The 71,413-nt window shown below is 51.2% G+C and overlaps 1 protein-coding gene across 4 annotated transcripts; it reads right to left on the reverse strand.

Annotated features, from left to right (window-relative positions):
• Positions 1-13,180: 13,180 nt before the first annotated feature.
• KLHL25 (kelch like family member 25) lies at positions 13,181-47,160 on the reverse strand. Of its 4 annotated transcripts, none has more exons than XM_046654385.1 (3): positions 47,101-47,160; positions 21,449-23,253; positions 13,181-14,995 (listed from the first exon to the last, which is right to left on the reverse strand). In XM_046654385.1, exon 2 carries the CDS (start codon positions 23,240-23,242, stop codon positions 21,473-21,475), a length of 1,770 nt encoding a protein of 589 aa, XP_046510341.1. In that variant the 5' UTR covers positions 23,243-23,253; positions 47,101-47,160; the 3' UTR covers positions 13,181-14,995; positions 21,449-21,472. The 4 variants fall into 4 exon arrangements, with proteins under 4 accessions (XP_046510341.1, XP_046510342.1, XP_046510340.1 ...); XM_046654386.1 differs by having other exon boundaries at positions 21,449-23,256; positions 47,101-47,136; XM_046654384.1 differs by lacking the exon at positions 47,101-47,160 and adding an exon at positions 37,464-37,749.
• Positions 47,161-71,413: the final 24,253 nt, after the last annotated feature.

The following is a 71,413-nucleotide window of genomic DNA, read 5'->3' on the forward strand; positions in this document are numbered from 1 at the left end:
AGTTGCAGCTCAGTGAACCCTAAGTACAAGAAATATGAGCAAACACCACCAAGCTGTATTGTAATCAAGTGGCTCAAAACCAGTGATTAAAAAAGAACAACTTAGAAACATCCAGGAAAAAAAGGCACATTATGTACAGAGGACCTAAGATAGGGATGACAGCAGACTTCTTGTCAGAAACAATGTAATAGAGAACATAATAGAGCAACATCTCTGAAAGACCGAGGAAAAAAATCTCTCAAGCTAGGGGCTGGCCTGGTGGCAGTTGGGTTTGTGTGCTCCACTTTGGCGGCCCAGGGTTTGCCAGTTCGAATCCCAGATGTGGACCTACACACCGCTTATCAAGCCCTGCTGTGGCAGGTGTCCCACATATAAAGTAGAGGAAGATGGGCACAGATGTTAGCTCAGGGCCAATCTTCCTCAGAAAAAGGAGAAGGATTGGTGGCAGCTATTAGCTCAGGGCTAATCTTCCTCCAAAAAAAAAAAATCTGTCAACCTAGAATTCTATACTCAGTGAAAATATTTTCAAACTGAAAGCAAAACAAATACTTTTGCAGGTGTATGAAAGCTAAAAGAATTCCTCTGTAGCAGATCCTCACTATAAGATATTTTAAACTGAAGGAAAATGATACCAGATGGAAATAGGGATCTATGTAAAGGAATGAGGAGCACCAGAAATAGTAATTACCTGGGAAAATATATAAGAATTTTTTCGTACTATTTAAAACTCTTTAAAAGATAGGTGACTGTTTAAACAAAAATAACAATGTAGTATGGGCTTTTGAACATACGCAAGGATAAAATGAATGACAACAATAGCACAAAGCCCAACTGGAGAGAAATGGAAGTACGCTACCAGAAGATCCTCGTACTGTCCATGAAGCTGTGCAGCAGCTCTTGAAGGTAGACTGTGATAAGTTGGAGTATGTGCCATGAACCCGAAAGCTACTGAGAGGAGAAATCATTTTAATCCCTACCTCACACCACATACAAAAGTTAACTTGAAATGGATCATTGACCTAGACGTTAAAGCTAAAACTATAAAGGTACCAGAAGAACACATGGGAGAAAACTTTTTGACCTTGGGTTATGCAAAGAGTTCTTAAATATGACACTAAAAGCACAATCCATAAAAGAAAAATGATAAATTGGACTTTATCAAAATGTAAAACTATGCTCTTCAAAGACACTGTTAAGAGAATTAAAAAACAAAGTGCAGAGTAGGAGAAAAAACTTGCCAATTATATAGCTGATAAAGGACTTCTATCCAGAATATATAAAGAACTCTCAACACTTGATAATAAGAAAGCAAACAATGCACCTAAAAAGAAACGGGCAAAAGATCTGAACAGACATCGCATCCAAGAGGATCTAAGACGGCAGATAGATACGCATGAAAAGATGCTCAGCAGCACTAGGTAATGGAGAAATGCAAATTAAAACCACAGTGAGATACCATTATGTGCCTATTAAAGTGGCTACAATTAAAAATATTAATCATACCAACATTGCAAGGATGGGGAGGAACTGGGGCCCTCATACTCTGCCGGTGGGAGTGTCAAATGGTGCAACCACTCTGGAAAACAGTTTAGCAGCTTCTTAAAAAGTTAAATAGACAACCACCATATGATCCAGCCATTCAACGCCTAGTTGTCTTCCCCAGAGAAATTAAAGCAGATGTCAATAGAGAGCTTTTACATGACTGTTCTCAGAACGTGTATTTGTAGTAGCTCCAACTGGAAACAGCCCCAAATCTATCAACAGGCAAACGGATAAAAAGGAAAAAACTATAGATAAACACGATGACATCAATGAGTCTCAAAATTACACTGAGTAAAAGAATTCACACACACACACAAAGAGAACGTACTGTATAGCACCGTTTATATAAAATTCTGCAATACACCAGCTGATCTATGATGACGAAAAATAGAGCAGCATTTCCCTGGAGATGCCGTGGGGACCTGGGGAAGGGCAGGAGCGGTGGGTTTAAAAAGGGACATGAACAGTTCTAGTCGACACTGTACTGAAGGTTCTAGCCAGGAAACTTCAGGAAAAAAAAAGGAAAAGAAAAGAAAAAAGGAAAAAATAAAGAAAAGGCATTCAGATTAGAAAGAAAGAAAGGAAACTATCTCTATTTGCAGATGATGTGATCTTCCATGTGGAAAATCCTAAGGAATCCACTAAAAACTATTCTCACTAATAAATGAGTTCAGCAAAGTTGCAAGGTACAAGATCAATATAAAAAACCAATATAGAAAATTCTGTACACTAGCAATGAACAATCTGAAAATAAAATTGAGAAAAAATTCCATTTACAATATCTTCAAAAAATTCTTAAAATCTGGAATAAATTTAACAGAAGAAGTGAAAAACTTACGCTCTGAAGACTACAAGGTATTGTTGAAAGAAATTAAAGACCAAACAGAAACACACCATTTGTTTGTTTCCATGGTTACGGAGCAGAAGACAACATTGTTAAGATGCCAATATTCCCCAAATTAATCTGCAGATTAATATGACCCTTATCAAAAGTCCAGCTGGCTTCCTTGCAGAAACTGACGAGCTCATCCTAAAATTTTCCCGGAAATTCAAGAGATCCAGAATAGCCAAAACAATCTCGACAAAGAAGAGCCAAGTTGGAAGACTCATACTTGCCAATTTGAAAACTTACTACAAAGCTACAGTTATCAAGACAGGGTGTGACAGGCTGAAGGATGGACACAGAGCTCAATGGCTAGAACTGAGTCCAGAAATAAACTCTCACCTTTATGCTCAATCGATTTTTGACAAGGGTGCCAAGACTATTCAATGTGGAAAGAATATCTTTCAATAAATCTTGCTGGGACAACCAACCTGAAGAGAATGAATTTAGACCTCTCCTCACACCACACACAAGAACTAGCTCTAGATAAATCACTGACCGAAATGTAAAGAGCTAAAATTAAAAAACTCTTAGGAAAAAAATAGGAATAAATCTTTGTGACTTTGGGTTAGGCAAAGCCTTCTTAGATATGAGACCAAAAGCACAAATGACGCAAGAAAAAATACATAAATTGGGCTTCATCAAATTTAAAAACTTTCGTGCTTCAAAAGAGACCATCAAGAAAGTGAAAGACAACACACGGAATAGAACATATTTGCAAATCATTGATCTGATAAGGGAGCTGTATCTAGAATATATAAAGAACACTTCTAACTCAATAAAAAGACAAAGTTTTTAAATGAGCAAAGCATCTGAATAGACATTTCTCCAAAGATGACATATAAATGGCCAATAAGCACAGGAAAAGATGTCTACCTTCTCAGGGACCAGGGCAATGCAAATCAAAACCACACAAAAAAATGAGAGATTAATTCACACTCACTAGGAGGCTATAATTTTTTTAAAAAGCCAAACAGATAATAACAAGGGTTGCATGAGGATGCAGAGAAATTAGAAGCCTCGTCCGCTGTTCATGGGGGTGTAAAATGATGTAGCTGCTTTGGAAACCATTCTGACAGTCCCTCAAATGTTAAACACGGTGGACTGACAGATGCTACAAGGATGAACCTTGAAAACATTATGCAAAGTCAAAGAAGCCAGTCACAAAGGACCGCGTACTGTTTTATTCCATTTCTGCAGAATGTGCAGACAAAGCAAACGCAGGGACAGAAAGGCGATTAGCGACTGCCTAGGTTCGGGGCAGCTGGCTGGATGGGGCGTGACTACTCATGGGTCTGGGGTTCCTTTGGGGGGAATGAAAACATTCCAAAGTCGATTGTGTGATGGTTATACAACTCTGAGAATATAATAAAAGCCACTGTACCCTTTACACAGTGTGTGAATTCTATCTCAACAACGCTGTTAGCCATATTAACAAGGAGACAAGAGGAATCTTCTTGTGGGTGATGGATATATCGCCACAATGACCGTGATGAATTCATGGGTGTATACATTTATCAAGATTTATAAAATTGTACAGTCTGCATATGTGCAATTTATTGTAGACCTATTATACCCCAGAAAGCTGTTTCTAAAAATCACCTACAGCCAGCATCTAAAAATAAGCCCAGTTCTCATCATGATCTATCCTTCCGGTCTCTCTTCTATGACCACACACAGGTTACAAAATGGGATAACCCCGTTTTTTTTCCACTTGCTAATATATCATGAGCCCCTGTCCAAGTCATTAAATATTTATGTCTCACGGCCACATAGCATTTTATGTTCAATAACGTAGTTCATTTATTCCAAACAGGGGCATCTAAAATGAGGCTATGGAGCTGTTCAGGCTGCTGCCCCCACTTCTGCCCCAGCTGGGTCACACTTCCAAACCCCCACGCCTCCACTGGCCTGCCCCCGGCTGGAAGGAACCCTCAGACCAGCCTGCAGCTCGGGCAGGGAGCCTGTGGGAACCAGCTGCTGGCCAGCCCACTCATTGCTGGCATTCCTGCCTCCTCTCACGGCCCTGGGTTGGCACCAGGTGCTGAGTGGGCCCCGGGCAGCTGTGGCCATGGGCTCGATGCCTGCTGCCTCTTCCTCCACATCGAGGCATCAGCCACACATAGGCACAAAAGGCAGAGAGAAAATTCGCCCAAGTCCCAGCCCAGTGCAGGGCAGGCCCCAGCAGTGACCATCAAACTTTTTGATTCACGTGTCCTCCTAAAATAATTGCAAACAATCACGGGCCTCGTGCGTTTTTAAGTTGATCTCTGAAATGGTATCACAAGTTTAACAGCTACAAAGTATATAACTGGGGACATATAATTTACATGCTTCCAATACACGTAGGGCTGAAGATTTAAGTTGTTCAATTCATAGGAAATGTCCACATGTAACTCAATTAGCAAAGCCAGTCCTTATCGGCAAAGTGGCTAATTCAGAATTCGTGTCCACCAGAAAAAGTTTGATTTTGTTTTTTAAATTTAAATAAAATTGTTAATCTAGGAGCTGGCCCCATGGCCAAGTGGTTAATTTTGTGCACTCTGCTTCGGTGGCCCAAGGTTTCACGGGTTCGGATCCTGGGTGCAGATATGGCACTGCTCATCAGGCCATGTTGAGGCAGCGTCCCACATGCCACAACTAGAAGGACTCACAACTAAAAATACACAACTACGTACCAGGGGGCTTTGGGGAGAAAAAGGAAAAATAAAATCTTAAAAAAAAAATTTGTTAATCTACATCCCAGTGACAACTCTCATTTTTTAATTATGATTCAAGCTAAGAATTGGATAGAGAGGTAGGTAGGGAGGTAACTAGGATGGATGGACGGATGGACAGATGGCCGTAGGATGGACAGATGGATGATGGCGGGCATATGGACAGATGGGCACACGAAGATAGGGAACCCCGCCACGTGTTTGTCAACTGAATTCCAAAAGGCCCCGCCTCTTTGATAGCCGTACGCTCTGCTGTCAGCCTGTCCCGCAGTCAGTGCTGCTCATTCCTGACGTGTCCCCTTGGTGGCTCGGCAGCCCTCTGCTCTGGGGGATGCAGCGGCATGGGTTTCGGGAGGGGTGTGAAATGAACCAAGGATGACGGAGCGGGGTGTGAAAGTGGCGCGGTCACAGGCAGCGTCTGGGGGAAAAGCAGCTGGAGAGGAGTCCGGGGACCCTCCCGGCCTGTGGCCATGGCCAAACCTCCCTCGGGATCTGGAGCCCGTGCTGCAGGCCACTTCCTCCTGAGGCGTTGCCGGCTGTTCCTCCATCTGCGCCAGGGCCCGGAGCCCTGGCTTCTACTGGGAAGATAGAAAACCGCCTCCTGAGTCGCTCACCCTGACTGCTGCTCAGGGAGGCTGGGACAAACCCAGCGACCCCCTCGGTCTCCTGGGTGAAGACCCCTGGGTGATGACAGGGGCCCTCGGTGCTCAGCATGCGCTGTGCAAAGTAGCCAACCAAAACACTCTCCTGTCAGCACCAGACGGAGACCTGGACCTGGAGATGACGGTCCCCACCAACAACACACAGAATCACTCTTCTCAGGGCCGTCAGCCTCCAGAGGAGAAAAGTCTCAAAACCAGGACGCTAACACAAGTTTCTGAAGACTCTCACACTTTCCGAGCAGGAGCTGAGGTCCCGTGACTGCAGAAAGCATTTCCGCAGGCTGGCTCAAGAAATGAAAATCCAGGCCATGGGAGAAGGCAGCATGCATGCCAAGAGGAGGGAAATCACAGCCTCTGAGCCCAACCTCACCGCTGGCTCTGGGTTTCCCGGGAGCCAGGGCGAAAAGGGAAACATGTCTTTCTAATGGAGTTTGCTTGACGCCCCCAGAAAATCTGGAATGCTTTCTCTTTCAAGTTAATTTATTTCCTAACATATACTCAAAAATTACTCAGTTGGAACCCTATATGGGGCAAAGGAGATGGACATTGTTGAAGGAAGTCTAGTAACCTCTTTATTTACCTGAGGGGTAAAGGGACCTCTCCGAGGAAGTCACCGCATACAAGGGGAGCAGGAATCTGGGCCTCAGCTGGCCTGACTCCCTGTGTGTGCCCACCACCCTGCACTGCGCACCCTGAGGGGTCAGCTGGTGGGGCAACGCACATTGTCTGCTGAGACCCGACCTGGACCCCAGAGACATCATGGGGTATTGGCATGAATCAGAAGAGGCAGCCCCAGTGCACCGCCCCCCAGCTTGGTGGGCAGAATGGGAACTGGGACCCCCCCACTGGTCCCCTTTGCGGGGCATGACCTCAGAGCTGCACTCAGCGGCCTGGACTTTGCGGTATCTCACCTCTCGTTTTAAAATTTCATTTCTCTCCCTGAGAAGCAGGGAGCTGGAGAGTGGAAGAGACAAGACCTAGTGTCCCCGAGTCTGTGACAAGGCCCGAGTAGGCACGCAGAGAAGTGACACAGAGTGCCAGGGTCACCTCGGTAAGGTGGACAAAAGGTAGAGCTGTCAATGTGACCATGAAGCTACAATGAGCTAAAACGTGGAAAGAAGCCATCCGTGGCACTAGCTCTTGGAGCATGCTGGTCCCCTCAGTGCTGGTGTCTGGACAAGACTCTGCGGTCCTGGCAGAGCTCACACCCCAGGACAGGGTTGGCAGGGGAGGGGGAAGCCACCCTTCCTGCCCCCGTCTCCCCTGGTTTGGGAGCGAGCGCCCCGAGAGCTCACAGGCGAAGCTGGGTGTCGCCCTGCAAACTGCATTAGAGCCCTGGGGCCTGGCTGGGCTGGCAGAGATGTGATGGGAGCCTGCAGGCGGACCTGTCACCACAGGCACAGCTGGGCCACCGGACCCCGGCAGCGATGGGCACCAGCATGGAGCCCAGTGCCTGGCATGGAGGTGGTGCCCCAAAAGTCAGATAAATTAACTGATCATACGATGCAAGGGTGTCCGGAAGCTTCTTCTGGGGTACCAGAGCAAAGCTCAACCTCTCCGTTAGCTGCAGGAAAACGGTCCAGTCCTACCCAAGTCAACCCCATGGACCAGTTATTGAGCACCCCGCAGTGTGCTTAAGTCCCCGCGGGGGACTGCCACCCTGGGGGGGCCACAGACATAGGCTGTGTGATTCACCCCATGAAGGGAGTACCCAGCCCTCGTTACAGATGCGGGAGCTGGGCTTTGCCCAATGACACGCTGCTTGCGTGCAGAGGGACCAACGTGTGAGTCTGAAAATGCCGCTGCTCCCCTTGCTGCTGCAAACCCTGAGGCTGAGCCCCTGCCGCAGTGCCCGGGCAGCCCCAGGCCCAGAGCAAGCCTCCCTCAGCCCAGGGGGCTGACCGAGGGGACACAGGGAGAAGGACCACTGCCCTGGGCTGTAAAGGACTTTCCCACATCCCAGGACCCCTCAGTCTCGGGCAAACCAGGACAGCTGGGCACCCGGGACGCAGGACAAAGCTGCCCCCGCTCTCTTAGCCAAACCCCAGTTGTCCCCAAGGAAGTTCCATCCAGCCCCACAGCTCCATGCGGGGGCTCTGCACACCCACTCAGTTCCCCAACACCCCAGTTTTGCTCTTCTCAGCTTCCTTCCAAAGGCAGCTCCTGGCCTCTGCCCGTCAGCCTTTCAGGCCCACCGTGGGGAAAAAAGGCCCTCAACTGAGAGGGCAGAGACGCCGGGGGTAGTTCCTGGTGACAAGCGAGCTCCCTGATGGCTGGAGGGCTGAGGTCTACCTTCCAACGGCCCTGGGAGCCTGAGGCCGAGCCGACCCTGGACGGAGTGCTGCCAGCCCCCGCCGTCCTCCTCACTCCCAGAGCCCTCCCAACCCGGTTTGGTGTTTTAAGAAAGAAACGCACATGTTCCCATTGAAGGCCCTCAGCAGTCCTCCAGGCAGCGGGCTGGCCTTCTCTCCTTACAGATGAGGAAACCGAGTCAGACAGACCATCTTGCCCAGGGCCCGGCAACTGGGAACGATGGACGCCAGAGCTTCATCTGGATCTGCTGGGCTCTGGAGCACGAGTCTCACCTGGTGCAGATGCTGCCCTTTTACCCCAAAGCCTGTGTCTTTTCTATGAAAACTACACTGCACTCCGACCTCAACAACCACCTTAGGGGGTAATACCGCCCAGAGCGTTGACACGAGAAGCAAAAAGTGACGTGTACCAAGATGGTCATGGTGACGGACTGCTGACCGCTCACCTGCAAACCGATGGACAGGAGTCGGCGTGGGGGGGAGGGGCGGGCGGGTGGGGTCTGTGCAGGGCAAGGTCACTGAGCTCAGCCGGTGAGGACCACGTGGTGCAACTAACAGCTGAGGGTTCCCTGAGGCCGGGCTCTCTCAGGACTTTGTGGGGCTAGGACTTACTATGTGTCGTTCAGTTCTAAGGACCTAGTGCGACGGCTGCTCCTGACGTCCCCTTTTACACACATGGCAATTGAAGCACAGGGACCTTAACTGTCTGGTCCAAGGCCAGTGCGTCACAGCTCCAAGGTCATGTCTACACGGAGCAGCAGGACGTGGGGGGACACAGAAGCCAAACATAGGAACGTCTGTGCTGATGAAGGTTACCCCAAAGCCTGAGTCAGAGGACTGTATCTGCACGGGGTGAGGGGAACAAGGTGTGAATTAGGCTCCCCTCCGCCTCCTCCATTTACAACTCTTACAGTCATTTCTTACAAAGGCGGCCAGGTCCCAGCTTGGGCACCTGGTGGCCAGGTGACAGCAGATCAAGAAGGATGACAGGCCGCAGGGGATGCAGCACGAGTCCGCCTGCGCTCTGCATGGCTATCTGGAGGAGGGCTGCTGGCTCTGGCTGGCCCCAGTGTCCCCATTGTCTGGGTCGGGGAAATGGGACCGGGCCTCCCTGGATCCCCATCACAAACGTGTCCACCGTACCATGGCTCCTCACAGCTCAGCAGCATTTCTCCAACCTGGGGGCCGGGTCTGGCCTTCTGTCGTCAGGAAGGATGCTGCTGGAGGTGAGACCGAGGAGGGGCCCTGTGCAGCGATTGCCTTGGGGCATGGAGGGGCCGCGGGTGTGGGAGACCCAGCAGGGGCGCAGCTCCCCAGGCTAGGCCCACGTGGGTGACACTTGGATGCAGAAACTCAAGTCTGGCTGGTGCCTTCGGGGCTGTGCGACACAGGCCAGAGGGCAGGGAGCAACCCCACTGCCAGCGAGGCCAGCGTTGGGCTTCCCAGGGGAGGGCCCCCACCCCCTTGCCTGCCGAGTCCCCCCCATCTGGGGCCTCGAGGGGGCCTCGAGCCTGGCAGGCTCCAGCTCTCCTGGGTTGGACCACCAGGAAGGCATGCGGTTGGCTGTGTTCGGCTTGGCTGCTGAGGCTGAGGGCATGGTGCAGGCCCGCGGCTGCCAGGGAGCCTCCTGTGAACCCAGTGCCCCCTGCGCCCCTCGGCTTCCCCTCGGTCAGGGCTCCCTAAGCTCTTCTGTGCTCTGGACCCTTCTGTGGACTCCTCAGGAGGATGCTTTTAAATATACAAAATACAACACCTGGGCCAGCAAAGGAAACCTATTATTTCAGTTTGCAAGGGCTGCCGTACAAAGCAGGACCATGCACTAAGTGGCTTAACAACAGAAACCGGCTGTGGCAGTCCTGGAGACCAGAGTCGGAGGGCAGGTGTCTGTCAGCAGGGCGGCGCCCTTCACTCAGAGATGGATCTGCTGCGGCCTCTGGCTTCACTGGTTCCCTGGCTCGTGGCGACTAACTCCAGTCTTCACAGGTGTCCCTGTGGGCGTGTCTGGGTCCGAATTTCCCCTCCATCTAAGGACCTCAGTCCTCCTGGCTTAGGGCCCACCTGCTCCAGGATGACCTCATCTTAACTAATTACATGTGCAAAGGCCCTGTTCCACTGAGGTTCTGCGGGTTAGGGCTCCAACATAGGAACTGAGGGGACACACTTCAACCCATAACACCAACCAAATATTTAACAAAACAAACGTACGATATTAATAGTAATTTATTAACACGTGAAGTAACGTGATCTAGTGGCCGGCCTAAGAATGACTGTAACCTGGCAATAGCAATGAGTGTGACATTTCAAGACACTGACAATCGTGATGTCCTAAGAAAATATCCAGAGACAACGCCCCAGGGGCTCCGATACCAGTGGGGCCGTTGCCTGCATTCCTAGCTGGAGAAGATGCTAATTATCAGTTAGAAGTCCCTGAAAATAAGGGTGTCATTCCTTCCCATCCAAGAGCATGGCCCCCTGAATCCGACCCTGCACCCCGGGTTAAGAACGCTCCGGTGGGGCCTCCCCAGGCTGCTCCTGGATGGTTAAGGAGGCTCAGCCCAAGTCTGGAGCCCAGGGCGCAGCAGGGCAAGCAAGGAGCCGAGACAGATCTGCGGACGTGCTGGAAACTCACCACAGCCACACCTGGCTCGGGGCAGGCCCAACCGCGCAGGTGCCTCGGGCCGGAGGGCGGGAGGTCAGGTGCGGCCAGTTCTAGCCCAGCTGCCCGAGGGGCAGGAAAGCAGTGGGAGGCTGGCCTCCCTGAAGAAGTCCACCTGCATGTTGCAAGAGGACATTCCCTGTCCTGAAGGGGAGAGGCTGGTAGAGCCATTGGGGCTGAGGCTGGGACAAGATGGAGTCTGGAAATTTCTTACTGTGCAAAATACCCACCTAGTGAAGACCCAGGAGAACGTTCAAGACATTGCTGCTTCGAAGGCCCCTCCCTTCCCCACAATGAGTTACAGCTTTGGTGTCGAGCAGGGGGGTTCCACACACTGTTTGGCTTGATGGTCTGGGGGCCCCTCACCAGCTCCCGAGCCAGGAAGGGCCCTGTGGACACAGGGAGACCTGGCAGGGGAGCAGTGAGGAGGCGGCAGGCAGGCAGGCACCCTCCTCGCCCCGGGAAATGTGCGTCCCTGGGCAGGCTCACAGGCTGCTGAAGCCTCCAGGTGGCCTGTCCTATTTCCCACATCGGGAGCCACCGCCATGCAAGCTCTGCGGGTCGTCTCCGGACCGAGGTCTCCAGGAATCCCTTGCCCCGTCACTGATGGGAGGGCTCCCTTTCCCTCCCCAAAGCCCCATCCCAGATTCTGCCTGGCCCCCAGGAAGCCAGGGAGCACGGAGCTAGGCCCGCTGGGCAGTGGGTGCGAATCCCATCCCCCCAGTGCAGTGATGGCTGTCCAGGTGCCCCGCTCAGCATCTAGTGCTGCACAGAACTCGACCTCCATTCCTTCTGCGACCCCGCCATCACCAAGCCTGCATCACAGAATCAGACAGCTCGTCAGAGCCTGCACACACTTGCGCACCAGGACCCAACCCCAGCTGGGCCAAGCCCCGGAGGCCACGCTCTGTCCACTGCAGCCTGGCGCCTCCCAGCCCTAGTGAGTCCGCAGGGGAGCACCTTTAACCCCTCGGCCTGTGTCCTCACCAGCAGAAAGATCACAAGAATGTGAGGATCACAGTGGACGATTATGCAATGCACTGGTCAGGATGTGTGTGGGGTGGGGGGGCGTGCAGGGGGAACACACAGGGCCAGGCTGTTGAAGGGGCTGCCGGCTCTGCATGTCCCGCCTCGCCAGCTCCAGAAGGGGGAAGCAGGTGGGTGTAGGCAGTAGATGGTGGGTACATGGACAGACTGCAACTCGTCCCTTAATAGCCACCTTCCCTTTATTCAGCACTAGAGTCCAGTGTTTTAGCTGGCACTGCCCAGCCTCCTGCTGGAGTGTGCAAGTTATATGTGCAAGCTTGGGGTCACTTCTTCTCCCCTTCCTGCCAGCTGTAATGCAGATGGGATGGCAGGGGCTGGGTGGCCATGTTGGGCCAGGAGACAAAAGTCTTGCATGGAAGCTGGCAGAGCGACAAGACAGGAGCCTCTCCAGCCTTGGCTCGTGCTCACTCGCATCGTGGCTGCATAAATGAGAAACACACCTCTGCTTCCTGTTGGGGCTGTGGCTACAGCAGCCTAACAGGAGGCCGCCCCCCTGGCTTCTGATGTCCACTGTCTAGAACTCAGGCATGTGCAAAGGCGGTGCTTGCTTTGCTGTTCCCACCACTGCGGTAGGAGCGAACAGTGACAGGCCAGGATGTCCCTCCCCGGCGGCTATGCTGGCAGGTAGGAGAGCAGCTCTGCTCTAGGCTGTTCCACCTGCACACTTCTGAGCCTGCGCGTCCATGCAGGTGATGGGCGCCCGTAGGAGTAAGGCGCTGTAACTCAGCATCTAAAGAATTGCCAGTCTGGGTCCTGGGAGCTGCACATGGCTGCAGCTCAGAGCAGAAGGGCCCGGAGCACGAGGAGACCATCCTGCCCAGCTACTGGGCCACCCGCTCCGAGGGGCACCTCGAGGTCAGATCGCAGAACGTTCCTCGTGTCCTCTCTGAGTCTACAGTTCATAACAGCTATGGAACCGCGTGAAAGGAGGCCAGGGACACACCATTACGGGCTGTGTTGTGACAACTGAGGAAACTAATGGAGTCATCACGCCTGCCTCACGGGGCCTGGGTTATTGTCACACAAATGAGCGTCAGTGGGAGCTCACAGCACACAAAGGGAATGACACCAGAGTCCCTCACACTGGGGTTTTCCCGGTGGGGAAGGGGAGCCTGTATCAGGATTCCACACAAGAGTCAATTTAGAGGCCGCTGAGTCCACCTGAGGCAGAGAGGGAAGCCCTCTCATCTGGGGGCCCATGGGCCCCTGGGGAGGGGGTCTCGCCCACCCCCACTCACTGGAGGGTCAGACACCAATGGGCAGACTTCGGGCCCCAGTTGGCAGGGCGGAAACTGAAGTCTGCCTTTGCCTTGTGTCCCCCAAGACTGGTCCCCATGCCCAAGGAAAGCCAAGACTTTTCTCAACTCTTTTATTAAGTCAGAAACGGGTAACAGCAATGCACCTGTCAGGGGCAGCCCCTCTGTGAGGTCCTTTGTGCCGTGTAAGAAGTGTGCTTGTCTCAAGTCAGAAGCCCAACAGGCCTGGGGGGCCCTCCAGGCCAGGAGGAGCCCCGGGGCTGCGAGTTCTCCAGCAGAGTCATCAGCTCCTGGGACCAGAGCCACGTGGCTTCAGGGTGGCTGAGATGGAGCACTGAGAGCAAAGGGGGCCAACCTCTGACGTGGGTGGAGCCTGCAGAAGCTGGACACCCACCTTCTGCTTCCGGCTTTTTCCAAGTGGCAGCCAACGGCCCCGGCTGGGGCTCCCGGGTGGGCAAACCCAGGCCAAGGGCCCCAAGGGATGCCCGCAGGACCAGTGCCGGCGCGGAGGGCCTGTAAGGGGCAGGGCTGACTTGTGGAAAGCGGCTGGTGTGTAACACGGCCTCAGATCTTTATAAAGGGCGCACGCAGCCCCCTTCGGAGGCCAGTCATGAAGCACCAAGCAGCACTCTGCAAATGGCAGGCGGCCTGGGAGCCACAGGTCTTGACCAAGGGACCAAGAACCCTCAGTCCCTCCAAAGGTGCCCCGGGGCGAGGGGGTGATGAGCCCCAAACTCTAATTCTAGGTGTCAGGATGGCTGTTGGCAGGAGCTGACCTCTCCAGAACCCCTGATGCCGGGGACACAGGAGGTGAAATAATGTTTGGCAGTTCTCTTGGGACCATTTGTCCTTTTTGAGCTCAGAGGGCAAATAGGCCAGATCCAGTTACTAGTCAGAAGGCCAAGATGCCAGAGGGCAGTGGGTGCTGGTTAGGGGCCCGGGGGCTGTGGCCTTGCTGCCGTCCTCCGTGCTGAGTACAGCCCTGGAGCCCCTCTCTGGTCCCCAGCTCACATCTGCTCCTGGCCTCGGAGGGTAGGGCCACATTCTCAGGACCACGGCGGTCCTGTCAGGAGACAGGGTCACTGCTGCCTCTTGGGGTGGGTTCTGAGGAGGGGAGGTGACAGGGCAGCCCCAAAGGGCATCCCTTGGCTAGCAGCATGCGTCACCGTGGGCCCTGAGTCCTGCTGTGTGACTGGGCAGGAGAGTGTCTGCACCTGGGCGCAGCATCCCGGGACAGGGCTGGCTTGACCAGGACGTGGCAAGATCCCCAAGGGGAGGGCCAGACTCTGGGGAGGGGCCCACAGGAGATGTCCTCTTTAGCCTTGGGGGTCTGGGTGTCATTTCCTAATGAAGCCTTGTGGATGTCACCGAAGTCACCTGACAGGTTTCCGCCCCTTACAAGATGTGTCCTCGACTTTATTCTCAGCAACTTCTGCTCTCAGTCCTGGGGGACCCTGCTTCCCCGCCACCTGGGACATCCTCTCTGGGGTGACATCGCAACCCTCCACAGGGAAGGTTAAGCCATGAATGCTGCCCACCTCCGACCCCCCATGCTGGGCGCTTCCCTGCCTGGCCCCGGCCCCAGCACCTGCAGCAACAGGTGACCTCAAAGCTCTGCAAAGGTGTCCTCCTCCCGGAGGCTCAGAGGGTCCTGGTGTCACTCCACGCTGCTCTGGAAGGTCCTCTCCCTCCGCCAAACACTGCAGAGCAGCAAAGGCCCCGGAGAGGCACACGGGGTGCTGGGGACGGCTTCTTCTCCATCTAAAACTCAGAAGAGCCCCCAAGGCCGCTGCTCCCGGAGCTGGTGGGGCTGGCTGCCGGCCCCGGGCCGGGCTGAGCTCCCCGCAGTGACAGACAGGGTCAGGGCCACTCTGGGACAGTGAGGGCTGCAGCCGTGGGGTGGGGAGAAACACGCAGAGTCTGCGGAGGAACACAAGGGAGAGAGAGGATGTGAGTCAGTGCCCACCTGTTCTGTCCTAACCTGGAACAACAGGACCATCGAGAGGCCGCGTGTCAGGGCTGGAGCTCGGGCCCCCACCACAGGAGGCTGGGTGGGAGAGGGCGGCCCTCCTGTGTCCAGCAGTGCAGCCCTGAACGAGTCCGCTGAGCCACGGTTTCCCCAGCGAGAACACGGGAACTACGCATTCACCCTTTCGTTCCCTCCAGCCACATTCCCTGAGCGCCCTCGGCCTGGCAGGCCCCATGCTGGGCGCTGGGGAAGCAGGCTACTGTCCCCACGGATCATCCCCCAGCAGAGACACTGCAGGCTGGTACAAATCACTGCACACAGTAGTCAAGTATCAAGAGAAGTGCTATAAATTAAAAATTAAAGAGCAGAACCAGGACTTCTTTTTTTTCTGGTGGAGGGTGTGGGAAGGAGGTACCATTCAACCTGAGACCCGAAGGATGGACAGGAGTTAGCTGGATGGGAGACAGCAGTCCAGGCAGAAGGAATGGCATGTGCAAAGGCCATGAGATGGGAATTTGGCATGCTTGAAAATCTACAGGAAAGGCCAGCGAGGTGGAAACAGCAAAGGGCAGACATGGTCAGAGAGCAGGCAGGCAGGCAGGGCAGGGTCAGCCATGCTGTCAGGCAGAACAAGCACAGCCGTGGGGACTGAGGCAGTGGTGAACGCGGTAGGACAGGTCCTGTGGTCATGAAGCTCCCACTCCAGTGCTAGGTCCTCAAGGAGTGTCCACTCTCTCTGAGCACTGTGTTTCCTGAGGAGAACGAGGATGATACATGACTGCCTCCCCCCAAGCTGCCTGAGGGAGGTCTCGTGGTGGCTTCGAGGGGGAAAAGAGCAGCGGGCCCTGGCACAGGCCAGCCGAGCTCTCCACATCCATTCCCCCAGGGGGCCAGGAGGCAAGACCCCTCAGCAAAGCATCCGTCCGCGGGACGGCACTCTCCGTTTTACAGATTTGGTTACAGTTACCCTGCACCTCTGTGTCAGCTTCACAGCGGTGTAAGAGCTGCAAACTAAAGCGCTTACTTACATCTGGTTGTAAAGCACGCACGTACTTAAGTAACATTAAATAAAAGACATTCAAGCCAGCACTGGGTCCTGAGGGACATCTTTCCTTCGAACGGGGTGCCGCTTCACGGCTCCTGGAAGGCCGATGTCTCCGGGGGGTCAGCAAGCTTCCAGGTGTGTGGCTTGGGCAGGCCAGGGCAGCCACTGTTTTCTTGGGGGCCGTGACAGCTCCCCCAAATTCCTCCAAGCTCCTCACAAGTGAGAAGCTGGGTCATGAGACCCCCCAACACCCCAACATGCTCCAAGGGGGGAAACGCAAACCTTTGGGGCCTGGCCCTGCTCCACCTACTCCCAGCACACCAGGCACAGACAGGGGCGTCCCCACAGGACGAGGCCCCACTGCTGCTCCAAACCAAACCTTAAAGCCACCCATGCCAGGGTGAGGGGCTGTGGGACCCTGGCCTGGGGGGTAGCACCCTCTGGCATCCCAAGTTGCTGCTGGGAGGAGCTGGTGCACTGTCCTCGGGCTTCCCCAAGGCGGTCCTAGTCTGGGCCACCTGGATTTCTGGCAGCTGCTTCTCCGAGGCCTGGTTCCCGTCTGTGCAATGGGATGCTCCTCCACTTGGCAGAATGGACGTGGGGCCAGCAGTCACCTGCACTGTCCGTGTGCTGTGGGCTCTGCCCGTCCTGCAGGTTGGTGTGGGGTCTGCCCTGCCGGACTCGGACTGCTGGCTGTCAAGGGCGAACTGTGTCCTGACCCCAGGGCTGGCCCTGGTAAAAGCCAGCCAAACAGAAGACCTCAGGGGCAGGATGGAGGCACAGAGCGGGGGTGTCCAGAGGCCTGAACCCCCCCAACCCCGGCACCTCTCTCACCGCCCCAAGCCCAGCCCTCCATCCTGTGCTCTGGGATTGCCTCCTGGCAGCAATTTCTTTTGAGGCAGGATAGAATGTGCTGAATCGTCCCCTCCTATGGCAGCGACCGAGCCCGCTGCAGGGCCCCCCGGAGCTGGAGTTGGAGCCCTCACTGCCCTGGCGGCTGGGTCTCAACAATGCCCGTGCAGAGAGGCCCAGCTCACGCAGCTGGGACACCTGCTTGGCATGTGAAAGCCCATGAGGTGGGGGGAGCAGTGGTGGGGGGGTGGTGCAGAACTCCGTGGGAGAGGAAAAGAAAAGAACGTTCATGGCTGGTCCACAGTGAGCGGGTAACCAGGGAGATGGACGCCCACACCCAGCTCCAGGGGCCTCCTTGACTGTCACCCAGGGACACAGCTCTCACTGCGACACTGGAGCTAAGGGGCTGGCCCTGGAGGTCCTGCCAGCATTCAGCTTCTAACGTAGCAATTCGCCCCCATGGCTGGGCAGCCACACACGCGGGTCCCACACCCGGTGCCAGGGTGCAGACGTGGGGGGCCAGGCTCTCCAGAGATGCCTACAGGCATGGGGCACGTCCGGGGGCTCAGATCCCGCTCCAACACTGAGTAGCTGTGAATCTGGTGCCAACTACCCACTCTCTCTGAGTGTCAGCTGCCACCTCTGTCACAGCAGCACCTGCCACAGAGTGTTCTGCAGGTTAAATGAGACCGTGGCTACAGCACTCAGCAAAGTCTTGCCAAGAGCTCAAAACTGGTGGCGGAGACAGAGAATAAAGAGCTTGGGGACGAATAGGGGTGTCATGCAGGGTGCTGAGGGGCTGCAGAGTGAGGGGACTGCTGGCTGGTGGCTCCTGAAGTCGGAGTCCTGTAAGATGGACAGAGGGGTGAGGGACTGGATGCTCTCCAGGCTGGGAGACAGGGAGGGTGGCAGTGCCCGCAGGGAGCCCCGCCGGTCCTACTCGGCTGCCTGCAAGAGGGACTGTGACAGAGGGTCAGGGAGGCCAGCTGGGGTGGCGGGATGGGTACAGAAGCCATCCTCTGGCCCTGGCACTGAGCCAGGGAATTCTTGGCACAGCCAGCAGTGGACAGTGCCAGGGTCACCTGGGGTGCCCACCATAGGAGCGGAGCGAGAGGCAGCCTGCACGCTGGTCTCTGCCCTTCCTGACCTCCATCCTGGTCCAGAGTGCTCGGCCTGCACTCCTCCTGCACCTCGCTTGGGTTCCATGGCGCAGCTCCTCACCCTGCTCCATCTGCTGCCCCCAGGCAGGGCGAGCCCTCAGCTTGGTCCTGGCAACACCATGGCGGCTGCCTGAGCAGCAGCAGCGAGGGGTTGCCTTCCTGCCACAGCAGCCCCATTTCCCAGGGAGCCGAGGGAGGCCAGGCTCATCCTGGGCTCCCACTTCCTGCCCCAGTGCTGTGACCGGCCGCTCCCCAGAGAGCCCAGGGTACGCCCCACCTTTGAAGGAGACCCAGGGAACTCCACGCTGGTCCAGGCAGGAAAAGCTGGACAGAAGGGGGCTTTACAGAACATGGGGACAACCTGTGGGGCAGAGCCATGGAAAGGGGCAGCATTGGGCCAAGAAGGGACTACAAGGAGGGTTCTGGTTGGCAGCTGGGGCCCAGGAGAAGGGAACGGCCAGGATGCAGGCTAATAGCTGCAGCCTAAAAGAAACCTCGGCTCTGATGCAGACTGGATGCTGGCACAGGAGCTCGGGAAATTGCAGCTCTGCAGATGCTTACAAACCAGGCTGAGGACACGGCTCTGGGATGGCAGGGCCCGGGCAGCTTCCAGGCGGATCCAGGCCTGGCCCGGGCTTGTGCAATAGCCTCTCTGCACCTGCTTCCTCAGCCCTGCAACGGGGCTGACGACAGCACTTGCGCCTGGGAATGGGGGACGCAAGGAACAGGCCCGTGCAGCACTCAGCTAGGCTCACGGGAAGTGCCTCCCCAATCACAGCGATCCCGACTGTGGGGATGGACCTTTCCAGAAGGACGGGCTGGCCCAGGGACATCGAGAGGCCTCCACCAAACCATCACCACCACCACCCCCTACATCGCAACCTCGTATAAAAGCTGCCTGAACCTGGCCCCTCGCTTGGTCTCGTATTTAAGTACTATGAGCAATACAGGTTTTATTCCCGTTTTCCAGATGGGAAAGCTGAGGCTCAGGAAAGTTAAGTGACCAGAGGCAAGCGGCCAGTAGGAGCCAGCGCCAAGAAGTGATGTGGGCTTCCCTTCCCTCCTCCTTGGGGATGAACCACCCTCCAGGGTCCCGGGGAGGGAAGGTGGGAGCTGCCTGAGGTGGGAGGAGCGTTCAGGCCCCACAGGTGACCACCCCCAGGTTCTAAGTTCCCGGGGGGAATAGGAACCAGACCATGAGGAAACGCCAGTGTTCTCTTTGAGGCTTACTGCCAGGGAACCAAGAAATCCGGCTGGTCAGATTTTTTTCCAAAAGAGGAAGACAGCGGCTTAAAATAAAACAGAAAAACCTGAAAAGAGAACAACGCCCCTTCCTATTCAGGCTGGCCTTTATGAGCCCCAACACCCTACACTGATGGATTTGATGCCTCGCTGGGCAGCGCATCTCTCTAAGGGCCTCGAAGGCCCCGCTGGATGTGATTTATAGCTGAAATGTCCAATTTCACGGAGAAGCAATCCCAGCTAAGACGATTGCTTTCAGCACGCACATTGGCAGCTGCTGGGCACTCAGGAGATGAAGTTTTTGGCTCAGACTGGCTCCAGGACACCCCAGGGCTGCGGCCAATCCCCAGCCTTCCTGCCTGGCCTGTTCTCGTGCTGGGTGTAGAGCAGACCCTGGGATCTCCCACCTGCCCCAGATTCTTAGAATCCTGGGGCCCACACCTCGCTGTGCCCATCCACCCTTGGGTCCCCAGACCTCACAGCCCCAGGGCTGAGGACCCGCAGCCCCACCGCAGGTGTGAGGGGACCAGGAGGAGGCTAGAAGCTGGGACCTGGCCAAGGAGGGTGTGACCAGAACACAAACCTTTCTCTGGCGCCGACAGAGCCACCGCCACGCCAGCCCCTCCCCTGAGCTCCTGCAGGCTGGCTTGGGACACCCTAATCCCACTCTAGGACCTGATGCCAATCCCCCCACCCCCAGAATAAGCAGGTCCTTCCTCTGCCCTCCCCTTTCCCTTCACCTGACTCTGCATCTGTCCTCAGGACCTGGGCACGTCCTTCCTTGTGTCTCCCCGTCCCTCCAGCACCCTCAAAGTGCTCCTGAAGGTGTCCCTTAGCTCCTGGCATCCCGTCACCTTCCCTTTTCCCTGCAATGGTCTCGTGGACCAGCAGTGCTAAGAACAGAGAGCAGGGGAGGGACTCGGGGGCGGGTCTCTGCAGCGAGCCCCAGCAGGGCTGGCTCCCTCACTTCATGGGACGCCTGCTTCCAGGGTGGCCTCCTCTCCATCGCGCAGAGGGACGGGAGCACCACCACTGCCCCAGAGCGCCAGCGCCCACCTCAGCCCTTGAGCACTCCATCCATCTCCCCTCTCGTTTCTCATGGGCCCCTGGTGGCAGGTTCTCACCTGCTGGCCCACTGGACTCACCTGGAGCTGCAAGCGTCCCAAGGCCAGGGCCCCGCCCCAAAGGCCTGGCTCACGGGACTGGGTATGCACACCCTCCAGTGTTGGTGCAGTAAGGAATCCAGCCTTGCCCAAACAGAGGTCTAGCCTTTGCCCCCAGCTTCTGGGAGTGATCTAAGTCACACCTGACAGCAGTGTCCTTGTTTAGGGTGAGGGTGGCTACATTCCCGTGATTTAGGGTGGGAGCTTTGGGTCACGCTGTACCAGTTGACTGGAGACTGAGAGTAACCACATGGGCAATTAATCAGTCAATCAAGCATATGTGAGGAGGTCCCAGTAAAAACTCTGGACACCAAAGCTTGTGTGAGCTTCCCTGGTGGGTGACACTCCCTGTGGCCTGTCACTCACTGATGCTAGAGAGTAACACTGTCCTGACTCTATGGGGAGAGGACCACGGATGCTTGATGTCTGGACCCCCTGGGACTCCGCCCCAAGCGTCTCTGCCCTTGGCTGATCTTAATCTGTATCCTTTCCATGTAACAAACCATAACTGTGAACATAAGAGCCTTCAGCACATTCTGTGAGTCCTTCCGGTGAGCGCTTGAACCTGAGGGTGGCTTTGGGAAGCCCCTACCTTGCAGCTGGCATCAGAAGTGATGACACTCTTGCCTGGAGACTGTGCCCTCAGACTTTGTGGGATGACCTAAACGCCACATACTGTTGTCAAAAGACCCCCGATGATTCTGACCTGCAGCTGGGTCTGGGAACCACGCCACCAGTCTAAGATTGTCATCTCCATGTGGCACAGGGGTCACATGCTTTGCTCAAGGTCAACCGCAATTAAGGTGCAGAGCCAGGCTTTGGTTCCAGAGTTGAAAAAGGGTCCCAGAGCCCCCAGCCAGCTGCTGCCCTACCCAGCCTTCCCTGGAAGACGCGGCAACCTTTACCCAGAGTGGGAAGAGGCCCAAGGGGTGGACAGCTCACCTGGCTGGGCTCTGCAGGTGCTCCTCACGCAGGCAGGTGCTTCCAGGTGCTGACGAAGGCCGTGGGGATGAGCGAGTAGGGCACGGTGGTGATGCAGTTCCACGTGTCCGAAGTGGGGTCATAGCAGTCCAGGGTCTTACACCTCTGGGTCCCGAAGTAGCCCCCCACCACATAGAGCTTGTTACCCGAGGCCAGGGCATGGCAGGACATGCGCTTGGCAGTCATGTCCCCGATCCGAGTCCACTGGTTGGTCTCGCAGTCGAAGCGGTAGGCCGAGGCAGCCGTGAATTCCGTGTCACCTCCCATGATGAAGATCTGGCTGCCCAGCACGGCGGCGGCTGTGTATCGCCAAGGCTGGGGACACTCAGCCTTGATCGTCCACCGGTTCTCCGAGGGGTCGTAGCACTGGACTTTGGACACCATGTCCCGGTGGATGCTGGTCCCCCCAAAAACAAAGAGCTTCAGCTTGGCACTCACCACCGCGGCATTGCTGACGCCATCTCTCAACGGGGCCACCATCGTCCACTTGTTAGCCCCGGGGTCGTACTTCTCCACCTGCTTCAGGGAGACAGAAGGGGAGGCTGGGAAGACACCTGCCAGGGACGTGTGTCCCCCGACCACGTAGAGGCAGTTCTCCAGCTCAGCCGAGCCGTGGCCGAAGCGGGCGATCAGCATCGGCGCTGCCTTGGACCACTCTTCATGGACAGTGTCGTACACCCACACGTCCTTGGAGACCCCATTCTCAGAGCCCCTGCCCCCAGTCACGTAGACCTTGCAGCCAATCGCCGAGGCGCTGAACTCCTTCCGGGGGCTGGGCAGGTCCGCCTTAGGGATGATCTCCTTGGCCTTGTGGTCCACCTGGTAGATCTTGTCGCACATGAAGGTCTGGCCCCCCAGGATGAGCAGCGTGTGGCCTGCCTTGCGCGGCCGGGCACAGGGGCTGGTGACCACCCCGTCGTTCTGCAGGATCTTGCTCTTGCAGTGGAGCGCCTCGTCTATGAGAAGCTTGGTGCGCTCGTCCGCCATGAGCAGGGCCTCATCGGAGATGGCCTCCTTCAGGCAGTCAGATGGCAGCAGGGCCAGCCGCACGCTCCGGAGCAGTTCGGGCAGGTGGGCCTTGCGCAGCTCAAGGTCATGCTTCACCCACTGGAGGATAGCCTCGAAGACCACCCGCTCGTCCTCTGTCTCCAGCTCATCACTCGAGATGAGGTCCAGCAGGGTGTCCTTGGACAGGCTGTTGAAGTCCTCGCTCTGTCGCACCGTCTCAAAGTGCACCAGGCACATGCGCCAGGAGAACTCATAGAGCCGGCGGCACTGGTGGGCGTCGGACAGGAGCATCATGCCCAGGCAGTTGGAGGGGAAGAGGTTCTTCTCCAGGAACTCTGCAGCAGCGTCCCGCACGTCGTGGAATTGCAGCATGTCGCCCGCCTCCAGCAGGGACTCGGCGTTCTCCTCGTTGATGACGATGCGGGACGAGTAGGCAAAGTCCAGCAGCAGCTCCAGCACCTCCGGGTGCAGGTTGTCCTGGAAGTTGACTGTGTCATCCCGGCTCTCCCGCAGGCCGTGGCTGAACATGGCCTCGAAGTAGCGGCTGGAGGCGGCCAGCACGGCACGGTGGCAGGGGAAGGCGCGGTCACCCGCCCAGAGTGTGACATCGGTGAACATGCGGTGCTTGCGCAGTGTGTTGAGGTGGGCCAGCACGCAGTCAGGGTGCGAGGCCTTGTGGAAGAGGGTGATGTTCATGGACCCCGTGCTGCCCCGCGACTTGCGGGTCTCGTGGACGCTGACTGACATGCTGAGCCAACCTGCTGGGGACAAGGCCATAGGTGAGAGGGCCCCCTCCTGATGCACAGATTTCGGAGAGTGCAGACTCTGACTCCCCGCCCACTGTCCTCATGGCAGCTAACCTTTAAGCTCCTGCCCCCAGCCGCCCTGCCCTCTCCCACCCCTCCTCCCTGCTCAGCTCTGCCAAACCCAGACCAAGCCCCTCCCTTCAACAGCATCGCCAAGGACAACTTGGGCAGCAGAGACTGGGCTTCACCCCTGCCCTTCAAAATTGCTTTTGCCCCAGCTCTGGAACCAAACTTCTCTAGCCTGGAGATGAGCTACCCCTGGGTGAGCTGGAACTGCAGCTGCCTCCCATGGTGACAAGAACATGCAAATGGTGTCCCCAGCTAAGAGGATGTCCAGGCAGTAGTAAGTAGCGTGTGCCCTGGACCCCATTCCACCCTCAGAGTGGTCCTCTGGGGATGCTGCTCCTGCGGCCCACTCGATGGTGAGGGCAGCCAAGACTCAGAGAGGCAGAGTGGTTGCAAAGTGCCGGAGCCAGGATTCCCACATGGGCCATCCAGCACCAAGCCGAACCGCCCCCTCCACTGGCCCAGGGAGACTGCTCCCTGCAGGGAGACTTCTGAAACCACGTTCCCAGGGAGCCACAGACGCCGAGCAGAGCCGTACACCCCCTCTGCTTCCGGCCGGCCCTGTCCTGAGCTGGGCTCCGAACAGCCCTGCCAGACCCTCAGCACCCCACCCTTGGAAAGATTCCCAAGAGCTGCCATCACTGCCCAAGCGCTCAGTGGAGACACGTCCTCCAAATCCAGAGGCCTCCTGGCCCAGCTGGGACGAGGTGAGGCCAGCGGACCAGTGAGTGGCTCACCCACAAGACACCTGCTCAGTTCTGAGGTCCCAACTGGAAGCCAAGACAAAGGCCCAGGTGACAGAGGGACATGCTGAACACAAAAGCAACCCAGATGTGCCTCCCCCAAAGCAGCTGGACACCTCACACGGGGTCTCCCTGGTCTTGCAGGCAACTCCAGGACCCTGGGCCACAGCTCGTGCCCCTCCTCTGCCAGGCTCCAACCCAGTGCTGAGGATGCTGGTCTGTGCAAGCAGACAGACACAGACTCTTCACCCGCTTGAAATATGGTATTCCGAAGCATTTTAATTACAGTCTGGCCGATGGCACGACCTGAGACCCCACTGCAGCACTGTGGGAATGAGGCTCAGCCAACAGGCAGGCAGAGTGGTCCGTCTCGAGAGAAAGTGGCCAGAAAGCAAACTGCACTCAGCGGCCCGACCCCCAAAAGCCTGTGCTGCCTTCTTCTTGCTGGTAATGAGGCCAAGGAAATCCCTTCCTTGTCATTTTTAATTTTCAGAAGTCTCTAACGCCCCCACTCCAGGTCCGTTTTCTCCTTAAGTAACAATCTGGTAAAGGAAGGAAGCAATTTCACGCTTCAGTGAACTGCACATTAATGTTCAAGTGCATCTCTCGGGCTCACTCCCCTTCTGGCAAAGAACCAGAGCAGCCACACACCGGCATGATCAGAGCTGCCCGGGCAAGGGCCCCACTCCAGGCCTGCCAGGGAGGGCACAGGGCTGGGCCTGGCCTGGCTGCTCTGGCCTCCAAGCTCCAGGCCCACCGTGGGCTGGTGACCTGCCCCTGGGACATGGCTGTGCAAGCCTGCCACCTCCTGCTACTGGGCTCTGGCCTTAAGAGGTTAGCCTAAAGGGAGGGAGGGGGCGTGTGTGTGTCCAGCCAGCATGAAGACGAGACTCCTGGACCCCAGGTCCAGGCTGTACACGTGGTCCCCACTCTATCACCTACCGTGGGGCACATCTCCCCTCCTCTGGCCCTCAGTTTTCTCTTCTGTAAGCTAAGTCCCTGTCCTGCTCAGGCCTCTGAGAGTCACTCAGCAACTACTTACAAAGAACAACCTCTAAGCCTGGCCCCAAGCGGGTGTCACAGAGACAAGAGGCTGTGCTGGCCTGGCCCTCAGAGGCTTGACGGGCAGCCAGGCCCTCACAGATCTGAATTGCCCAATCTGAATTCCAGACTCTGCGACATGCTTCCCCAAATTCTGCTGTGATTGCTAAATCCTCATTCTGGCTTCTGCCCCCTAGATCATAGGACGCTTTCTCAAACACGGCTGTTCACCGGGTGACTCCCTCCATCCTGCCCAGGTTGTTCACAGGGTGTGGCCTTCGATCTGAGCCCCACGGCCCAGCTCCGAGGACCCCATCGCAGAGCCCTGAAGCTGGGACTCAGCCTCAGTTCCATACTCAAGCACCTGCATTTCTAGGGCCTGCCCTGCTCTGGGTCCCCGAGCACCCCACCGCACCTGCCCCGTGCCCCACCCCAAGCCCGGGCAGGCAGCCAAGGCCACCTCTGAGCTCCAGCTAAATGTGGCCTTGAACGCTCAGGCTCGGACACCCGTGTGTTGTGCCAACAGCCCCCAGTAGGAACACCAGCTCTTCACCTTAATGGCCACGCCGTGTGACCAGGACATCACCAGTACCTGCTCCTGGGGCGTGGGCTCCATGGCTGCGCACGGGGCCAGGCCCTGGGCCAGCCAGGGTGTGGATAGCCCTCCCAGCCCCCTCGTGGGTCCCGGGTCCACACTCGAGGCGGCGGGCCCTGGGCTGTGGGGTGCGGGCCCCTCCTCCCTCCGGGATGCCATGCTAACAGGGCCGCCTGTGAGAGATGCAGGTGGAGACTCCCTTTGGAGTGGGTCCAAGGCAGGACGACACAGGACTAAGGCTGAGAAAGTGCCAGAAAGCAGGGCACCCCGGCCAGAGCAGCCCCGAGGCCCCGAGAACAAGGTCGAGCAGTGACCTCTCCCAGGTGGTGCTTGCGGCAGCCGGGGCCCCGGGGCAGACTGGCTCCTGCTCCGCACGGAGATGCCTGTGCGCTGATGTGGATGCCCGCACGGGCCACGGGCCAGCGACGTGGGACACGCCCGGGCAGGCTCCCCTCGGCCTGGCAGCCTGGGCACCTCGGAGCCGGAGCAGAGGCACCTGCCTGGCTGCCTCCCTTCTGTCCCCCTGCCTTCACTGCCTCGCCTGCCTGAGCAGAGAGCTCTCCCTGCAGCACCAAGACTGTGGGAGGCGAAGGCTGGCCAGCCCCCGTTCACCAACGAGGATGCTGTGGTCCCCACACAGGAAGGGACTGCACAGCTGCATGGCTCCCCCGGGCCCACGGTCCCAGGGCTGCGCTGCGGCTCCAGGCCATTGCACGGGAGGGCAGGCCTGAGAGTGGGGGGCCCCTGGGTGCCATGCCCCATCCCGGTGCCACCCCCCAAAAGGAGTCCCAATTCTGCCCTTCTCCCCAGCTGCGCCTTCCCCAGACTCCCAGAACGCCCTCAGCAGCCTCTGCTTCTGCCCCTGCCCACCGTGGTGTGTTTTCCATGCAAACCAGTGAGTTTTTTAAAAGCGTCATCTGGATAACATCACACCCAGCTCGAAATTCTCCAGGGGCCTCCCCGCACCCTCAGTAAAATCCCGTGTCCTCACTGTGACCTCCAGGTGCCCCCGTGAGCTGACCCCTCCCTACCAGTGACCTCTCTGTCCTCCCATCCTGCCACTTCCCAACTCACTCACCCCCTCAGGCCACACAGGACTTCTTGCTGGGCCTCAGGACCCTTCCATGTGCTGCTCCTCAGCCTGGAATGCTCCCCTGCCCATCACTTTCTTTCTGCATGGCTCACTCTGTCACCTCCTCAGAGTGACCACCTTGTTGAGGCCACCCCCCCATACCCCACCCGCTTCTGCCTGTCTCACACCACCCACCGACACTTAACATGATGCATTTATTTTTTACTGACTCCCTGAAGGTGGGGACCCTGTGCTGCTAACTGATGTGACCCTCACACTCAGATGAGACCCAGCCCAGAGCAGCCGCTCAATGTGACTGTAGGGACCCACTGGTCCCTGCCTTTGCCCATGACGAGGCCCTGAGATGCACACGGCACACAAAACACACTTCACTTCACATCTGACTCGAGTGCTCACACGGCTGCCTTCCAGACCCAGAGAAGATGCAGGCCAAGGCCAGCGCTGCCCAGGTAGCCACAGCCATGGCCAAGCGTGGGGGACACTTTCACTCGAGCCAGCACAATGGCCCCTCCAGTTCGCATTGACCCCCTGACTGTTCTTGACAACCACCCTCCTCCTTCGAGGCGGGTCAGACAAGGAACCCAGGGCTGTGCATTTGGCCCCGGCTGGCCAAAGCGGCGCGTCACTGGGCCCAGGAATCATCAGGGGAGGGAAGGCGACCCAGGCCTGCCACTCAGCCTGTGCCATCCTCCTAGGCACCATGATGGGCCAAGGAGACTCCAGTCTGTGACGTTCACTGGAACTGCGGGAAGGAAGCAGGCTCATCCCCAGGGCTGCCAGCAGGAAAGACCAAGGCCAGGAGTGGGAGTGGGTGGCAGCTGTGTTGCCCAAGATGGGCACTGCACAGAGGCGGCTGAGCAGGGCCCCTGTGCATGCTGAGTCTGTCTGGCCCTAAACTTCCTTTCTGCCTGTTTGAGAGGAGTTTCTGTCACTTGCCACCAAGAGTCTCAACTAGTACAAGGACTCACTGGGACATCAGTTCCCTGAATGGGTGCTCAGGGGCTGCTCGCTTTAGTAAGGGGTCTTAGCTGAGTGGGTCCCTCCCCTCCCACCTCCAGGGAGACCACCCTGGACACTGAGAACGGGTTTCAGGAGGTGATGCTCAGTGTTCAGGGCCAGTTACACACCCAGCCCTGTGCAGGGGCTGCGGGACGCAAAAGGACTAGGAGACAGAGGTTCCAGCGGCAAGAGGGGTGAGCATTCCAGAGCGTGTGCAAAATCAGGTGTGCCAAGCCCCTGGGAAGCCTATCTCTGAGGCCCCCTACCCTTGGGGGCCACCAGAAATCAGACCCTCCCATGCTGCGCATATCCCGAAACTTCTGTGATTACCTGAGCGCCATCCTGGGCTTTGATGGATTTAAGGCACATAAAATAACCACACGACACTGCCATGTGACAGACTAGCAATTTATCACCCTGCTAAGAGGTATTGATCCACCTCAGACGACACTCCCACTCCCCAGGCTGCAATGCTCACCTGCAGAGAAGCGCTTAAAATGCACCAAATAAGAGCGTGCCCAGCTCGTTCTCCCATCCTCCTCGGAACATTAACTAAACGCACAAGGAAACACAGGAGCCAAGGATAAGACTTTCAGAAAAAAACCTGCCATGCTCACAGAAGAGTCCAGGGACAAAAAGCTCAAGGCTCCTGTCATCAGAGAAACACACCGGAGCTCTCAATGCGGCTCTTCTGGTACTGGGCTCTGGAAAGCCCTCTGCCCTCCTCCACCAGCCAGGAGGGAGCGATCCTGGAAGTGAGGATCAGCTCCATCGCTCTTCACTAGAGCCCAGAGGGAGCGGAAAGGCCCAGGGCCCAGCCGGTGGGTTGCAGGCACTGTGGTTCCGATCCGCTCATTCACCGTCAGCTTCCTGAACAATCCCCACGCGCCACGTACGCGAGATGGTGACACAGAGAGAGACTAGGTTCCTGCCTCCATGGGGCCACACTCTGGGTCAGTGGCATGCGGGAGACAGACCAGCAATGAGGAAACAAGGCAGGGGACAGGACGCTTTCACTTTCTGGAAGAGCTATGGAGAAAATTAAACAGCAACAGGCCACAGGGTGATAAGCAGACAGGGGGCTCATCTGGGCCCCTGTGAGGAGGGGATATGTGAGCTGATACCTAAGCGATGAGCTGGAGCCAGGACGTGACGACTGAGGAAGGAAGGTCCCAGGTTCAGGAACAGCAAGTGCACAGGCTGGGTGGAGTGGAGGTGGGCCCTTTCAGGGAAGACAAAGGCCAGGGGGACAGGCAGGGACGCAAGGCCATGGGACCAGTGACTGGGCCACAAATTCTGTGACACGCCTCCTATGGAGAGGTGGGGTCTCTGCCCCTCCCCTTGAATCTGTGACAGCACTGTGACTGACCAAACAGAGCCCCAGAGACTCTGTGCCCATTCCTGGGCCCCAGCCTCTCCCAGGCCTTCAGAGACTGGCAGCTTCCACTTCCCATCTCCTCAAACACTCCCTCAAGGGGAAGCCAGCCACACGCATGAAGCCAGACAGGCCGAGGCCGCCATGCTGTGAGGGGGCTCAAGTCTGCCGTGTGACGAGAGCTCTGCCGGGCCATCCCCACCACGCCAGCCACCTGAGCCTAGGCGCCAGGCACATGAGGAAAGAATGTGCCCTGGGACCCGCCAGCCACGGCAGACGGACCCCTGCCAGCAGTCAGAAAGGGGGCCCGAGCACAGGACCCCAGTGACTCCAAAGTCACAGATCACTCAGTCTAAAAGTCCAAGACAAACCCTGATTGAGCACCTGCTGTATACTAGGCTGGGCTGGGGGCTAAAAAAACAAAAGTCAAGACGGCAAGGCCTGGGTCAGCCCGGTGGCGCAGTGGTTAAGTTCGCACATTTCACTTCTCGGTGGCCCGGGGTTCGCCGGTTCGAATCCCAGGTGTGGACATGGCACCACTTGGCGAAAGCCATGCTGTGGTAGGCGTCCCACATATAGGGTGAAGGAAGATGGGCACGGATGTTAGCTCAGGGCCAGTCTTCCTCAGCAAAAAGAGGAGGATTGGCAGTAGTTAGCTCAGGGCCAACCTTCCTCAAAAAAAAAAAAAAAAAGATGGCAAGGCCTTATCTCTTGGGCTGGACAACGCACACGTATAAAACAAAAGCTAACGTGTGTGCAGGATGGGTGAGAGGGCCAGGAGAGGGGGAGGCGGCAGGTGCATTGGAGCTGTTTCTCTCAGGGGATTCTGCCACGACTGTGACAAAGCAGACCTGAGGAAAGGTCAAGTTCCTCAATGGCAGTGGTTAGGAAGAGGGCCCCTGAAGACAGCTCGGCCATGACTGTGTGACCTTGGGAAAGTTAATTTGCCTCTCTGGGTCTATTTTTCTCAACCATAAAGTGATGATAAAAACAATTGCTACTTTATAGGGCTGTTGCCAGAATTAAATGAGACGGTAACCGATAAGCATTCAGAACAGCCTGGGCCCAGCCTGCTTCCTGGGTCAGCTGTTTTATTATTGTTGCCGTTGTTACCGCTGTCACTGAATAAAGAACGCGGCAGACATTCCTGATCCTCGTCCATCCCTACCCTCCACTTTGAATGAGGGGATTTTCACTGTCTACTCTATTCATTTTTTAGTTGTTTGGTTTTTTTTAACGAGTATGTAGTCTTTTTATAATCAGGAAAAACACTAAAGGTTTTCGGCAAGCCTGCTCGAGCTGGCTTACCCCTAGGACTGTGCTAATAAAGGACCTCAGTGCTATTAAACACCACATCCACATGGGGCTGCAGGCTGCAACCACCGCTCCCAGGCGGGGTTTCTGAGCTGTGATGCTGGGGCTCGAAGCCCTGCCCTGCCCGTGTCTGGGGACACAGCACCCCAGGGAGCCCATGGGGTGCAGGGGTGACCATCCAAGTTTCAAGTGGAAAACAAACTCAGCACCCTTATGGAGCAGACAAATCTAAGTGAAAACTCAAAGTAAAACTGGTGTGACCACTCTAACTGACTCGGAGAAACAGATCATTCCAGATACAAGGGAACTATCAGACAAGGGGCCCTCTCCCCAGATGTTTCTGCCTTTCAATAGCCCTTTCTTTAAAAAAAATCTCCCGAAACTATACATATATTTCCTCAAGAAGCTGCATGTACCTTGTTTTTAATTTAAAATGCAATGGATTTGGACTGTTTCTATTTCTCACTCTGTGTATTTATTTTGATTTCATCTGCCAGCTGTTTCTTGTGCAAGCTTTCACAGCTGCGGTCAAGTCAGGAGACTCGCTAACGCGGGCCTTCTGCTCTCATGTGGTTAGTCTGCCGGACGCCCCGTTGCCCCAGCCTGGCCCTTAGCCTCACCTCAACGCTCATCCCTCCTGCAGGGGAAGGGGCTGGTCGCGGGGCCGGTTCTAGGACACAGCGAGGCTCAGGGAAGGCGGAGGTGTCTGCTTCACACGCTGCTTGGAACTAAACGGGCCTCCTCTTCAGGCCGTACCGAAATGTCCCTGCACCAGTCAGCTCCCCAGGAAGGGCAGCCGGTAGGCCAGCCGCCCTTGAGCTCAGCCCCACGGGGCAGAACCCCAACCCCTCCACGCCCGGACAGAGCATGCCGTGGGACAACCTGCTTCCCACCTGCTGTTCTGAGGTCAGGATCAACAGTGCCACCCTCCTGAAGATCAGTGTCCCACGCGGGCAGTGAGTCCTAAGCCTGCCCTCCAAGTGGCCCCCTGTCCACCTGCAACCAAAGCCTAGGAGGAGAGGAAGGTCCCAGCAGACCTAGAGGGGGCAGGCGAATGTTTCGGTGCCTTCTCCATACATTCCTGCCTCTTTACTCAATGCACCCAAATGGTAATTAAGCACAGTGGAGGAAGGGCAGCCTTAGCTTCCATGATTGACAGGCAAGTCCCAGGCTGCCTGCAGCCCCTGGCGGTCAGGGAGGCAGAGCGACCACTACAAGTTCATAGATGCTATTGAGATCGATGCCAACTCCACCAGCATGGACGAGCCGCCCCTGGAGGAAAGGTTCGGGCGGTCACTGCGCTGGGCTTACTGGGGCTACTGGCTCTGCCTCCCCAGAGAAGGCACAGAACAGGAGGTAAGGGGTCAGGCCTGTGAAACCCTGCTGGAAGATGAAGCAACATCTGTTGCAAAGAATCCACAAGGAATTCTGGGTGAGAAGGGAGCCACAGCAAACACACGTCTGCCGTGGACCTATAGTGTGCGGGGCACTGAATATCTAAGGTTCAGTCCTCGCGACCAAGCCGACAGGTGATGACCGTGGGTTTTCCCCAGGATGGGCTAGGTCATGCTGCAGAAACAAACACGCCCAACCTCAGTGGCTTCAGAGGACGGAGATTTACTGCTCATACATTGCTTGCCCATACTACATACATCGTGATTCGGTTGGTGGTCGTGTATGTGGGGGGGGGGGGGGGGGGCGGAGCAGGAGGGCAAAGTGCTCTTCTCATCACTGTCACTCCCCAGGACCCAGGTGACAGAGCAGCTACCGTGTCAGCAGTCACCATGCCAAAGGGGAGAGAGCACCCTCTGGAAAGACACACACCACTTCTGCTCCTGTCTCAATGGCAAAACCAGTCACCTGACTTCACTGCCCCCCCCCACCCCGAGAGCCACAAGTGCCATCCAACCACACGCCCTACCATCGCTGTAATTTGCAGATAAGAAAACAGCAGCTCAGAGAAAAATGGTAACGATGACAACACTACTCAGAAATTACAGTTAGGGAGTACTTACCACGTACTGGGCAGTGTTCTGAGTGCTTTCTGTGCTAACTTGTCTAACCCCCACCACAGCCTCAGGTACGATTACCATCTCCATGTTATAGGTCGTGGGCGGGGAAGGAGACATGGGCAGCTAGCTCCCACCTCCACATCGTGCAAGCCAACTTCCAAGGGTGGGGAAGGGACAGCATCTGGAGCCAGGTGCGCCTCGCTCTTTCCTGTACACCAAAGGAAGAGAAGAGGACGGCCTGGGGGGCCTCGGCTTCCAGCCACCAGACACTCCTCTCCTCTTCCCCCGGAGCCCCCTTCCTCAACCAGCTTCTCTGTACCTGGGGCAGTGTCCTCTTGAGGAGCATTAAGGCCCCATGCCCCAAGACAGCCAATGTAGGAAATGAGTTAACGTCCCTCCTGTGCATCAGGAATGGCCCTAGTGTTCTGAGGAGCCCCGGCTGAGCAAGGCCACCTTGGGGAGGATTTAAGAGTTTCCCAGCCTTGGCCAGATGCTCAAAGACAATGCAGGGACTCTGTCAGCTCCTCACTGACATGGTTTTTTAAGAGAAGCCACCGTGCCAAGGAGAGGCACATTCTGCCACTGGAGGGGCTGTCTGGGCCACACGTCCAGCCCGTAACAGCCACAGCTGTGGATGGTCAGCACCCCCTTTTCTGCCCGGGGATCCTGTCTTCCGAGAGCATGAGCTCCACCACCCAAGCGAGACATGCCAAAGATACCCCCAGGAGCCAAGATACAAAAGACATAAATCCCCTGGAGTCACAGCCCTAATACAAGCATTTTCACAGGGTCAGGGAGTAGGGACACTGCTCCAAGGGGCCAAAAACTGGATCTTGGGGGTGGAAAAACCTTATTCTTTTTTATGTATAAAGCAGATATACATAGAGGACACAGACAGACATACAGCATATCTGGTATTAAAATTTATCTGGGGGCGGTGAGCACAATTAAGAGAAAAGGTCTAAAATGGTTTTCTGGGGGAGGTGACAAGTTTGAGAAACACTGCAAATGGAGTAACTCTTTACACTTTGGCTTAATATTTTCAGCTTTTATCCAAAAACAAACATCTTACATTGTTGCAATTGTAGAATACTATTTTACACTGTTTTTTACCTATTCACGTAGTTTCCAGACTCCTACCCTTCATTTGCCATGGAAGGAAGGCTGATGAAGGGCCTCCTGCGTGCAGACACTGGGACAGGCCGTCTGTCTTCTGGCTCCCTCGTGAAACGGCCCCATCCCTCTGGCTGCCAAATGCAATCTTTGGTGTCTGTGAAATCTCTATCAGCCATGGCTTACTAATTCACTCATCCATAGGTTTCTGAATTTCTATCCAACGAACAAGTAACTTCTTTGCTTATGGTGAATTACTTTTGAATTCTCTTGAGATAAATTCTTTGGAGAAGAATTACAGATGTTTAATGCCATATTGTCCTAAAAATTATGTTTGCCATGCTTACAACACGCCCGTGACAAAAACGTTTTTTTCAGCTAAGGCAGGAGGGGCCCAGACACCTCCAAACTCATCAGGGCAGGGCACAGAGGAGCTGCTGCTCACCTCTTCCTCCCGATCCCCCTGGGGCACAGTCCCCTCCCCTGGGCTCGGTGGCCGCCTGCACTGTCTCTGCCCCCGAGCTGGGAGTCGTCTGTACGACCAGCTGTTGCTCCAGACAGGAGCAGGGCCAGTGAAACGGACACCACTGCTGTAATCACAGAGGGGACAAAGAACTCGGAGCTCAGGTTCCCCCATCTGTTGAAATAACTTGTTTCCTTTCACTTATCCAGAGCGAGACAGAGAGACAAAGAAGGCAGAGCACAGCCCCTCCACAGCAAACACTGCATCCTGTCCTGGGTCCTCCCTCTTCAGCGGGATGGGCCTGGCCTTGGCAAACAGAGGGGGCTGGGGACCTGGAGGGAGGCTGACTCTCTTCCTGTCTGGTCCTGAAAGATTCACAGAGGCCCAGAGATGGAGCCATTAAAAGCACTCTGGCCTAGAGATCACTTCCAGGGAGCCACCTGGAGAGAGTCTTGAAGGAAAGGAACATGCAGAATGGATCAGAAAAAAGCCCGGAGTAATGCACCCACCATCTACTGGGAGGGGATTCTTTCCCCCTGTTGTCTAGGAGCTTCGTTCTTCTCCAGGCTGTCAGTGTTGGCGGCGAATCAGAATCAGAATCAGAATCTTCTTCAATTCCAAGAGCCCAAAACACAGCTCTGTCTTTCTCTTCCCAAGGAGGGGGCCAAGAGCAGGGTAGGGTGGCTGCAGAGCAAGTCGCCAGTATCTTTCAAGATGCCACATGCATGTGCCTGCGGCCCTGGTATTTCCACTCCTAGGATTTACCCTCAGCCACACTTGCACAAGTGCGAGATTATCCACTGCCACATCGGCTGCAAGACCAAAAGGCTGGAAACCACCTCGACATTCTCGAATGAGAGGCCCATGTAAACAAACCTCGGTCTGCTCACAGAGCAGAGTACTACGCAGCGGTATAAAAAAAATCTAAGCAACTGGCTTTCTGTGCTAAAAGGAGAAGTGCTGTGTACAGGCTGTTATCTTTTACATACGTTAGAAACCAGACTACCTATTGAGACACACGCACAGATACAAAACACACACACCCCCGCCAGCGCTGGCAGGCTGTGTGAGAAACTGGCTGAGTGCAGCTACTGCTGGGGACGAGAGCAGAGGACACCTGCTTTGAGCCCGCTGAACTCTGTGCCAGATGCAGTGTCATGGTTTAAAAACCTCGCTGCACTTGACCCTTCGTGCCAGGCCACTGACACGCATTCTTCCACTTAACCCTTACGAGGCCTCTTCAAGGGGTCCCTGTCCTGACTGTACAGACGGGCAAACTGAGGCTCAGAGAAAAAGTGTGCACACGGCCTCAGTGTTCAAAGCTGCTTCCCTCCACAGTCGGCGCTCACTCCCCACCCTGCTGCCACTCAGCAGACCCGCATCATCCTTCCCGGGCTTGGGAAAGAGGGAAGCGTGTGAGGACCTGTCTCCCTGCCAGACGGAGGGATGCCCTGAAGAGGGCCGGCTGCCCAACAGGGCGCACGGCTCGAGGGCGCAGACAGGACCTGGGCAATAGGCCCTCTCAGGCGCCTGCCTCCCCCCCAACCCCCACCGCTGGAGAACATCGACATCAGGCTGCCACCCACCCTCCGCCCGCCTCCACGGCACCTCCGCACTGTAGAACCTGAGCCTGGCACTCAAATGCTCAGCGCCTCAGTTTCCACATTTGCAAAATGGGCATGAAAATAATTACACCAACCTCATAGGATTGTGCAGGGACCAAAAGGGGGAAAACAGGTGTAGAGAGCTGGGCTCAGTACCCCACACCCCGTTCCCGACCTACAGGCGCTTCAGGTAGCACAGCTGTTCTCAAAAGGTTTGGTCTCAGGATCTTTTCACAACTTAAAAATGACTGAGGACCCTGTGGGGTTTTCATCTATGTAGTTCTGCCTACTGATACTTACCGTATTTGAAATTACAACTCAGAAAAAATTAAAAACAGTAATAACTACCCATTATATGTTAACATAAGCAACAGATGTTTTTCATAAATCTATTTTTTAAAAACTTTACTGAGAAGAGTACTAGATTCTCCTATCAGCTTGTGCATTTATTTGTTTGTGGTGAAATGCTATTTTGATTGAAGAATATGAAGAAAATCCAGCCTCACATGGATAGGTGGTAGAAGGGAGGAGATTTTAAGGGCCTTTTGAGATAACTGTGGCCATTGTTCCTTGAATCGCCGAGACCTGACAGCAGTTCTTAAAGGTAAGCTGCATGGGGAAGCTCAGCCCCCATCAGTGGACTTCTGGACCCCAGGGCATAGCATCCTGGTCTGCCTGCACTTTGAATGGGTCGCTGACCCAAGCATGACTTGCTTACCATCGCGCAATGGCCACTGGGAAACACTGGTTCACTGGGTTATGCACCCTGAGAGAATGACTGGAAAAGGCAAATTAAAACTTTGGTAATACCACGAAAACCGTTCTGACCTTGTGGACTCCGAACCTCAGGGACCCTCTCAGGCCACACTTCGAGAACACTCGGTTAGCAGAACACTTCCTTACCCTCCACATTAACATGTTTTTTTAAGAACTCAGAGCAAAAGGCACTTCTATGGGAAGCGTGGGGCGGGTGAAAGAGGAAACACGCACACCCCAGGGGTCTCATCCCCTCCCCAGCTTATGGGGACGTGGGGCCCAGGAGGCAGCACCCACCTCCGTGTTGGCTGGCCTCCCCCCACCCCGGGAGCCTCCCTCTAATCACCAGGCCTGCTCTGCTCCTCCCTGCACTAGCAGACGCTCTCTTCTCACCACAGGACCCCCTGGCGCTCTCCTAAATGACAGTCCTTGCTGGTTTGTAGGGCAGGGCCTCAGACAGCGAACCACAGGGCCATGCGTGGCGTGGCCTGCTGCACTCTGCAGCTGATAATTCCTGGTCTCTTGAAATTACATCTGGATGTGTATTTATAGCCAAATACACGGGTGCCCAAGAATTGCAACTCACTCACATATACATTTTTAGCGTATCATTTGGCCACCGAGTCCCATTAAATCTTCCTCTGGCTCCCTTGTGTGGCTAGTCCGAGGCTGGAGATGAGATGAGGCCTTCCCCACTGCAGGCTGGGCTGTAGCGGGCGCGTCCCCAGGGTCTCCCCCTCCCAGTAATCAGTGCCAAAGGCTTCGCTTTTGACCACCAACATCTTGGGCTCAAAACCTTCCATGAGGCTTTGACATCCAAGCCTTGTTCGGTGTTGCCCTCCTCCGGCTTCATCATTTACCGCAGCCTCTCCCTCCCACCACTCACTCAGGCACCGGCTGGCCTTTCCAGCCCTCCCCTCCTCCCCTCCTGCCTTCTCAAGGCCACTCCCTCCTTCCACAATCCCTCTCATTTCATGGTCACACTCACCTCTGGACTTGACATCTGTCTGGTGCGTAGAGGGCCTTGTACACAGTAGATGCTCAAAAAATTAACAGTGACAAGTAATTTCCGAGCAGCTGCCATGTGCTGGGCCCAGGGATGCAGCAGTGAGTAAATAAAACATTTTTGTCTTGTCTCCTGCAATGAACATTCCAATACCCAGTGTTGAGTCTTGGCTGCAGTGTTGTGACATCCCTTTGTTATCCAGCATTATTTATTCCTTCGGGTCATTGGATATTGTGTCTTTATTTTTATTTCCAATTCCTCGAGGACAGTATTCTGTGTCATCTTTGCTGCCTAGAATATATTAGGTGCTCAACAAATGTTGCTGAAAGGGAAATGGATTAACCACAATATCCACTGGAATAAGAATCTAAAAGATCCAGACATCTGTTAAACCCACATTCACGGTCCCGAGTGTCTGCTGTATTAACTTGCAGTATGACTGATATGTTTCATATTTAAGTATTTTAAATGCTAGATGGCAAAGAGCAGCCCTCAAGCCTGTGCTCGACGGGGTTCCATAAATCACAGGAATCAGGCTGCAGATGCCGACCTCGAGCAGTTCAATGGGGTGGTCAGGCACTAAGACCTTGGTTTCAAATCCCAGCACTGCTGTTTCCAACTGTGTGACCGGCCCAGGACACTTCCATTCTCTGAGCGTCACTTTTCTCATCTAGAAAATGGGGGTGACAATAACCATCTCTACATTCAAGTGCTATCCTGAGAATTAAACGACAGAACCCATGTAAAGAGCCTAGCACAGTAGGACACACACAATTCACTCAATTCACGAGAGCTGCTCTTACTAATATTGCTGTTGCTGCAGCATGAACCCTGTGGGAGGAAAATTCAAACACGGTCCCCTGATCTCCACCCCTGGTCTTAGTCCTGTGACCATGTCACCTACAAGGCAAAGGAATCTGCCTATGTCGTTAATGATGTCACTAACTAAGCAAGTGACCTTAAAATAGGGAGATTACCTGGGTGGGCCTGACCTAATCACAGGAGCCCTTTAAAGCAGAGTTTTCTCCTGCTAACCAGAGAAGTGGATGCAGAGATCTGGAGCAGGACGGCCCACTGCTGGCGAGGAGATGGAGGGGGCCACATGGCGCGGAAGTCGGCTGCCTCTAGGATCTGAGATGAGCATCCAGCTGACAGCGAGTGAGGAAACAGGAATCTCAGTCCCACAACCACAGGAACTCGATTCTGCCAGCAACCTGAATGAGCCTGGAAGCTGATTCTCCCCCAGAGCCTGGGAGAAAGGTCCGGTCCAGCTGATCCCTTGACCTTGGACTTCAGACCCCAAGCAGAGAACCCAGTCGAGCCAGCCCAGGCTTCTGACCTACAGGAAGGTAAGCTAAGAAACAGGCCTTGTTGGAGCCACTAAGCTGTTGATGATTTCTTATGCAGCAACAGAACTGAGGACAAGCCCTGCATGGCCTCCAGCCATTAGGCATATATACAGCCAAAGCATATCGGGTGCCTGGCCAGGGGCTCAGGGAAAACTTGCACTCCCTGCATTCTGAAATTGCTGCATGTGCAACGTTTGAGCACAGGGCTGTCTTCCTTATCTCCATCCTTAGCACTTAGCGGTGCATGTAGCATACAGAGGTTCTCAACAATTTCATTCAACAAAATTCCAGCTCCTGGGCAGTCAGGAACAGAATGGGTTACTGCTCTGTAGGTCAGCTTCACAGTCGCATAACCAGCCAGTGTAAGGTGTTCGGCGGGGGGGGGGGGGGGGGGCAATTATCTGGGCAAAACCCAGCAAAGGCTTCCTTTTTGCCTAGAGGAAAACTCCAGGCACTGGGAGTGGTTCAGAGGAAGCCACCCAACAGCCAGGGTAGGTGTGTGTCCACGTGCAAATGTGTCTTTACACACCCACTGACCTTGGGCTGGACGGCCTCCCAGGGCTTTGCTGGCCAGCCAAACCCTAACATTTTGCTTGTAATTGGACCTTCCAGTAAAAAGTCCTAGTTGGAGCGGTAAAAATAGCAGCTGCGACTTCCTGCAGCAGATACGCCGGTCGTTCCGGTGCTGGGAAGAAACCTGGCAACAAACCCACGCCAGCTCCGCTGGACGCCTGCGAGCCGGCGCAGGCGGCAGTGGGGCGGGACCCCCAAGGGCAGCCCACTCACGGCCCTGCCCCCAGCAGACCATCCTGGGACCAGCTCCAGAGTGAGATGCTCCCCTTCTCGGGTCATGAAAAGCCTCACCCCTAGAACCAGGGGAGAGCTGAGAAGTGCCTGAAGCCAGGCTCCGCCCCTCCCTCCTCCTGCTCCCTCTCTCCTCCTGCTCTGCCAACCTCCGCCCCTTTCTCCTCCTCCAAAGTGGGAACCTCCCTACCACAGCCCCGTGGGGGTCCCACTGTCCCTTGCTCATGTGCTCTCCATCACCCTCCCCATGTCTATCCACCTTCCTGTCCACGGTCGAGAGCTCCCCTGCAGCTGTCCCAACAGGTCGGGGATAACTGTGGCCTCCACCACGGCTTCGTCTGAGGCATCCCCAGGGCAGCAGGGGAATGGCAGCCAGGCCTGGGTGCTGCCCCCAAGGCTGGGGCGAGCTGTGTTAGACAGAACCCACTTGGGCACTGAGAGAAGAGCCTGGCTAAAACGTCCCCAGGCCCCTCACTCCAGCAGTAACAAATTCCTCCAGGGGCCCAGGCCATGGGGCCACCAGTCCGCTGGCTCCCCATCAAGGGGCCTGATGCCGCCCAGAGAGCACATGGGCCTGATTTCCCTGGCTGCAGATCCCACCTTCCCTTCTCTATCGGTCTCCACAGCTTCCCCTCCTTTTGTCTCCAAATCAAGTACAAGGGCCCTTTCATAAATCTTTTGCTTAAAAGCCTCCTGTTAGAGGAAAACAGACAAGGACCCCCAAAGTAATACACATGGAAATTCATCAAGTTCTAGGAGCCCCAGCCTGCAGCCTCCACCAACAGGTAAACAGGTGGCTTATGAGGTCTGTGGTGGCCAATGCTGCTTTCTGAGCCTTTTTGTGGACCAGCTAGACGACTTTCTCTACCCTCCCGGCTCACTGCTTTACACCTGCAGGACAGACGAGAAGGAGCTCATGGCCGTGGCTGGCCCTCTGGCTTCTCACTCAAGCTATGCGAGGCCCTTTCCAACTCAGTGACGCCAGGCGGACGTCCCACCTAGAGACACCGTAGCCCTCCCCTGGACACACTCGCTGTTTAAAGACCCCCGGATTCACTCAAAGGTTCCAAGCTTCAGATATCCGGCCTTCACTAGTCAACCCCGTGATGTGTGCGGAGCTTTTCAGCATAAAATGAACTTTCAGGAATGTCTGCCCATTTGCAGTGCACAGCAGCCTGGCAGGGGGCAGGGCAGGGATTAAAAGGGCCTCATTTCACAGATGAGTTCGCAGGGCACAGGCTCGCTGAGTCCCCAGGCAAGGTCAGGAGACCAGGAGAGGCAGAGCCAGCACTCGCTAAACCTTGATCTTCTGGAAAAACAAAAATGGGTTAAAATAAAAAGAGGAACCCTGAAGAAACTGGATCACTTTTTTTAAAAGAAGAAAGGAATAATTTAATGAGATCATTTTCCCCCATCACATTAGCTGAAAACATGCATCCTATCCAGTGTGGATGAGGATGAGGAAATGGGCTCCCGGATACTGTCCGTGGGAGAGTGAACTGGCTGTCTTGGCGAAAGGCATTTGGCTTTGACAATGAAATTTTAAAGATGAGAAAGATGCACGATCAAGGATGTACAAGACTTCCTGGGTTGTATGGGGGAAAAAAGAAAAATCAGACAAAACCCAAACATCTCTCGTTAGGAGACAGGGAGATGAAAGGTGGGGGGCTGGCCACGCTGTGGAATATTCTGCAGTTGTGAACAGGGAGAGGACTCCACCACACCCTTAGTGATAGAAGTTGTGGAGTGTCCAGTACGATCCAAGCCACATAAAAACAAAATCTGTATATACAAAGAGGGACTAGAAGGACGTGCATCAAACCACTGACAGATACCAAGGAGGGCGACTATCACACCATGCTCCTTTCTTCTCATAGTCTTTGTTTACAAAGGGAATCTACTAATGTATTATTGAAATAAAGAAACAATAAAACAACTTAAAAGGAACGTGTTTTCCTTAGCCTCCCTCTGAATCAGAAGATTACGGAATGCAAGGTGGCACCTATCTCTGGGTCTCATCTCGTCGTTGCCTCCCCAGCCCAGGATGTTCTCAGCCTGTGCACGTGCTTGATCTCCACCTGGCACGCCCCTCCTTGGATCTTCCCATGGCTGCCTCTTGCAAGTCTGGGCTCAAATGTCAGCAGCCCAGAGAGGCCTCTTTGAGGCCCCTGGTCTAAGTGGATCCCCAACAGTGACTCTCTTCCTCACGCCTCCCATCCGCCTCCCGCAGCCCTAATGGCAGCTGTATTTATTCTGTCTATCTGTTGTCTGCCTCCTTCAGTTAAATGGGGGCTGCAGGATGCTGGGGACCTTGCCTTGTTCTCTGCGGCATCCCAGAGCCTGGCAGAGAACAGACGGCAAACGTATTCCTCAGACACATTTGGAATGGGGACACTAATAATAGTCCGCTTCCTCACCTCTCCAACGGGGAACTGAGGCAGACTCCCGACATGCCACTCACACCCTAGGCTGTGTCCTAACCACCTGACCACCTGTCTGCCTCACACACCAGAGGCAGACCTTCCAAGGAAGGACCCTCTTTGAACATGACTTTCTTTTCCTAGTTTCTAGTCCAGGGTGAGCCACTCAGAAGGTGCGAAATAAATGTTCGCTGCATGAATGGAGCTGTCCATCTTTCTCCCTCAGATTTCCAAAGTTGTGAACAAAGGCATTCACAGGCTAAGGGACTAACAGCCCAGGGTCTTAAAGCCCTGCCAGGACGTAGCACAACCTGAACTCTGGATGCTGGATGCGACTGCCACGGCTTGGAGCTCCTCGGCCTCCGGGTGCTCACTCCTGCTCAGGCAAATCAGGCCTGGCCACCTGCAAACCTGGCAGGCAGCTCGTCCTGGGGTTTGAATGAGCAAAGTCTCTCTTATCTTAATTAGGAAATTAATTCCATTCAGCCTCGACTGACCTGTGGTCAGCCTCTCCTCAGGGGCTGGATGGGAGCAGGTAGAAAATAAGAAGGCGTTCTGTTTCCATCCCATCCCTGCATCCTACTCTGAGGACTGGCTGAGAGTCGAAGGTGTCTTCTGGGCAGCCAGAGCGGGTGGGGAGGGACGCCCACGGTGAGCGCGGTGCTCCCTCCAGGCAGGAGACGCAGCTCTCCCAGGGCCCTGCTCAGTGCCCGCCTCCACGCGGAGGAGCCATCCAGCTGGTCTTGCAGGAGCCTCGCCTCGTGGTAAAGCCTGGTGTGCAAGAGGCAGGGAGCCCTGCACCCTCCCCGGGCCCCTGGGCTCTCTCACCATCCCTCTTGCTCCTGGGAGCTCTTTATCCATCTCTCTTCTCAAAGGTGGTCAGGCAGCTGAGCCCAGGGGACACCCTACAGGCTAGGTCCCACCCATCTGTTCCAAGTGGGGCAGGGTCACCCTAAGGGCTCCCACACCTGCTGCCCAGCTCCCAGCCCAGGACCAGCCAGAGCAACCTTGGGAATGGAGTCCCCCACGTGCCGCCTTCCTCTGGCTGCAGTCTGGTTCTTCCTTGACCCAGTCCTCCAGCTTCACGAGCCCCTTCTCCGCAGGCACAGAAGGGTCCGCGAGCCCTTCACACCTGGATCACAAGCTCCAAGGCAGTGGGCAGAAGCCAGAAACCGAGCGAGGCAAACTCTGTCCCTCTGCAGTTTCTTGGAAAAGTCTGACTCAGCTGCCATTCACCCAGGAAAGAAGGGAAACCAGAACTTACTTACCCCATGCCTCTCATTCTACAGGTGGAAAAATTAGCACCCAAAGAGGGAAAGTGACTTGTCCAAAATCCCACGGCACACATTAGAAGCAAAGTTGGAACTAGCACTCTAGACTCCTGACTTCTAATTCGGCCCCTCTGCACTCTACTGGCTGTCTCTCAAACTCTTTCTGCCCACAAGGGCGAAGCAAATAACTCAAGCCTTATACAACTACTTAAGAGAGGCTGCGAGAATCTTTGAGATTTTACAGCAAACATTGAACAGAAGCATTGTACAGAAGAGCGTGCACCCATTGTACAGAAGAGGAAATCGACGTTCACAAAGGTAAGGGGACCTACACGAAGTCACACAGCTAGGCAGGGGCAGAGCAGCACTCCCAGACCCCTATTTAAGTGCTCTTTCTGCCAACAGTTTCCCCACCTGTGGGATGGGGAAGAGAGTTGACTTCAGGCCTCAGTTCCACTGAAACAAGGTGTAGGCCAGAGAGCCTTGACCAGACTCTGTACTCAAGCCAGAGGCCAGGAGACCACTGAGAAGAGAATGGTTGTGAAGATTTTCATGTATTTGCAGGAAATACAGTAAAATTTCCCAATTGAACTGGATTTCTGAGACCACAGAGCTGGCACTTTTAACAACAGGCCAATGAGCGTGTCACACGTGCCTGCCCTTTTTCATCCAGGAGGGCACTGACAGAGCTCGGAAGGCAAGCCTCAGCACTAGGAAAGAATAGGGTCTACTGGCGCCAGAGGGAGGGGACCGGGTGGGTGGAGGTGGTGGGAACCCCAGGACAGGAGTGATCACAGACACAGGCAGCATCTGAACCGAAGTCTGTGTCCTGAATCCATGCTCTTCCCCCTGACCTTGTGCTGAAAAGAGTTACAGGGAGCCCCTCCTGTCCCTGAGCCCTCTTTATGTCCCCTTATCCCTGCAGCACCGTCTCCCCACTCCTAACCGGGACCTGGAGTCAGTCTGGCAAGGGGAGTCCCCGAGGGTGACAGATATCGGCTTTAGATCCCTTTAGACTGGGATGGTGGCGGTGCTGCTCAGGGGCCAGGTGGTCAGGAACCTGCTGTGGAGGCTGGGCTGACTTCCGTCACCTGGGGACAGACCCGGATTCCTAAGGGAAAGTCCTGCTGGGATGCTGTGAGTAAAAGCTGTGGATTCGGCCCTTCTCCCGACGCCCATCGCCGCCCCCGCCCCCAGCTGTCCCAACTAAGTGTTTTCTGGCTCGGAAAAACGCTTCAACAGCCCCGGCTGCCTAAGGCAATTCAATTATGAAATTTACCACATTAGATGAAAACCAGCATCTCCATCAGCCAATTCATTTGCGTCTGGCCACTCTGTTTTCTCCTGCCAGCTCTGCCCGCCCCCTGCCTGGCCAGGCCACACCCACACCCTCAGGCTGGTCCAGAGGGACTAACTGCTGAGGCGAGGGGCTGGTCTTTGGCGCTGGTGGGGTGGGTTCCCCCAGGACCCAGGAGCAGAGAGGCTGCATCCACGAGCCATCTATCTTCCTGGGGACTCCTGGGGTTGCTGACTCCACAGGCCAGACCACCAGAGTCCCAGGTGAATCGCCCCTTCTGCATTCTCCCTACCTCAACCTGCACCTGCCTTGAGGCTGGCAATGAAAATGGGCTCTGGGAGGAGTGGGAGTGGGTGGTGGGAGAAGGCAGCCGCCCAGGGCCTAGAACCCTCTCCCGCCGTGTGCCCTCCTGTGTCCCTTCAGCTCCCCTGGCTGCCTTTATCACCGGGTTACTGTGCACATCTCGGTGTGTCAGGGCTCCTAATCCTTGTGCCAGCGCACCACCCACGCCTAGGAGCTCCCTGAAGGCAGGGTCCCAATCAAGATCCTTCAAACAATGAATCAATTAGCAAATGAATGAACCACCCACTAAACAGCACTCCATCTCGACCTCCCAGGCAATAGATGGGGAGAACCAAGCCTACTTTCGCTGCAGACCTCGCAGTCCCAGGCGTGGGCAATCTTCCTCTTTCCTTCCCACACTGGGTGCCGGCAGGTTTAAGAGGCTGTTAAGGGGCATCAGGCTGCAGAAGCCATCTCCGATGTGGAGTGCACAGCTCGCCCACAGCTCCTCTCTCTGCACCACAAACATAAATCCCGCTGCAGCCTGAGCCCCAGGACAGAGGTTTCTACCATTTCCCTCTACCTTGCTTTTAACACCTCCCTGGAGTCACTTCCTGACAAACGGAATGACTCAAGATGGAGATAGCTGCCAGGCCTGGAAGAAGACTGACTCCATCAACCTCCACAGGCACAGCTTGGTGACCTAAGGACCCCCTGTCTTCGAAGGACACCAAATCTGTCCCCGGTGGGCTGGACCTTGTCTCCCACTTCTCCCCAGCCCCTAAGATCAAGCCTTACCAACAACCCCTAGGAATCCTAACAGCACACCTGGGCCCACTGAGCATCAGTCCTACCTATGAATGGGGAGACTGAGGCCAGGGTTCCAAAGGGCCTGGACCCCAAGTCATACGCACCAAAGTCTGGTCCACGATAAGAACATGGGGCTCCTGCCTCGTCTCCCAGTGCCACTGGCAGCTTCCCTCCATCGGTCACACCAGCAGAGTGAAAGCAAAAGGACAGGACACACCTGGTGTTCTCCGCCCTGACTCACCAGGGAGGGCCAAAGCTCAGGGAACCTTCCCGGGCTCAAAGCAACCCAGCAGGACCCAAGAACGTCCAGATGGAACCCGCCGGGGCCTGGCTCTGCCCCCGCCCCAATTCCTTTGATCAGATCTCTAAACAGATTTGTCTTTGCTCAAAGATAGTGGAAACGAACTTTGGGGGCTTTGAAGCAGCAGCACAAAAAAGTGTCCGGTGGCCCTGGAGACACAGTGTCCTAAGAGAAAAGCTTCTCAAGCAACTCTGCGGCGGGGAAAAGAGGAGTGGGGGCGTGCCCAAGTGCGGGGGGGTCCTAGAGCCAGGGCAAGACGGGGGAGGGGGACAGCAGGGCTGGAGGAGGCTTGCTCTGAACTTGCCAGGGTGGCTGCGACCACGGTGGACAGGTGAGTGGGCTTACAGCGTGTGATCATTGCTCTCCTGCTCCACAGCTCTCTAAACAGAGACAAGGGGCCCCGTCAGGAGGGACACGAACGCCCCGGGGGCTCCCGCCACGGCTCGCGCGGGCGACATTTCGTTGGTTTCACCCCTCGTCCCTCGCTCGACACGAGGCAGGCAGCCACCCAGCCCTCGGCGTCCAGCGCGCGGGGACGTGGCCCGGCCGGGGCGCAGAGCCCGGCGCTCGCATCCTCAAAGGCAAGCAGCCTCCTCTTTCCAGGATCGATAGTAATTTTTTAAAAACAGAGTCTGCGGACTCAATGAATCAACCACTCCCAGGGGAAAGAGTTGCAGCTCCCGCTCGCAACATCCATTTGCAAAACAATTCATTCCCTGGCCCAGAGCTCGGCGCAAATACCCTCGCCGGCTCTCCCGGCACGCGCGAGGCGGGAGGGGCCGGGCTTGGGGAGCGGGCGGCTGACTACGGTCCCCTCCCCACCATTGTCCCCGACTCCAGGCCCCCTGGACCCCGCGGGGACTGAGGCGGCTCCGGGCACCGAGCGCCCTGCGCTCCTCCCGCACGCGGCCCGCGGAGGCTCCCTCTGCCGGGGGCTCCCACGGCGGGGCGAGCGCACCCAGCGCCCCGGTCCCTGCCCGGGATCGTCGTGGGGGGCGGGGGAGGTGGTGACAAGTGCCAGTGGCCCCACGCGGCCAGAGCGGCCGGAGGTCGCGCCCCCAGCCCAGCCCAGCCCGGGTACTCACCGCTCCGGCCGCCGCCGCCGCGCTGCCCTCCCCCGGCTCCCCGCAGCCCGAGCGCGCCGCCGCCGCGGTACAGCCAGGCGCCGCCACCAAACTAGTTTCTCCGGCCTTCCCGCCCCGCCTCCCGACCAGAAGCCAATCAGAGACGGCGCTTCTGTGACGGACAGGCGGCGGAACCTGTAGCTCCGTCCGCGGGAGGAGAAAGGGGTGGGTGCCCGGGCCGCGCCCGGCCCGCGAGGGGGCGGGGCCGGGAGAGGAAAAGGACTTCGACCAGATTCTTAAAGAGATAGCCGCCTGCCGGCCCCCGCGGCCCGAAGTTTGGGAACAAAACCGGACAGTGTTCTGGAGCTTTCCCAAGGAGGGACGTTTGTACATTGCAAATGCTTCTCTGTACTCGGTCTGCGCAGCCACACTTTTGGTTGTGAAAATGTTAAGGAAACCCCTTCTTTTTACTCTGGGTTTGTTTCAATGTTTGGGATTTTCTGCAGCCACAAAACCCCCTCTGCACTTGCAATGTGTATTTTTCAGGATACTTCAGCTCTCCTAACCATGTCATTTCTCACTGAGTTCCTATTGTAAGTCAACCTTCAGATGTTCATGCATTCATACATCCATTCATGAATTCATTGCACAAACGGTACTGGACGCCTGTGGATGGGGGAGTCTCAGAAGGGGGATGCTCTGTAATTTCTTGTTCTTGCCTTCCGGGTTTGCGTCTCACGCCACCTCTTCAGGTTCCTGCGTGTCCAGTTTCTTCATCTGTAACGTGGCAGGTAAAAAGTCATCATAGGATTACTCGCATTAAGGACAACAAAGTCAGTGCGCAATAAATATCCTTTCTTTTCTCCCTCCCACTGAGAATTGATAGTTTAGGTAAGTCACCTAAGGATTGAAAAAGCCCTGATAAAGTACAGAAAGTGCGAAGTGTTATAAGAGCCAAGCGTGGGACGGGGAGAATTCCCTGGAAGCAGAGGTCACACTGATGGAATGTGCCAGGTGGGTTTACAAAGGGAGAGGTCATTGAGCCCAAGTTTTGTAAGAGGGATAGGATTTTGACTGGTGGAAACTGGGAAAGAGAGCAAGTGGTAGAAAGCTGTTTAGACTGCACAAAAGAGATTCCAGGCTTACAAGGCTGTGAGATGATAGAGAAGACACCACTAGGGAAGGTATTTTGGGGGAAACAGTGTGGTGTAGAGAAAAGCAGCCGGAGATCTGGGTTTGAATCCAGGTTCTACCCCTCCAGAGCTGTGTAGGACTGGAGGCTCAGACTGCTCAGGCTCTCTGAGTGTCGGATTCTTACTGGTGAAACCAGGATTCTTGAACCTACCTTGCAGGCTTATTGTGAAGATTACTAAGAGAACGTGTGTAACGGGCCTGGCACCTAACCGTGTGCTCAAAATAGGTTTGTGTCTCTGTTTGGCCTAGATCCGGAGACCTTTAAGACACGAGGGTTCTGATATTTAAGAGCAGTCTCGGTCAGAGGGAAGAAGCTGGCCAAATGTGCCCTTAAGGTGCCTTCCAAGGGGAAAAGGCAGCTTGAAAATAATCGGTCCATTGAAGAATGATGATACAGACCACATTTGTAGTTTTAGCATCCTGCCAATTTTCTAGAGCTTGAGCGTTTATATAATTGTTGCTTGGATGAAGCTCCACATGCAAAATTGATTCTTAGCAAGTTCATAACCATCGCTTATTATTCCGTTCAGGTTCTCTGTGACATTATAAGTGCCAACCATCTAAAATCTGGTCCACATTACCATTTTCCCCCTCCCCAACGCTAAGGCTTAAATTAGGTACTGGAATATATTAAAATCAAACATAGGCAATGGAATGGAATCACACCAAGAACATGTGTTGAGTTATTGAATTTAGATATGACTTGAAAGGAAAAGAGGAGGTGAACCTTGCTTTGCCATCTGTCTCAGTCCTCACTGTAGACTCTGGAGCGTAACCACCATCGTGGCACCTCCCAGCTAGTGTTGTAATGACCACTTAGCTGTTAGTCCACCCCACTGCACAGGGAGTTCTGGAAGGACAGGAACCATGACATCTCTGAATCTTTGTTTCCTCACACAAGTTATCTACACAGTTTTGAAAAACTATGAATAAATCTCTTATCAGTTAGAATTAGCTTTTGCTACAGATGACAGAAAACCCAAAATAACTGTGAATTTTTAAAAGACAGAAGTTTGTTTCTTGCTCATGCAAAATAAATCTGAAGTTAGGTAATCCATGACCGGTCGGCGCCTCCACAGTTATCAAGAGCATGGGCTCCTATATTTCCACTCTGCCATCCTTGATGCTCGTTTTCCATTTGCAGTTGCCTCATGGTCCAAGATGGCTGCTGGAGCTCCAGCTATAACCTCCATATTCAGACAGCAGGAAGGAATAAGAATAGAAGAGCAAATATGTGCCTCTCAACTGTGTTAGCTCCATTTAAGCAGGCTGCACAAGTCCCATACAATGCTTCCATTTACAACTTATGTAGACATTTATATGAGTGCATTGCCTCTCCAAAGAGAGTCAGGGTTCTTTTCCCAAGAAAGAGGGAACAGATATTTGGTGTCATCCAACAGTCTTGGCCAACACCCTTTTCCTTCCTCCTGGCATTGCCATCTGTCCAGTAGTCTGGTGGTTTGGAATCTAAAGTCTTAGAAATTTTGAGATGATGGACTGAATTCAATACATATGTGTTAATAGGTGATTTGGCTCTTGGTCCTTCTACCTCTCTGGATGTTCCTTTTCATTCTTCCCTGCTGATTTCTCCTTACTTCCCAGATATCCAAATATTGGAGTGCCTGGGAAGTGAGTAAGATGGAGAAGACCTCCTCCCTCCCGACGTCCACACTCTAGGTGATTTCCTCCAGGTCCATGCCTTCTGTTTATATAAACACTGGCAAATCCCAGATCTGTACTCCCGCCCCACTTCTCCATGAACTCCAGGCCCACAGCTGCTTCCTCAGCACCTTGGCTTGGATGTCTAGGGGCACCTCACCTTAATGCGCCCCTGTTGGGCTCCTGGGTGCTACCCTGCAAAAGATGTCCTGCCCCTCCTGTGGGCTTCCCCATCTCAGAAAAGGACAACTCAATCTTGTGCTCAAATAAACAAATCTGGGCACCATTCTCTCATACCCCACCTCCAATCCTTGTCCAGCCTGAGCACTTCTTACCATTTTCACTGCCACCACCAGGCTGGTCCAAACCACCATCATCTCTTGTCCAGGTCGCTGCAGCAGCCTCCCACCTCGTCACTTGGCTTCCACTTCTGCCCCTTAAAGTCATTTCTTGAGACAGCGGCACAGAGATCTTTCTGCAACGTATGTAATTGCGTCTGTCCTCCCCTCAAAGTCCTCCAGTGGCTCCCATCTCACTCAGAGCAAAGCCAGAGTCCTTGCTGTTGGTCTACAGGCCTGACCTGACCTGGCCTGGACCCCCTGACACCTCATCTTTTACCTCCCTGCCCCTCCCTTGCTCAACTCTGGCCCCACTGACCTCTTTCTAGGCCTCACACGAGTCAAGTCCCACTGCAGGGCCTTCGCCTTTGTGGGCTCCGCCCAGCAGCTCTTCCTCAGATGTCCACAGGGCTCACTCCCTTACTTCTTCAGGTCTCTGCTTCAATGTCCCCTGACCACCTTCTGGGAAGTAACCACGTTCCCCACCCTGGCAATCCCTGGCCTTACTCCATAGCTCCACAGCACTTATGTCCACCTGAAATTTTATGTTATATTAGTCACATCATATTATACGGAGAGAGAGGGAGAGAGAATCAACCCTGACGTCTCGAGCTGGCCCCAAGGTGCAGCTGGGCCTTGGCATTCTCCTGTTGAACATAAGTAATTTCACAGAATATCAACATCAGACAAGGCCCCTCTGTGACCACGATGGGTCAAGACAAAGACAAAACCACTCCATAATCATGTCTGAAAGCAGCGAAACACAAGCATGGCATTGTCCAAGCCACAGAATACGCAACATCTGCCTCTCCCGGTTAATGAGCGATGGCTGCTGTTTCATTGGTGATAGCTCTGGCCTCCATCTGATCTTGCTCCTTTTAGATAAGGTTTGTGGAGACACCCATCATAGGCTCATCCCTGCTTCTGACACACCCAATCCAGAGCAAACCCCACTTCCTTCAGCCCTCTCCCAAAACACCCAACCAGAGCCGGAATCCTATTATAGGTTCTTTCTAACACCCTGGTACTGAGACAAACCCTTGGTGTGCGGTCTCCCTTGTTGCAACAAGTAACAAACCCAACTTGTTCGTCAGCAGGTATTCCTGGCTGACACTACAGATACATACATACATGTGTTAAATTGGGTATGGGGGCATTTAATTGGCTGTCAGTTCTCCCAGAATGTACATTTCACTCACTGCTCCATTTCCAGACCTAGAACAGTGCTGGCACATAGGTGGCTCTCCATAAATATTTATTCAGTGAATTCAGAATGAATTGAAGGTAGCTTCAGGGGCACTGTTAGCCACCGTCAAGTCAGTAGTTTCTGATCTCAGGGTTGGATAAATTCAATCAAGTCTTCAATTTCTGGTTAAGCTACCGAAAGATGAACCCCTGGTCAGGCGGGACCTGCCCAGGGCAGGGCTGTGGCAGGAGATGGCTTTGTCAGCTTCGGTTCCCAAGGGAGGGGCAGGGTGTCAGTGTCTGCCCTTCTTAGGGAGCAGCTGGAATCAAGGTCATCGCTGAGTCACAGCTTCAGCCCTGGGTGCACAAAGAGCAGGGCAGGACCTGGCGGGAACAGAGGCTGCAGGAGGCGGGAGGGTGTCCTGCCTCCTCCTGGTGGCAGTGTGGGGACGGCATGAGGAAGAAGCCCTTTGAGCTCACTGCTCCGGGTGGTCTCCGTTCAGCCGTGCCCATGAAGCCCCTTCCCCCATGTCCTCTCCCCACACCATCAGAAATGACCCAGCTGAGACCTTTACTTGACATAGCAAGCATCCTCGTGCTTCTGTACCGTAAGTGCGTACTGGTGGTACGGGAAGTGCTCCAGCGGTAACAACTTTGGTCTCTGGGGCAGCGGGCATGTGCAGACACACGAGGGAGGAGATGTAGATGTCCAGGGGCCAGACTGCGATGCCAGCAGTGGAGGAGCCGGACCGAGGGGCTGGGAATGAGCTGCAGGAAAGACAAGAGCGCATCAGGGAACAAACGCCTCCTTTTAGTAACGTTGGCCGGGACCTGCCCCACTCCCTTCGTTCCTGGAAACCAGAAGGCAAAGCACAGAATGGAACAATGGTTAATAAACTACTGTCAAAGATGCAAAACAGTGTGGATGGTGTGCTACCTTTGGGGCCCAAAGTGGGAAAAATCAGAAAGTACGCTTGTAAATGCATGTATGTAAATGAAGATACTCTTGGAGGACATTTGGAAAATGAACCCAATGGTCCCCTGTGAGTGATCCTGGAGGGGCAGTGGGGTGATGGGGGCCAGAGGCAGCCATGTGATTTCTGAGCCATGGGAATCTATTGTGTATTCAAACGATAATTTAAAAACCAAATCAGAAGCTTAAAACATGAAATAAAACTATGTATTTCTTGCACAATTTAGGATGAAGGAAGAGGAAGGAAAAAGGAGATTTGTACTCTCTATATGGTCTGGAGTTTTAGAAAAATGTATTCAAGTTTTCTTTGTATAATTAAAAATAATGTTTAGGGGCTCGGCTCCATGGCTGAGTGGTTAAGTTCACTCGCTCTGCTTTGGTGGCCCAGGGTTTTGCCGATTCGGGTCCTGGACATGGACCTAGCATCACTCATCAAGCCATGCTGAGACGGCATCCCACATGCCACAACTAGAAGGATCCATAACTAAAATATACAACTATGTATGGTGGGGGCTTTGGGGGGAAGAAGGAAAAATAAAATCTCTAAAAGAAAAAGGAGGAAGGAAGAAAGGGAGGGAGGGAGCAGAGAAGGAAGAAAGAAGGAAAAGAAATGGCATTTGGAGACAGCAAGAACAACCTGGGTTTGTATCCTGGCTCTGCCACTCGCTGTGTGACCATGAACACGTTATTTTACCTCTCTGAGCCTCAGTGTCTCCATCACTAAAATGGGGATGATGATGATGATAGTAATAATAATAGGAAGAATTCCTAATTCACAGGGTTCTTGAAGAGGTTAAATTAAGAAAAAGAAATCTGCGTGGAGCACTTAGCCCAGAGCCTTGGATTTAATAAACCCCAAAAATTTTAGCAACTGCCATTACAACTAGATGCTTGAAAAGTGCCACAGAGTATCTCCGGGTTACTGATTATAAGTATCAGTTAATTGTAATCATTATCTGTAAATATCATCACAACTTTGGGGGTGGTCTCTGGTAACTCCTTAGCTGGGGAGGCAAAAGCTCTGTACCTCTCACTTGCCACCCGTGAAAATCTGTCCCATTAAGGGTCTTATCCCTCCCAGGTGGTGGGGGCTGGGGGGACAGTGGGGGGCAGGCAGTGCAGGGTGAGGGCTCCCTCAGGACCTCTCCCTGGCATCCATGAAAGCTCTGGGGGGCACAGCCAGTACAGGACTGCAGGATTTCCGGGTCCTGTTGATGCAATTTCCCAATAACCATTCTATAGATAGCAGAGAGAAGGTGAGTTTTCATTGAGCCAAGCTGAGGACAACAACCTGGGAAGACAGACTCCACAAAGGAAAAGAGCATCCAGGGAAGCATGGTTTTCAGTACAGTTTCATACCTTTTTAGAACAAAGAGTATACATCAAACATGCCCAGGACACATATTCATCAAAGTTTCAAAGAGGTATTCAGTTGCAAATTAGCAGGTCAACATGACCCTCATGTCTGTGAGAGGAAACTTACCTTCAAGGGTACTGATACCAGTGTCTTAGGAGGGGAAGGATACATTCTTAGCTTAAAAGAGTGCATTCTTTTACTCTGAAATAATGTGTAATGCATTCTTTACTTTAATGGTTAGAGCAGATGTACAATGTATGTTTGGTAGGCTGTAAATCAGACTTCTCTAATTCAAGCCAAATTAGTTTTCAACCAGAATAGCTACCCCATCTATCTCAATATGTGAAAATGTCTTTGTCAGTCTGGCTCCAGAAGAGCTTCTCCAGGAAAATAGACAGTGTGCCCTGTGGAATTTTGTTCCATGCTCAAGTGAGTCCATGCATAGCCAAATGGGAATGTTACCCAGCAGTCATTGAAAGGCTATGGGCTTTGTTCATTGATGTGTTGATTTCAAAATGTTTATCAAATGCTCAGCATGTTGTAGACACAATGCAGGGAGTTGAGTAGATCCAGAGGGAGATGGGGCACAGAGGTGAATAAATCATAGTCCTTATCCTTAAAAATAGCACCAATCTTGTCCGGTGTTGCAGAAAATACACAAACTAAAAATAAAATTAAGAATGTCATAGAGATTCAAATAAAATATTATGATAGACCTGGGGAGGGAAGGGTGAGTTTTGGAGGCAGCATTTGCCCTGAGCCTTGCTGGGTGCATAAAATTCAACAAGGGAATACCTGGCATGCAAAGACTGCAGGGATAAGATTCCAGAAAAGAAGAGGAGCCTCTGGGAGGAGTATGGAGTCTAAGTGGGGGGACAGGGGGAGGGGAAGTGGTTGTGTGGGGAGGGATGGAAAGACTAGAAGGAAAGGGAAGAGAGTAACTGACACCTGGTTAGCTGTCCTGCCAACTGTCCTGTTCAGATCCCACGCGGACTCACAATATAATGAACACAAGACATGAAGAATCTGTGAGCAGATAACCTCAATATTTATTCCACAAAGAGTTACTGCACAGCAGTTAAAAACAATGAAGTATCTTTGTGTATCAACATGGATACATCTTGAAACATGATGTTGAGTGAGCAAAGCAATTTGCAAATGGATACATAGAGTGAGATCACACTAAGGTACATTATAAAACCTTACAAAGCAATACTATAAAGTATATACTGTTTGCAGGTAGTTTGTATTGCATAAATATAAAAATACCATGTAAGGATACACACAATATGCTACAGTATAACAAAATATTTTGAGAACTTCGATGATCTTGAAGATTTTCTGGGACAATATGGGTTATCAAAATTACCTCAAAGATATGTAGAAAACACAAAGGGCTCAATGACGATAAAAAAACTTAAAAAGTAATTGATGAAAGGATCAATCCACCAGGAAGACACTTTGATTCTAAATATGTGTGCACCAAACAACACAGCCTCAAAATACGTGACGTGAAAAAATCTGATAGAGCTGGAAGATGAAACAGACAAATCCACAGTTATAGTTGAGGATTTCAACACTCCCCTCTCAGCAACAGGGGGGACTGCTAGACAGAAAATCAGCAAAAATATCGGAGATCTGAACCGCACAATCAACCAATAGGTTCTAATTCACATTTATAAAACCCTTCATTCAACAACAGAACAGACACTCTTTTTCAAGTGCCCAGGAAACATTCACCATGATGGATTATATCTTGGGCTGTAAAACAAACTTCAACTGAAAAAAAAAAATTGAAATCATGCAGAGTGTGTTCTCTGATCATAATGGAATCAAACTGGAAATCAACAACAGAAAATCTCTCAACATGTAGAAATTAACAACATTAAACAACATACTTTTAAATAATCTGTGAGTCAAAAAGGAAATTGAAAAAACCACAATTGACCTCAACAAGACGTCTTTCAAGACAATATAATATTCAAAGCCACAGAGGTCCAATTCCCTGTAAAACCTGATGTAAACAGAGAAACTAGGGTCTTCATAAGATGCTGTCTGGCACACTTAAAGAAGGATTGATTTGACATGCACCAGCTAGCAAATGTCCCAGATTTTCTCCCTCACCCGAGAAGAGCTGATCTTCAGGAAGCTTACACACAGCTAGGTTGACAGTTTCCGCTAAACCCCCTTCTTCCAATATAATTTCTTACTGACCTCCCCCAAGGTTGGCATGATATCTTTGAGTTGTTTTCAGCTGCACACTTGAGTCTGAGAGCATTTCTCTGTTTTTTTGTTTCCTCTTTTTTACACAAGACATGGTTGAGAACTGTGTGTAAACTGAAGTTCTTCATGGCATCATTTGAATGAGAGTGGATCACGGACAGTGAATAATGTACACTTCTGACCATGAAAAATTACACAGAGCTGAATAAAAACAAAAATACAACATATCAAAATATGTGGGGTGCAGTGAAAGCAGTGCTGAGAAGGAAATTGATAGCACTAAATGCTTACGTTAGAAATGAGGAAAAGTCTTAAGTTAATGGCCTAAGTCCCTGCCTCAAGAGACTAGAAAAAGAAGAGCCAAATAAACCCAAAGCAAGAAGGAAGGAAGGAACAAAGAGCAGAAAGCAACAAAATGGAAAATAGGAAAACGAGAAAACAATCAATGAAAGAAAAATCTAGTTCTTGAAAAAAATCAATAAAATTGATAAACCTGTAGTAAGACTGACAAAACCAAAAAGAAGACACAGATTACCAATGACAAGAAGGAAATATGGGATATCATTACAGATCCTGCACAGATACAGATCTAACATACAATAGAGTTACAAACTCTAATTTTTCTCATAAGAGGTGAATTTCCTAAGATCAGTGTGGAGTATTACAGAAATAATTAAAGGAAGGAAATAACACTCACAGAAGTTATAATGCTTGTTTGAGCCTCCAGAATAATAATAATTCAAGAAAAATCACTGAAATCATGCTTATGGGGTGCACACCTTGGTGTGTCCTGTGAACACAAATTTTAATTTTTAAGGCAAGCAATTCCAAAATAAAAACAATATCAAACTACAGCAGTGCCATATAATGCAAGGCATTTGTTGGCATATGAAATCTTTAAACTGCATTCCACAGTCTATGGTTATTTTGTAACATACAATAAATAGAGTAAGAAACTCTTTTTAAGAATAAGGGGCATTGTAGATCCTTTACTAGGAAGATAATAAGGGTATACTATGAACAACTTTATAGTGACAAATTTGACAACTTAGAAAAAATGGACCATTTCCTCAAACCACAAACCACCAAAATTCAACCAACATGAAATTACCTGACTAGTCCTGTAAACAGTAAAGAAACTGAATTAGCAATTTAAAAACACCTAAAAAAGAAATCTCCAGGCTCAGATAGTTTCACTGGAGAATTCTATCAAACATTTAAAGAAGAATTAACACAAATTTTACATAATTTATTGAGAAAATAGAAGAGGACAAAACACTTCCCAATTTATTTTATGAAGTTAGTTTTACCCTGATACCAAAAACAGTCAAAAAAAGAAAACTATGGACCAATCTCTCTCGTGAACTTAGACACAAAACGCTTCAACAAAATGTCAGCAAGCAGAATTTAGCAATATATAAAAAGAATTATATACCATGACCAAGTGGGATTCATTCCAACTGTGTAAGGCTGGTTCAATATTCAAAAACCAATGAAATCCATCCTATCAACAAGCTGAAAACCAAAAATCACATAATCATGTCAACCGACACATAAAAAGCATTTGACAAAATCCAACCACCATTCTTGATGGAAACTTTCAGCAAGTTTGGAATAGAGGGGAATTGATCACAACTTGATAAAGAGCGTCTACAAAACTCCTACAGCTGACATTACCTGAATGGGGAAGGCCTGAGTGCTTTTCCTCCAAGATCAGGAACAAGGCAAGGATGTCCACCCTCACCACTCTTAGCCTACTGCTGGAAGTTCTAGCCACTCACAAAACTAACAAAAATAAATCAAAGGCATACAGACTAGGAAGGAAGAAATAAAACTATCTTTGTCTGCAGATGACATGATTGTCTACATAGACCATCCCAAAGAATCCACAAAAAAACTTCTCTAAGAACTAAGGTGTATGTTCTGCAAGGTTACAGGATACAAGATCAACACATGACAATGAATTGTATTTCTATATAAGAACAATTGTGCCTAGGAACCAGGCAAGGAAAGGGTTACTGAGAACCTGATCCTTCACGAAGATGGTCTGTCAAACGTTTTCCAGACAAGGAGAAAACTAAATGTGCTGTTTTTCAGAGGTTGATGTCCACATTTTTGCAGATGTTGCCATCCTACAGTGAAACTTACATGGTTGCAGCAAGATCTCTGTAAATTACTCCAGCTCTAAGTGTCCAAAAGTCACAGCGGACCTGTTATGTAATGACATGTCCCTTGAGCTCATTATGTAATGGCATGCTGCATTGAACCTGTTATGTAAAGGTCCCTTGACCTCATTATGTAATGGCCTGCACATGTGCCCTGTCTGGGCCCAGTTGTTACACAGTTGTGACATCCTCTGTACTCTTGTGTATCAAGTCTCCACTGGCACCAAGCTCAGGGGGACATTGTGTTGGGAGCTATCCCCAGTGTTCTCCATCTCTTGTGCAAGCGACAGAACTTTTCTTCACCCACTTCAGGCTTTGCTGTGCTTTTTGGCTCACCAAGAGATGAACCCATTGAGTTCAGCTACTCAATGAGCATGCAAACATGGAAATTAGAAACACAATACCATTTACAGTTGCTCTAATGAAAATAAAATACTTAGATGATACACTTAAAACATGTACAGGATCTGTATGCTGAAAATTGCAAAATTCTGATGACAGATATCAAAGAGCTACATAAATAGGGAGGCATACCGTGTTTATGGATTGGAAGACCCAACATAGTAAAGGTGCCAATTCTCCCCAAATTGATTGATAGGTTTAACACAATTCTTATCAATATCTCAGCAAGGCTTTTTGTAGACGTAGACAGGCTTATTCTAAAATTTCCACCAAAAGTTAAAGGAACTAGATAACCAAAATAATTTTGAAAAAGTAGAATAAAGTGGGAAAAATTAGTCTACCTGATTTCAAGACTTACTATGTAGCTATGGTGTTCAAGACCAGGTGTTAATGGCAGAGGGATAGACATACAGATCATAGGAAATCCAGAAATAGACCCACGTGAATATGCTCAACTGTTTTTTTTTTCCTTGAGAAAGATCAGCCTTGGGCTAACATCTGTGCCAGTCTTCCTCAACTTTGTATGTGGGTCTCTGCCACAGTATGGCTGACAAGTGTTGTAAATCTGTGCCCGGGATCTGAACCTGTGAACCCGGGTCCCCGAAGTGGAGTGCACTGAACTTAACCACTACGCCATGGGGCCAGCCCCTGCTGGACTACTTTTTGACAAAGGTACAAAAGCAATTCAATAGAGGAAGGATAGGCTTTTCAATCAATGGTGCTGAAACAATTGGATATCCAGAAGCCCAAAACAAGGGCCTCGACTTAAATCTCACGTCTTATACAAAAATTAATTCAAAATGGATCATAGATTTAAATGAAAACACAAAGCTAGCAATGTTTACAAAAAAATAAGCAAAAATTTTCAGGACTTAGGGCTAGGCAAAGAATTTTTAGACTTGACACCAAAGGCATGATCTATAAAAGGAAAAATGGATAAACTGGACGACATCAAAACTAGAAACTTTTGTTCTGTGAAAGTCTGTGTGAAGAGGATGAAAAGACAAGTTACTTGCTGGGAGAAAATACTTCAAATCCATATCCAACAAAGGACTAGTTTCCAGAATATATAAGGAACTCTCAAAACTCAACAGTAAAAACAACAACAAATAATCCAGTTAGAAAATGGGCAAAAGACATGAATACACATTTTGTTGAAAAGAGTATAAAATGACAAGCATATGAAAAGATGTTCAATGTCATCAGCCATCAGGGAAATGCAAAGAAAAACCACAATGAACACCCGAAACTTATATGATGTTACATGTCAATTATGACTCAGTTAAAAAAAACAGGAGCTATCACCATCTACCTGTCAGAATGGCTGAAATAAAAAATCATGACAACACGAACTGCTGACAAGGAAACAAAGAAGTAGATCCTTCATACATCTGCCTGTGGGAATGTAAACTGGTACCACCACTCTGGAAAACAGTTTGGTGGTTTCTCATAAAGTTGAATATGCACTTAGCATTCAGCCCAGCAATTGAGCATTTATCCCAGAGAAATGAGAACTTATGTTCTTACAAAAACCTGTACACAAATGTTCATAGAAGCTTTTTTTTTTGGTAATAGCCAAAAACTGGAAACAACCCAGATGGATGGTTAAACAAATTATGGAACATTCATACCATGGAAAACTACTCAGCAATAAAAAAGGAACAGACTTGAAATATGCAACAGCTTGGATGAATAGCCAGGGAATTATGCTGAGTGAGAAAAGCCAATCCCCAAATGTTACACACTGTATGCTTCCACTCATATAACTTTTTTTCCCCCAAATACTTGTTTTAGGATCTTGGTTGACATAATGCAAATGAAATAATTTTTTAAGCCTCAAAGTCCTATGGAAAAATAAGCCCAATGATAACATAGCACTTACCTAAACTGGTGAGGGGCCGACCCAGTGGTTAAGTGCACACGTTCCGCTTTGGCGGCCCGGGGTTTGTAGGCTCAGATCCCAGGTGCAAACATGGCACTGCTTGGCATACCATGCTCTGGTAGGCATCCCACGTATAAAGTAGAAGAAGATGGGCATGGGTGTTAGCTCAGGGCCAATCTTCCTCAGCGAAAAGAGGAAGATTGGCAGCAGTTAGCTCAGGGCTAATCGTCCTCAAAAAAATAATAAATAAATAAATAAAATGGTGAATGAGGAGACTTTTGAATATTATTTTTCCTTTCTGGGCCAAAGGATTTAAATATTGTCACAAATCAAAATGTCTATGTGGATCATAGTAAATTAGGGCCTGACAGCGACTCCAGGTAACTTAGAAAAGCCTTAGTTTTGATGAGCTCTTTGAAAGGCCAAATCTGGTGATGTGAACACAGTTTTCAGGGTATCCACCTACAAAGCTGAATTTCTAGTTTTGCTAGTCACTTTTGTTTTAACTGAGATATAATTGACATATAACTTGATATTAGTTTCAGGTGTACAACATAATAATTCGATCTTTGTATATGTTGTGAAATGATCACCAGAATAAGTCTAGTTAACATCCATCACCGCACACAGCTACGAATTCTTTCCATTCGATGAGAACTTTAAAGATCTACTCTCTTAGCAACTTTCAAATGTGCAATACAGTATTATTAACCACAGTCGCCATGCTGTACATTACATCCCCCAGGACTTATTTATTTTAACTAGAAGTTTGTAAAACATTTTTAAACGTTATAACCTTTTAACAGTATTTAAACACTATGACATTTAAAAAGATAACATTTTTAAAGTGAAAACTTTTAGGAATTGAGGACATATTGATGGTTTTCAGAGATTAAAATGGGGAGGAGGGAGGGGTGCCAGGAGGGAGGTGGGTGTGATTATAAAAAGGCAACATGAGGGATCTTTGCAGTGTTGGAACGCTTGAGCTTGACTGTGGGTGGACACACAAACCTACACAGATGATAAAATTGTATAGAACTTCAACACATGCGCACACACACACAAATGAGTACAAATAAAACTGGGAAAATCTGAATAAGACCGATGGGTTATATCAATGTCATTATCATGGTTCTGATTATTATACTACAGTTTTGCAAAATTTATCACTGGGGGAAATTGGGCAAAGTGCACAAGGAATCACTCTGTATTATTTCTTACACGTGCATGTGAATCTGTAGTTATCTCAATAAAAATTTCTATTAGAAAAGTTTTCAGAAAGTTACTACCCTCTCACTCCCCCAATAAAAGGATCTGAGTTCAAATGATTTTAAACAGCAGATCATTTCCCATGCTATTTAAGGTGTTGCAGCATCTAGGAAGAAAAGGAAAACCACCCAATTCATTTTACTCAAATAACGTCAATACTAAAACCACACATGGAACCCTAATGCGTAAAAGAGATTTTAAGCAGTGAAGCGTCTCGGGCTGAGGTCCCCAAGAAGAGCTTGTAGTCAATAAGTTACTTTCACTCCCTTCTCCCCACCCCCCACTCCCTATATTCCCCACCCCACCAACACTTCCAGCCTCCATGGAAACTAAGGGCCACGCAGCTTGTGTGAAAATCACGGCTATTGCAAACCCCTAATTATTGAGAATCAAAGCTGTGAAAATCCCAAACAAAACACGAGCAAACTGAATTCAATTTAAGACAATTATCTGCTATCAAAATGAAGCAGGGTTTATCTCAGGAGGGTTAAAATGGCATAAAAATAGGAACTACATTAATATGATACAGCATATCAGTAGATCCAGTAAGAATTCCACAAGCTAAGCTTAAGGGATACTCAAAAAGAAATTTAGTAAAATTAATACTTATTCCTGGTTTTAAAAAACCCCAAACTGTCGACAATTGAAGGACATTTCCTCAACCTGATAGACTGTCAGGTAGGGAAATAGCCCTGGCTCTTAATGACACAGTCTGGGGTTTAGGAAGCATTATCTTTTGGAGCGTATGGGAGGGACAGGGGTGGGTAGAGGCTCCAGGTAGGGAGACCAGTCCTATGCCAGCGGGGTATCGGGGAAAGGATGGCGAGAGTCGGAACAGCCGTGCTTGCTGGGTAGACGCGGCTCACTAAAGAGGCACCTGACGTTGGTTTGAGCGATGACGGTAAAAGAGAACTTGAAAGTGACGCCAAGGTTCGGAGGGTGAATCAATGAGCAATGTCAGACAGAAATAGAGCAGAGAAGGGGAGGTTTGGTGGGCAGGGAAGAAAATCCCTGTTTCTGTCCACACTTGTATACTCTACCAAAGGGGATGTGGAACATGGAGGGACACGGCCTCCCGAAAGAATGTCCATTGCTTTCGTGCTGGCTCAAGGTCTTCTAATTCCCCAGGGAATTTCTTTTATCATAAGCAAAACTTTGGTTAATCCCAGTGTTCTCTAATAAATGCTAGAGATTGTGAAAAGGGATTCTAAAGTCCACGTGGCTGCTGGAAAAATCCCAGATATAAAGTGTGATCTTGAGTCACTTTAAAACAACTTTACCATTCACGGCTGCACGATCAGAAGACTGGAGAAAGTTGGGTCAATAATTCTTAGTATCATAATTATCATTATCATCCTCTGCCCGTGAATTAACAATAATGAGAGCACACCCTGCTTTTGTTGAAAGGAGCTTTCAAACCCAAAAGATAGGGAGGAAGAGAGAAAGAAACACCCTTTTTCCTCAATCGTGGAGCAAACTGAGAGCTAAATATGCCGGGAATACTTTAAACGGTAAAGGGAAGGGTTCCAGCAGGACAGATGACGATGGAGGGCGAGGCTTTGAGGAGACCCACTCGCCCCCAGATTTGCCCTATTAATCCTGATTCCAGGAGCCCGCCTGGTGGTGCAGCAGTTAAGTTTGCATGTTCCACTTCAGCAGCCCGGGGTTTGCGGGTTTGGATCCCAGGTGCGGACATGGCACTGCTTGGCAAGCCATGCTGTGGCACGCGTCCCACATATAAAAGGTAGAGGGAGATGGGCATGGATGTTAGCGCAGGGCCAGTCTTCCTCAGCAAAAAAGAGGAGGATTGGCAGCAGATGTTAGCTCAGGGCTAATCTTCCTCAAAAAAAAAAAAAAATCCTGATTCCAAAGTCTTCGTTAGTTAATTGCTGATTCCCCTGGCAAGGGCAGCATAATAACATTTGTGAGCTTTAGCAAAAATCAAGTTTCTAAGGACACAAGAAACGACAGAGAAAACTTTGCCTTATTTGAATTCTGTCTCTGCCCCCGTGGCAGATTTAGAGTGGGACTGGGTTAGCGGAGGAAACAGGAGTAGGAGTTGGGGATGGAAGGGGCTTGGGGAATCGTGACTATTCTCTGATTTTGAAAAAGGAGAGGAGAAAAGAATGACAGAAGAAGTCCTCCAAAAACCTAAAAAAAATCGATTGGCATTTGTGCAGATATTTCTTGTTCTTTCAAAGCAGTTTTAATTTCTATGATCTCATCTAATCCTCTCCTTGGAAGCGCCCCTAATCTGCAGGCCCACGCTGGGAACTCTGAAGGATTGTATAAAACTTCAGAAGGCAAGGAGCACTCCTAATTTAAGAGACTGCCTCTCTCCCCAAGGCACATGAAAATGTATCCAGGAGCCATACTAGATGTCGTTCATATGAAACCAAGGAAGCGCTGAGTGGAGTTGCAACTGACTAGCTGCCTGGTGTTACATTTTATAGACTTTTAAACAGGTACTCATATTGATTTTTGAGTTGCCTTTTTATATGTTAGAGTCCAGGTGTTTTTCCTGGTTTCTAACATAGCAGAAGGTCCTTTAAAAGCTCGTCAGCCTTAGACATCTAAACCAAAGTGCCTTGTGGATAAAATGCCCGCTAGCTTCAAGCTGCCAGTGCAGGCTCCTGAAGTCCCAGGGAGGTCCTCGCAGAATGTAGCAAGGAACGTGGGACCAATGGTTGCAACAGGAAACGTAGAAGACTTCCATTAGATAAGCAAACAAAGCGGGGCTGTTGGAGGGCTGGAAGCAAAGTGCCAGGGCTGTGGGTGGCGTAGTGGGGGATGGTACTCAGGCAGCAGCTTCCAGCCAATCCTAGGGGAACTTCTTCCAAATTCCTCAAAACATATACAATTTTCTTCTGCAGGTAAGAAAGCTGTTCTTTCTTGCTTTGGATTGATGAAGCTATAGAGCAGATTCTGTTACCATGAGTCTGAGTTGAAGGAAAGGAGGACCGGAGGCTCTTCGGCTGAATGTCTCTGGCTCCACCATTAAGTTTGGAAAGCTCTTAACTCTTCTTTCAGATGCTAGTCTTCACGTGCAGTTCGTGTGTCAGACCCCACTCATGAAGTCGTCAGAATTGGCCCCGTGGCATTATCTCTACCATTCATTATTTTTCTTTCAATCAACACAGCAGGTCTTACCACTCTTTTTGTCACACCTCTCAGGGAGGGACACTATTTGGACGGGATCTGGACCTGGCCGGAGGGAAATTTACAGCAAACGGAAATAGAAATTTACAGCTCCAGAGCCCACTGGGCATTGAGCATTTTGTTTTGTTTTTGCTTTTAAATAATCATGCTTGAGCTGCTTCTTGTACATCCGTGGGCTCCAGAGCCGGGCAATTCTTGCTGTTTTTTGATGCTGTTATAAATGGCATTTATTTTTAAATTTCATTTTCTATTAGTTTGTTGCTTCTATATGGAAACACAGTTGTTTTTTAAACTGACTTTTTTCTTCATGATCTCTGACAAATTCATTTATTAATTCTAGTAGTTAATCTATAGATTCTTTTGAATTTTCTAAATACACAGCCATATTCTCTGTGGATAATAACAGCTTTATTTCTTCCTTTCCAAGCCTTATAGTTCGTATTCCTTATCTTCCTTATTGAACTGCTCCTGACCCCAGGAACACTGTTGATAGAAATGGTGCTCACAGGCAACCTTGTTTTCTTTCTGACCCTGGGGAAAAACATTCAATAGTTCACATTTAAGTGTACTGTAGTATAGAAGGAAAGATCCTCAACATGATAAAGGCCATATATGAAAAACCCACAGCGAACAGCATGCTCAGCGGGGAAAAACTGAATGCCATCCCTCTGAGAACAGGAACAAGACAAAGGTGCCCAATCTCACCACTCCTATTCAACATAGTACTGGAGGTTTTGGCCAGAGCAATTAGGCAAGAAAAAGAAATAAAAGGATGCAAATAGGTACTGAAGAAGTGAAACTCTTGCTGTTTACAGACGACATGATTTTACGTCTAGAAAACCCTAAAGAATCCATCAGAAACTATTAGAAATAATCAACAACTACAGCAAAGCTGCAGGATACAAAGTCAACTTACAAAAATCAGTGGCATTTCTATACTCTAATAGTGAATTAATGGAACAAGAACTCAAGGATATAATCCTATTTACAATTGCAACAAAAAGAATAAAATATCTAGGAATAAATTTAACCAAGGAGGTGAAAGACCTATACAAGGAAAACTATAAGACATTACTGAAGGAAATTGATAATGACATAAAGAAATGGAAAGATATTCCATGCACATGGATTGGAAGAATAAACATACTTAAAATTTTCGTACTACCTAAAGCAATCTACATATTCAATGCAATCCCAATCAGAATCCCAATGACATTCTTCACAGAAATAGAACAAAGAATCTTAAAATTCCTATGGGGCAACAAAAGACCCCAAATAGCCAAAGCGATCCTGAGAAACAAAAACAAAGCTGGTGGCATCGAAATCCCTGACTTCAAAATATGTTACAAAGTGCCCATCAACTGATGATTGGATAAAGAAGATATGGTGTATATATATATATACAATGGAATACTACTCAGCCATAAAAAAGAATAAAATCGTCCCATTCACAACAACATGGATGGACCTTGAGGGTATTATGTTAAGTGAAATAAGCCAGATAGAGAAAGACAATCTCTGTATGACTCCACTCATATGAGGAAGTTAAACATGTGGACAAAGAGAACAGATTAGTGGCTACCAGGGGAGAGAGGGGGTATGGGGGTGAGCACAAAAGGTGAAGTGGTGCACCTACAACACGACTGACAAACGAAAACGTACAACTGAAATTTCACAAGGTTGTAAACTATCATAAATTCAATAAAAAATTTTAAAAAATATGTTACAAAGCTACAGTAATCAAAACAGCATGGTACTGGTACAAAAACAGGCATACAGATCAATGGAACAGAATTGAAAGCCCAGAAATGAAACCATACATCTATGGACAGCTAATCTTTGACAAAGGAGCCAAGAACATACAATGGAGAAAGGGGGAGCCTCTTCAATAAACGGTGTTGGGAAAACTGGAGAGCCACATGCAAAAGGATGAAAGTAGACCATTATCTTTCTCCATACACAAAAATAGACTCAAAATGGATCAAAGAGTTGAAGGTAAGACCTGAAACCATAAAACTTCTGGAAGAAAATATAGGCAGTACACTCTTTGACATCAGACTTACAAGGATCTTTTCCAATACCATGTTCTATTCAGACAAGGGAAACAAAAGAAAAAATAAACAAGTGGGACTTCATGAGACTGAAGAGCTTCTGGAAGGCAAAGGAAACCAAGATCAAAATGAAAAAACAACCCACCAACTGGGAGAAAATATTTGAAAATCATATATCGGACAAGAGGTTAATCTGCATGATATATAAAGAACTCACACAACTGAACTACAGAAAAACAAACAACCTGATCAAAAAGTGGGCAGAAGATATGAACAGACATTTTTCCAAAGAAGATAAACAGATGGCCAATGGGCACATGAAAAGATGCTCAACATCACTAACCATCAGGGAAATGTAAATCAAAACTACACATAGATATCATCTTATGCCTGTTAGAATGGCTATAATCACCAAGACAAAAAACAACAAATGTTGGAGAGGTTGTGGAGAAAAGGGAACCCTTATCCACTGCTGGTAGGAATACAAACTGGTGCAGCCACTATGGAAAACAGTATGGAGATTTCTCAGAAAATTAAAAATAGAAATACCATATGACCCAGCTATCCCACTCCTGGGTATTTATGCAAAGAACTTGAAATTAATAATACATTTAAGTGTACTGTTCAGTGCAGGTTTTGTATATACACTGTATCAAACCCTTCCTGCACACCATTCTGGGTTCTCTGCCTCATATCTCATGTTCTAGCTGTTGTTGCTGGAAGCATCTATTCATGGATTTTGACCACCATCACACATGCCTGGAGAGCACCTTGCTTCATCCCATGCTCTATGATTCTTCCCTCATGCCCAGAGGGCTTCCTTGCTTATGCTGAGGTGGGAAGCATTGCAGGGTCCCACTGGGTGTCCCCACAAGGGCAACCCCAGGGCCAAGCTTTGACCCGTAGAGATGGAGACCAGTTGATCAATTCTTCCCCTTTTCTTCTCTCCTAGACAGACTGTGCTGAGAAGCAGATGGCCCCCCATGACTGTGTATGTTAAGGCAGTGGCCAGCTGGTGATGCATCCTTGTACTGGCTCTCCCTCCTTCCCTGTTTCACTCCCTTTCCCTCTCCCGCCTCCTCCACCTTCCCCAAACTCCAGCTCCATGGGATTGACTCAGGCTTGGCTGTCTGGGAGGCTCAGACTGGGATAGCTGGTAACAGGTGTGACCCCAGAAAGCAGACAGAACTTTGGAGCTGGATTACTCACCAACTGGAGCCTTAGGGACAGGATGGTGTGATAACACCTGGCATTCAGTGGTATCACAATTATTAAGCTTTTGACCTATGGTTAATTAGGATAAGGTACAGGTGGAAGGCAGGTACCTGTACCTCATCCAAATTTGTTCATGCAGCAGCTGTGGGACTTGGAGGCTAGGGGGCAATGATGAGAGCGAGGATTGTGGGGTATGCTGGCTGTTGTTGACGGCACACAAAGCCTTAAAAAAAAAAGATAGCTCAGGGCAGCCAGCTGTCAACTCCAGGCACACTCTGAAAGTGACAGACAAGAGCCTGACCTCCTAAAGTTGCAGGGAACTGTTCTGGAAACGAGCTCTGTCAAGTTCTGTTTCACGTTTCTGGGAGCTATGATATAAGGCACATTTCCAGTTAAGATTGTTATGTTTTCTTGATGAATTGACCCTTTTATTGTGATGAAATGTCCTTCTTGATCTCTAGTAACACTCTTTCTCTTGAAGTTTGCCTTGCCTGTAATTTTCAGAGCCACACCAGCTTTCTTACACTTAGTGTTTGTATGGTAGCTCTTTTTCCATTCTTTTACTTAAAGCTAGTCTTCATCTTTATGTTTAAAGTGTGTTTCTTGTAAACAACACGTAGTTAGGTCTTGCTTTTTGATTGAGTCTGCCAATCTCTGCCTTTTAAGTGAGGTGTTCCGGTAAGCATTTTTAAAAATTGTTTTTGTTTTATCCTTCCATTATTTAAAAAATATAAATATACGTTTTTATATTCATATTTCCTCCCTTCTTACACAAAAAGTAACATACTCTAAACGTTGTTCTGTACTTTGCTTTTTCCCCCTTGTTAACAATGTGTCATGGAGATGAACTCACAGCAGTTTATAGGCGGCTTCCTCATTTCTTTCATAGTGGCTAAGCTCTCCATTGTTTTGATGTACCAATGTTTATTCAACCCACTCCTGTCGCTGACATTTGAGTGCAGTCTTTTGCTTTTAAAAACACAGTTGCATTGAATAGCCTTATGCATATGTCTTGTTTGTATTTTCACCAATATATCGTTTGGACAGATTCATGGAAGTGGACTTGCTGGTCAGAGAACAAATGCATATGTAATTTTCTCCTTGTTGCTGGATTGCACCCTTTTGCATTTCATAGGTGGGGCTTCCCACAGGTGAGACTCTGCCTCATGGTGATGAGGAGCGCTGCCGTCTGTTATCCTGGGCCCCTAAATGCCAGAACGCCCTGGAAAATTCAATTGCTTTAGGGAGAGCTTGTCTAATTGTTAGCCTGGGGGGAGCATGTATTGCTTCCGGGTGTCTGTGTTTCTACATGTGTGAGTGAGGCGGGGCCATCAGGGGATAGTGGCCGTGGGTCCACTTGCTCCATATGGACATCTTTTATCATTTTCTATTTCTGTCTCACATTTCACTTCCACCAAGCATCTCTGAACCCCAAGCCTTGCTACGCGTCTGCAAGACAGACTGAGATCCTCAGTGTGAAATGCCATCTGCATTATTCTCGGTTGGGACTTCTGCTCACCCAGGAGTTATTCTTGTGTCTCCATGCGCTCACCATCTTGCAGAACTTTGCTGAAATCTCTTGTCTGTTTGTGTCCCACCTCTTATTCTCTTTTCTATCGAAGGTTCATACCTTTTAAATTAACTTAGTACCATTTTATGGGTTTGAGTTTGGAGGGAAGATCAATTTGTGGTGTTGTTTCACCATTTTGATCCAGAAGTGTGCCCAGAATTGTAGAATGAGTTGTGGAAGCAGCTGCAGAGTGTGAGGGACAAGTCAGGAAAAGTAAAAACTTTCTAATAAGGACTTCTGGACTACGTATCAAGCTCCACTTTACGGTTTTCGAGAAACACAAGTGAAGGATTTGACTTATTTTGAAATTGCTTTTGGTCACCAGAGGGATGTATCTTTCGCTGGGCCACCAGGGTTCTCAGCACATAAAGGATTAATGAACAACTGAGTTAATTCTGAAAATAGAGAAAATCTTATACTTAAAATTTGGGACATGGTAAAATATTTGATTCAGTCATCCTGCTTCCTCACATACACATGAGGCTTTAATTTAATTTTATTATTTTTTTCTTTTCTTTTTTTTTTTGAGGAAGATTAGCCCTGAGCTAACATCCGCTGCCAATCCTCCTCTTTTTGCTGAGGAAGACTGGCCCTGAGCTAACATCCGTGCCCATCTTCCTCCACTTTATATGTGGGACGTCTACCACAGCATGGCTTACCAAGCAGTGCCATGTCCGCACCCAGGATCCGAACCAGCGAACCTCGGGCCGCCGAAGTGCACACTTCATCGCTGCACCACCAGGTTGACCCCAAGGCTTTAATTTTATTATAAAGCAATAAAACAAAAACCACAAAGCATCCGCAGAATTCTGCTATGCTTCTGACAATTGACTGGGCCCCTTGCATATGCCAGAAGTTTTCTCAAATGCCTTTCTTCTTCTAACATATGAAACGGTATTTGCCATTATAGATGGTACACCATTCACTTGCACAGTCAATGGTCTAACTACCATCTCTCTGGGGTCTACTTCTATCAGCTGCCCCGCTGGTACTGAGAACATGACAATCCCTGTTGTGAGGGAATTTGCGGTCCGGTGGGGGAGGAAGAGAAGATGGGCCAGCAAAGAGACAAGTTATAAAATGATGGGATGCACGCTATTATAGTGGAATGTACAGATGAGCCGAGGATTTAATTATCATAGCTAACAACGTGTATTTTTATACATGCTCACTTTGACAGTGCATATATTAAAACTAAAGCAATACAGAAAAAGTTGGCTAGGTGCCCGAGCAGAGATGACTTAGAAACTCATGAGGCACTCATACTTTTGTGAGGCAGCCTGTTGTAGTGGAAATATGTCTAGATTCGGTCCCCAAGGCCTGGGTTTGATCCCCATTTCTACCTCTTATTTCTATTAGGCTAGTCCCTTAACCCACTGTGGGCCTCAGATTCCTCGTTTTTAAAATGAATAGGGAAGACTAAATAATTGCCAAGGTCTGTCCATGGGGAGCATCCCGTGGAGTGAATTCCAACTATTCCCTGATGTGAAATCAATAGGCTGGTGAGAACACCTCTGATTCTGTTACAGAGTTGGGCTGGGTGTAGCCAAATAACCAACCAGGGTCTTTGTTAGGTGTCAGTGTCAGACACACGAAGTCCTTTTGAGAGAACAAACTTGACAAGTTTAACGGCAATGGGGTTACGTTGCTCTTCATTTCTGAAACCAGAGGCACTGCCTCCCCGTGCAGTGC

This window comes from Equus quagga, chromosome 2, assembly GCF_021613505.1.
Source record: "Equus quagga isolate Etosha38 chromosome 2, UCLA_HA_Equagga_1.0, whole genome shotgun sequence".
NCBI lineage: Eukaryota > Metazoa > Chordata > Mammalia > Perissodactyla > Equidae > Equus > Equus quagga.

Bases quoted from the DNA above. Each gene is read 5' to 3' on its own strand.
- KLHL25 (XM_046654385.1), bottom strand. From the start codon at position 23,242: ATGTCAGTCAGCGTCCACGAGACCCGCAAGTCGCGGGGCAGCACGGGG.